Genomic DNA, 65,888 nt, shown 5'->3' on the forward strand with positions numbered 1-65,888 from the left:
AGGGGAATATATTTTTTCATAATTCTTTTAGGGAATGTATAGGCAAAGGTTGGAAGACTACTGATTTCTGTTATCACTGTTTGTGATGAATCTATAACCTAAACTTACAGGCCAAACGTCTCTCCAGAATCTCAATCATATTTCCAACTGTCTCCTGGACTTCTCCATCTGGATTTCCCAACAGATCTCAAACTCAGTAGAATATGAATTTATTTTGTCTTTCTGAGTTAGAAGTATCATCAGTTACAAGTAACAGGATATAAGAATTAAAACAAGGGCTATTTTTCTTACATAACAAGAAATCTGGAGGTAGGTGACTGCTGGTGTTGGTTCACAAGTTCAACAATCTCCTGGCTGGCAGTTCTGCAATTCTCTTGGCTTTTCCTCATTGTCACAAAATGTTCTACAGCATTGCACATCATGTCTGAGTTCAAGACAGGAAAAAAGGGATGGGAAAAATGCCAAATAAACCTTTTATCAAGACAATTTCAGATTTTCCAGAAACCTCCCAGCCGACTTCCATATAAATCCCATTAATCAGAACTGTACCATAGGCTGCAAAGGAAATCAGAAAGCAAGTACTTAACTTTCTTATCCTCCAAGTTGAATGTAAGATTGAATGACAGGTGAGCCCATCTACAATATCTATAACATTTTCTCCAAAATCTGCTCCACCTTTTACACCCCCTATCTCTGTTAATGGTTCCACGATATGCCTAGTTACTCAAGGAAGAAACCCAGCAGTCTTTCTTTCCTCTCCTTTCCCTTCTATTCCTCATATCCACTGTCTTGCTCTTTTATCAGTCTTTGGATAGCTCTCACATCTGAGCCTACACCCACCGCCACACTCTTGGTTCAGGTGCTCATTTCTTACCTGAACCGCTGTAACAGTCTCTTAATAAGTCTCAAGTCTTAACTTCAAACCATCCTCCATAAATCCCCAGCTTGACCATTCTAAAAATAGAAATCTAACTATCTTATCCCCTGCTTACATCCTATGTCTTTGCATAACATCCAATATAAAGTCTAACTTCCTTATTATGTCACTTAATGTGGCCCCCACTTTTGTAGAATAACATACTCTTGAAATTGTGTTATCAGTTAGGATGCCCTAGTCCTATCAAGAGTCAGCTCTCACAAGACATAACTTTATAGAGGGGAAGCTGGAGAAGTCTCTACTCAAAATCTAAATGTTATGCCAGGCAGGCAACCATCTGTCCCTAATCCATGTATGCTAAAACTTGTAATGAAAAAACAGACTTATATGTTACAGTAAGGGCTCTGTTCCTAAAGAGTAGACAATATATCATGTCTAAATGTATTTTGTCATAGAGACATAAAATTCAACAATATACAATTTAAAGTATATCATTTTTCACTCAGTTCAGGGATTTATCAAATGCCTTCTATGTACTAGACACTACTCTTTAATTTAGTTCATTTCCTTTATAATAGAACAAAGATGACAGGTATGAAACAATGTGTTTGATTGAAGCTGAAGATGTGCCTTCCTACATACCTAATGACTTCATCCCTGTCTCTATCACACTGTTTGAAACCTATGCCTATTACCAGAATGGGCACGTTGAGTTTTCTGTCCTCTACTCATTTTCATAAATAAAATTCACAAGATACTCAAATGACCAAAGACACAGATGTAGGCAAAGATGACTGGTTGACTGACAGAGGTGCAATATGACAATAGCTAACCCTTATATAGTACTTACTCTATGCCAGGCACTGTCCTAGGCACTTTACAAATACTAACTCATCACTCTTCATAACTCTTTGAAATGGATGGGTACTATTATCTCCACATTGCAGATGAGGAAACCGAGATCTCAGGATGGTTTTGCACTTCCACCGGCTGACTGAAAGCTGTGTCTTAGCACCTTCTGGACTTACCTCCCACTCTGTGGGCTAACAACAGCTCTCCCAGTTCCCTGGGAGGCCTTCCTCTCCAGCCCTGTGCTCTTGCAGCAGCTGCCCCATCTAAGACTGCTCTTCCTCCCTGCCCAGACTCATTCTTCAAGACCAGATCAGGCCTTCTCTCATCAGCAAAGCCTTGTCCGCCGTTGCTGTGAGGCCAGCAGTCCAGGCCAGCACCTTGCTCAACCTCCTCAACTTGCTATAATTATTTGCTTACCCATCTATCTCTACCACGAGAGATGGTGCGACCCTGTCTGGCTGTTTCCCCTCTGTTGAGTCTCGGGGGCTTGCTACTCTGCCTGGCCTACATTAGGCACGTAAAGTTTTGCTGAATCAAAGCATAGGCTCCCTGGATTTTACACTTTCTTGTCGCCCCCGTACTATCTGGCACCACATGCTGTAGGCATTTAGTCAATGGGAGTGGGAGCCTGGTTTCCCCTCCAGCAGCCGAACTTAATAAAACAAAGCAAAACAAAACCCGCCTCCTTTTCTCCCATCTCCACAACACAATTAATCCCTGAAGATTTGGATTCCTTTCCAAGCCCTCCTCCTATTAGTGGAACTCAGCAGGACCAGGGAGTTTGACTCCCCCTCCGCCAGCCAGCTGGCCAAGCAGAGTAGGGTGGGGAGCAGCCGCGGGGCACAGGGCAGCCGCGTCCTGCGCCTTCTCCCAGCTCTTGCCTATTAAGGTAAGAATCTCCCGAGGGGCGCGGGAGGGGCCGAGGGAGGATCCCCGAGAAGCGGCCTTGGCGGCCAGTGCGCGCTCGCACCGCGGCGCGGGAAGACCACAGCGCCGGACCAGATGCCCCGGGCCGGGTGCCCCGCTTCGGGTACTGCCAGCTTCAGGGCGGCCTCGGGTTCTACTTATCTCTTCCACCCGAGACCACCTTCCTAGGTTTCCAGAGCCGCCAGGACCGTGCGTCCTTACTCCCAACCATTTCAGCAGGCCTCAAATGAGTCTCTGCACAGGGCGCTGATTAAATGGGTCTCGGGTCCCCAGTGGAAAACTCCTTCCTCCCAGATGCTGCGACAAACACCGGGAGCCGAGCGCCTGCGGGTCTGGTCGCCCCGCGCGGGGAGAGAAGGAGGCGGACCGCTGGATCTCCACCCTCTCCGCGCCCACTTCACTCGCCAGCCTCCGGATCGGGTCCTCTGGGCGCTCTCGCCCCCTGCCCGCTCCCACCCGGCCCCGCCCTTCGCCCCGCCCCTCCGGCCCCGCCCATGGCCCCTCGCGCCCCGCCCCGCCGCCTCACGCCGCTCCCGCCGCTCTAAGCGCGGGCCTGGGGACTCGGGATCCCGCGCCGGGTCCGCAGCATGGGGCGCTTTCGCGGGGGCCTGCGGTGCATCAAGTACCTCCTGCTCGGCTTTAACCTGCTCTTCTGGGTGAGACCCGGAACCGAGAGGGCCGGACTGGGGAGGGCCCGGGCGGGGGCGCAGGGCCGGGGTCTCCTGGTTGCTGACCGCTGCGGCGTCCCAGCCGCGCTCCAGAAGGCAGGGCGCTCACAAGGGCGGAGGTGAGAATAAGGCGGACAAAGAGGGAGGGGAGCGGTGGAGGGGGAGAGAACGGAGAGACTGAGAACGAGAAACGGTGGGAAGAGGGGAGACGCCGTGTGGCTCTTCCCTTTGAGTAACCCACCGCCTTGGTTTTCATCTCGCAGCGGGTGGTTCCAGGTGCGGGGACGCCAGACCCTTACGTCCTGAGGGCTCAGCTTCCCTGCAGCCTCCGCGCACACACCCCCTTCTTCGCTCTGCCTTTCCTCTGAAGCCTGGGCCTGGCAGGGCGCTGGGACAGAGACCCCTGCCCGGGACTGCCGAGGTTGTTTCCCCAGCCGGAGTGGGTGGGTACACCATCACCCGGCTGTGATGGTTTGTTTAGGAAATTGGGGGCAGCAGGGAAAATGGCATGGGGGCGGGCGTGGTCGTCCTTTTCTGGGTATTAGGGGAGGGTACCAGCTGGATGGGAGGAGGTGACAGTGCTTTTCTCTGAAGGGGGTGGGCGGAAGCAAGTGGCTTCCGAGGGGCAACACCTCCCCACAACCCCCAGCCCGCGGCCTCTGCTAAATACTGATGCTCCCAGAGATGATGATCTCATTGAACTTTGCGTTGATCGAACATCCTGGGACTAGTGGTTCGCAGAGAGAGAGAGAGAGATCCATGACCCTTGTCTCCTATATTACTGGGACAAGGTTAGGACTACACCATCCCTAGGTCCCCGGATACCCTGTCTCAGGCCATGGAGAAGTGTGAGACAAGGTCTGAAAATTGTCTTGTCTGCACATTCCCTCTTGGGCTTTCTCAAGAGAATGTCAGCCAGCCCAATTGCTCAGACAGACCCTGACGGAAAATGTGGATCTTGCTTTGGGTGAAGAGATTCTTAGAGCTGGGAGGGAGCAGCATGGGCCTGGGTGCTTTGAAACTAGGATGAAGGAGGGTGGTGGTTGTCCTTTGTGCTCTGAGGAGTTAGTCTTCCCCGGACTGCAGCTAATTAATTATTGAATGATGGGTTTCACTTGTCTCTGCCAATCCATTAGCCCAGATGCCTGGGTGGCTCCAGCAAACTCCCAGCTCTCAGGGGCCAAGTTGCCATCCTCAGCAGCCTATAGGACAGGAAGGTGTGAAGGGGGTACCCAGAAAGACAGCCCCTGAATTTTAAAATACACATGGTTTTTGTACACCTGGGCATTTACAGCCAGCATCCTATTGGGGGGACCATTTCTAAAGGCCCCTGTACTGTGCTTTCTAATAATCTGACTTAATTTCAAAAGCTGCTAATTATAGATGTTATACTGCAGTGGCACCCTTCACTCTCACTGCTTACAGATTCAAAAGTAGTTTTCTATCCATCTGAGAAGCAATCTGCGGCTGGGCTCAGTGCTTCTGTACTGCCTGGTATTGTGCCAGCCTTTCCAGGGAAGATAGCAAGCATTTATTAAATGTTTTCAATGTCAGGGACGATGCTAAGCACATTGCATTCATTATTACACTTAATCTTCATAACAGTCCTGATGTGCAGACTGTTATCCCCATTTTTACAGATACAAAAACAGAGGCTCAAACAGGTTGACTTGCCCAAGATCACACAGCTAGTGAGGTGACAGAGATGGGACTCAGACTCAGCTATCATGCTTCTAGGTACTGTGGTACATTACACGCCTACCCAGTGGTTCTCAAAGTGAGGTTCCTGGGCCAGCAACCTCAGCATTTCCTGGGAACTTGTCAGAAATGCACATTCTCAGTCCCATTCCAGGCCTGCTGAATCAGAAATTCTGGGGACCTACCCAGCAATCTATTTTAGCAAATCCTACTGGTAATTCTGATGCATACTCAAGTTTGAGAAACACTCCACTAGGCAATTATTAAATAAGTATTATAAAGATGACTTACAAATATACAAATATAATTTGTAAATATAAAATGCTGTTCCCTAAGCTGCTGATCTTGTTGGAGAAATGAGTGCAATGCATACAGAACAACAACAAATAAGACAGCATATAACCAAGTGACAAACTTTGCACTTCTGACCATAAACATAGTAAGAAGGGAAGTAGAAACAAAGTGGTATTTGAGTGTCTATCATGTGTTAGCCGCTGGGGTTAGATGTGAACTTTTTTATATATGATCTAATTAAGGAGTTGGAAGAAACCTTCCCAGCAGTCATGAGGAGTCAGAACAGTTCTGGAAAGGGGGGTGTTTAAGCTGAACCTCAAAGGACTGGTAGAATGGAGGTGGATAAGGTGAGGGGGTGACCCACCGCCCACCTGCAGAGGCCCAGAACAAGGGCGTGATGAAGGGAGCAGAGATCCCAAGCAGGTGTCCCAAGCAAGTTACTCTTGCTTCCAGGCCTGTGTTTTATCATGGTATGAATGGAGTAATAGAGTTGTTGAGAGGATTAAAAGGACCATGCAAAGTATCTGACCTCATCTTCCTATAAGCCTAGAACATAGTAAGTGCTCAAAAAAGTTATTATTAAGTGCCTCGCTCATAGAAAGCATTCAATGAAAGCCCTCTTTCTTGAGTCCCTTAATGTTGGGGAATAGAGTGGATGTTTGCCAAGAGACTTGCAGCTTGTCTTTGTTTTAGGACAACTACACATTATCTTCTCAGTTTGTACTTGTGGGTCTTCCCCAGTAGAACTTGGAATACTCTGAGAGCAGGAATTTTTCCCTGTTTCGTTCGTATCTGTCTGTATCTCCAGTGCCTACAACAGTGCCCAGCTCATAGGTGGCACCCAGTGAATACCTGTAGAATGAATTAATGAATCTGCAGGTCAGAGAACTTGGTCCAAATGGCCTTCCCTAATTGCACAGATAATCAGTTATCAACTTTATCAGGACAACTGAGCCTATATCTCTGCCTACTCCTTACCTATTGACTTGTTCTTTGTTTGCACAGATTGAGCCCAGGAGAGGAATATTGGGCCTTCTTCTCTCCCAATTCCATGGTGGGTGGGGACCAAGGGTCTTGGAAACAGCAGCAGTTAGTTACAGGCAGCCTTCCTTCTACTTACACAACCAAAGGGAAAGGGACAAACTGAAAGAGGTTCCTAATGATTTAGGGGAAAGTGATTCTTTGGGATAAATTTTCTAGATATTTACCTTCATTGTAAGCCCCACCCTAGTTGTTTTTTCCCTTGTTGGAGGGGTTTGTGGGAAGTTGCAGGAGGCAAGGGACAGTTTTTCTGGAAGGATAGGCTTTAACAACTTGAATTGTAATATTGACACACACCCTTAGATGCTTGCATGCCTGTCCTTCTGAGGTATACAGTCCCCCTCGGTGACAACACTTCCTTTCCTGTCAGGAACTCACCAGAAGGCAGACACAGAGGTGGGGGCTGGGGTATGTTTTGTGATCTGCAATTTGACAAATCGATTTGCAACCTCATTCTGGCAACTTAGTTTAAGTTTCCCTAGACTGTGCTTCTGATTTTATAAACATTCAGCTAGATCCTGCCAGAGCCGGCACAGCACTCCGTGGTCCAGGGCCGCTGACTAAATACACCACTGCATTTTAAAAACAAAAGTAAAGCCTGGCCATGAACCCCACTAAATTAATTTTTGTTATCATGGTTGACATCCAACACAAAACCCCTCCCGACATCTGTCATGTCTAAATCGGATACTACAATCAGATAGCACAGCATAGTCCCATGCTTTCACTGAAATCACCTTTACATTTTTTTCACTGTTGCATAGCAATAAAAACAAAACACCACAGTCCACCAAGCCATGTATGTTGATTTAAAGCAAAACCTGGACGCTGTTGATTCCTTGGTTTGCCATTGCACACTCAGTGTGTTCCTATCATTGTGCTGCACTGAGCAGCTCAGTGTCACCGACCAACAGGAAGCAGGACTGTTCATTGTGGAAAGTCAGATGCCATATATGGCTTGTTTGAAGTTGCTTGCCTTTCCTTCTTGCCACTATTAACGCAGCTTTGGGTTTCAGTCAGTGATGCCTATCTAGTGTGTTTAGGAAAGACCATGTCCCACAGCTTGAGAGTGAAAGAGGTTTTGCCTCTTGAGCTTATGGAGTTGCCTTCTGCTCCTTCCCAAACTTATTTCAAATAGCTTCAGAGCTACCATCTATCAGAGAGGCTGATTTTGAAAAATACGTGAAGAAAGTATTCTTTGGGGTCCACTCAAAAGCTAGACCACCCCAGAGGGCAGGTAGGAATTTCTGCAGACTTCTTGCAGACAGTGTTCATTTCTGACTCCCATCAAGGTGGGAAGAGAGCAGCAGTGGCCAGCCGCCCCTGCCGTGGATGAGAGGGGCGTAGCATTGCTGGGGGGGAGGGGAGGGGGCAGGCAGTCTACGAGGGGGGCCAGAGGCTAGAGACACAGCTCCAGGAGTCTGTTCCACCAGACCCCAGACAGGTCTAGGCAGCAGGGCAATTCAAATCCAGGAATTCAAAGCACGGAAGGCCAATACTGGCATCACACTGCCTGGGTTTGTTCCTGGCTATACTATTTACTAACTAGGGGAACTTGGGCAAGTTGTTTAGTCTCTTTGAATCTGTTCTCTTCTGTAAAATGAGCATAATCAAATACCAGTATCAGTCTATGATCTTTGTGCATATAAAATGAATTAATGTATATCTAAAGTGTTCATAAAGACAAAGAGAAGTGGGAAATGGCTGTCCTAGGCCCAACCAAACAAGCGAAGTGGCAGTCTTGTAGCCTATCAAGGGCATGGAGTCAAAAGGAGAGATTCCTTCCTCTGCAGTCAATCAGTCAGAAACATGTGCTGACCATACTACGTGCCTGAACCCCACCATGTGCTGAGCGTTCACAGATGACTATGACAGTCAGTCCTTGCTATTGAGGCACTCATGCCTGTATTTAGTGGGCCGTTTTGCCTTTGTAGCTTATTCCCTCTCTAGTGTCTTGGCTCCGTGAGGGCAGGGTGTCATGCTGGAAGCCTCCTTCCCTCCCTCAGCACCTAGAGAGGTTCAGCCGTCAGTGCTATCACCCCAGCTAACAGCATTGTGTGTCCTGACCCTGGCACAGGAGCACTTTTTTTTGTTCCCTGCCCTGCCTCTGTGCTACCCAAGGGAAGCCAGTGGATGGCAACAGGAAAACTTTTGTGATCTCTGCCTCTCAAACTTTCATGTGCACACAAATCATCTGGGGATCTTTTTCAAATATATATTCTAATTCACTGAGTCTGCGTTGCTAACAAGCCTCCCAGGTGGTGCGAACGCTGCTGGCCTAGGGAATCACATGGAGAACTTGGAGAACTGCTGGTTTAGATGTGGCCTGAAGAGGACAAAGACCCACTGGTTTTTCTCATTTCCCAGTGGGACAGGGAGCACCTTTTTTCCTGGCCTGCTCACCTGGCTTCCTTGTTGTAGCTCTCTTAATTCCGGTTACCATCTTATTGTTTTAAGACTCTTTTTTTTTACATTAAGACTTCATGGTTTTTAAAATTACCAGGCAGCCACCTGTCCGTTGTCCATTACATTGCCTTGTGTTATTCTACATCTGTGCAGTATCTTTGGGTGTCCAACCATGTGTGACTTAAAAGAGAACATAACCCCCATCCCCTACCTTAGTATTAATAGTTAATATCCCAACAGAGCTGGTCTCCTAAAGCAAGTGATGCTATACTGACCTTGAGACAAATCATGTCCTGGTTGCTAAGGAATTACAAAAAAGGAATTGAGAAAGAAACCAATAAGATGAAATTCTCAAATGGGCTGAGTGCACATCTTACAGATGAGCAAGGGTTACCTTGGCCTGCCTTTTTCATCCTCTATGGATTTAATTGGGAACAAAAATAGTAATGCTAATTACCATTCATATGCTGTTTTAGTTTTCAAAATGCTTTCACATGCATTCTCCCACTTGATCATGAATCACAACAATCCCATGAAATAATGTAATCCCCATTTTACAGAGGTAGAAGCTGAAAGTCATTCGTAATAGGCAGGATGTCTAATATCAAAGAGGGAGGAGCAAAGCCAGGATTCATATCCAGGTCTTCTGATTTTAAGCCCTGTTTTGTTTTCACTGTATTAACTTACTAGAGCATGTGAAATATAAGAGAAATGCTGCCAGCTTGGAAAATGTTAAATTGGTGACCAGGGAGATTATATCTACTGAGGGGCTTAATCTTGATGCATTCCAGACACACAGGTGCGAGGAGATGCATAAAACACCCCAGTATATAGGAGAAGTTGGAGAGAGGTTGAGAACACTACCGATCGGTTTAAGGCAGAGGAAAAGCAAGATGGGAAATGAGAAAGGATATATATCAAGAGACAGTGGATAAAGTGAAGGTTCCTATACACGTGTGGGCAATACATTGTTATTAACTCTATACAAAAACTTGGAAAATAGTAAGCATGATGTAAATGTACACTGCCTTCCTAAGTACATTTGTATATTAACTCCTTTAATCCTCACAGTGGCCCACTGAAAAAGCAGTTGTTGTCACCCGCAGTTCTCCTGTGAGGAGAGAGGTACAGAGCGGTTAGGAGACTGGCCTGGGGACTCTGAGCTAGCTGGTTGCAGAGCTGGGTTTCTGTGTGCAGCCCTGAAATCTATGCTCTAACCTCCCCAGGTCTGCTGACCAAAAGGGAGAGAAGGTTCAAGGTGGGATGAACATGTGAATTAAGAAAAAGGAATTAAGGGTAAAAAACCCTTCACTCTCCAATATGGTGGCTATGCTGCTAATCACATGGGGCTATTCAAATTTAAATTACTTACTCTTAAGAGAGATTTAATATTCAGCTCCTAAGTCACTCCAGCCACATTTCAAGTGCTCAGTAACCACAGATGGCCAGTGGCTACAATATTGGACAACACAGAGAACATTTATGCTTACATTATTGGAGTAAGTTCTGTTCCTAGGACTTTCTGTCTACAGATAGCTCTAGCCAAAGAAGAGTTATTTTTTTGTAAATCATCTTTCCCTATTGGGTCTTTTAAGAACTAAAATAGAGAGGGAGAATGTAGTTTCTGGAAAGGGCACTGACATATCTAGTATAAAAGATTTTAAAAACTCAAGGGAATTCCAGCTGTCATGGAAAGAGTGTAGAGCTAAAATAAAAATGAGCAGGGGGGAGCAGCAGAGGACTAGGTTACTGGTGCCATGGGAGTGTTGTTCCCTACCTTGAGTAGGATTAAGTTTTCAGTTTGAATGTAACATTAGAGAGTCTCCCAGCATAATAACACTAAATGCCGGACACTCACTGTTCTAAGTATGAAATGTGAACCCATTCTTACTGTTACCTGCACTTTGTAGATGAGGAAGTTGTGGGTTAGGGAGGTCAAGTGGCTTGCCTAATATCACAGACTAGTAAGTGGCAGAGCCCGATTCAAATCTAGGATGCCTACAACCCCAGTTTATCTGCTACAACTCCTGAACACCATAGTGCTATACATGCGGATGTTTTTGTCATTATCCTAAGTGCATTGTTATTCGGCCAGAATATTAAGAAGAGGTAAAATTTTCTAAAAGAGCGGTTGGCAAATGTCCCAAAGTGTGTGCCAAGCCCTGCCCTCCACACTGTAATGTCATTGGGAAGGAGTCAGCTAATAAACTGGGGCTAGGGAACTGGACAGGAATGGCAGCCCCCCAGCGGGGCAGGGATGAGTGCCTTGGAAGCTGCTGCCACTCATCTAGGAAGCCCAAGTGGTCTCTGTCTTGCCAGTGGGTTTCAGCCTCAGACAAGTTCACTATGGATTCAATGAGACTGAAAAATGACAATGGACCGTTCTTGGGGTGAAAAGCATTTATACCCAACTTTATTCCCATGGTGGCAGGTCAGTCACTAGAATCCCATCTACTCAGAGCGAGTCCCCATGCAGCAAGCTGGTCTCTGCCTCTGGGCCTCTCTGGCCCTGCAGCCGTCTCAGTCTCTGTCCTCAGTGCTGCCACCACTCCAGTTCCTGCTCTCCTGCAGCCCTGCAGCCCAGAGCACTGGGCAGAGCTCTTTATATAGAGTCAATAACAATGTATTGCCCACACGTGTACAGGAACCTTCACTTTATCCACAGTCTCCCTGAGGTTCCACTCGGCCTAGTCCCCTGTAAATGGCCCAGTGCTGCCTGCCTTCATGACCACAAATGGCTACTGGTAAAATTGTTAAGAGAACACCAAGCTAGAATTGTATGATTTCTATCTGATTCCATCCAAGCTGACTTTATAAAAAAAAAAAGGCATTTAGGTTTGTTCCAGTCTAACCTGAAGTCTACATGAAACATTTTTTTCTCCAATTGTTTCTCTGTAACAACTAAAATTGGGTGAAAATCATTATTAGTGATTGATATTTAGGAATCCCATTTATCTCCTCAAGAGTAGTTCTCTCAAACTACCTTGAAAATTATTAGGCTGTAAAATAAATACTGTCTAATGTCCTTCCTATCTTTGCTGACATAAAGCTTGCTATACATGAGACATCACAGTAGCCATTATAGCACTCAAGGTAACTGTTTACTCAGAGAGCAGGCCTGGGGTAAGCGCCAGCTGGTTGCTGCAAGGAGGAAAGCAGAGAATGTAGAAAAGACCATTATTGTCCTCCTGGAAATCATCTGCCAGGTGAAGTAAAGCAGACAGGAATTTAACTCACTCTGGTGGATTGAATTTTAACTCACTCGGTGGACTAGACTTTAGTTCTGTATGTCTTATATTTGGTCTTCACTTGATAAAGCCATCTGCTCACTGGAATCATTAGCCAGTCGGCTGTGACATTTGTTTCTCTGCCAAAGAAGACTATACAGCCATCATCTTTCCCCTAATTCTTGCTGAGCTTTCCTCTCCTGCTGCTTTTCCCTGTATTTCTTTAGAGAGATGGCATTATGTATGCCCACTCAATAAATACCACACACTTTCCATTCTGTATATTACATCTGCTTTGTCACTGCAGCAAGCTTTCTATCCCAGGTTAGTTTCTGGGCTTAGTGTCCCCCCACCACTTCTATACTGCTCCCAGGATCATTGGTCCACTCAAGTTAACTTTACAGCAATCTAAACAAGCAGAAGAAGATCTGTCTGGGACAAATATATAGCCCAGTATTCTTTCCAGAGATGACTAGAATACTCTGATTCTGTCATGGTTTTCATCTGTGCAAAGAATTAAGCATTGATTGATCTTAAAATATATCCTTACCTGAAGGAAGTCTTTCAGGAATTTCTTAGCATGAGCTTGTTCTTATGAAATCATTATGAGGAAAATAATAGGGGAAATCAGAAACATTGGTGCCTTTCCAAACTAACAGGCATCTCATCATACACTGCCATGATCTTCCTTCCAACTCCACCACACCCGGTCCTGATGTCAAGGAAGGGCAGAGAGGTTCCTTGGAGATGGCTTTGCATAGATGTCGTGGCATTTGGCTCTTGTATTTCTTCTGACAAAATCTTTGATTTTGAGAAAGTGCCATCTGAATCCTACTTTGCTTTCACTGCATAATAGGATGAAAATCTTGGGAGCTGGCTTTCCTCTGAGAAAATTAGTATCATCTTCCAGAGCAAATGCACTTCTGACTCTTACCTGCTGAAGGATGAAACTCCATTACTCTTATGGTCTTGTAATGTGATTTGCAATCATATCAAGAATTGTGAGTGCTCATTACGTGTTTCCATCTGGGATGAGAATTGCCACCAAGAGCAGATATTAGTTTAAAAGCTTTTAATGAAAACTCTAGGGTTGAAAGTGCCATTTCCAACTTTGTGTGACTCAACCCAAAGAAAAGAACTGCAAATGAGTTGGTTTGTGTGAAAACATGGTATTCACTCTGGAGAAGAAAGAAAGCAGAATTGATTTTGTTCACCTTTGATTCGAGTGGGGAGCGTGTGTGTGTGTGTGTGTGTGTGTGTGTGTGTGTGTGTGTGTGTGTATGTTGCTATCATTATATTAAGTGATCATATGCTCCTGCCTGTAAAAGGCATGTATATAGATTTATTTTTGTGTCCTTGCACAGTGCGTAACATGTACTCCTGTGGGCTTTGAAAAACATGGAATGGATACTATGTGTGCTAGCTTTGTTTTGTTTCTCTGTGTGAAAGTGTTTTGCTGAGCATATTCAGCAGTGTTTACACAGTGCCTTCCCTGGTATCTGCAGTGTCTCCAGGTGCTGGTGGATTCGAAATGCTATTTTGTAATGTATTCCTTGGAGGGCATTCACTCTGTCAGTCTGTCTTAGTCCAGGTTGTCATAACAAATACTGTAGACTGGGTGGCTAAAACAACAGGAATTTATTTCTTGCAGTTTTGGAGCCTGGAAAGACAAGAATAAGGTGTCAGCCAACTCAATTCCTGGTGAAAGCTTCCTTCCTGGCTTGAAGACAGCTGCCTTCTGTGTCCTCACATGGCAGAGAGATGGAGACAGAGAGCCCAAGCACTGTCCAAGGTTTCTTATAAGGGAATTCTATCATGAGGACCCCACTCTCATGACCTCATCTAAACCTGATCACCTCCCAAAGGCCCTGCCTGCAAATACTATTCTGTTGGGGATTAGGGCTTCAGCGTGTGAATGGGGCAGCACAGTTCCATCCAAAGCACAGCCTAAATGGTACCTTTGTGAAGGTCCTCCACTCTTTCATTCAACAACTGTCTGTTGGATACCTGCACAGGAAGGCAGAGGGGTAGGTGCTTGGGCACAGCAGCATAGACTCTGTCCCTGCCTTCACGCAGCTCAGGTCTTAATTTTTTTTTAATAGCAGAATTATTTAAGTGTAAATGCTCTTATGAGACATGAAGGAAGGTACATACGTGGTCCAGGATAAACTTCCCAGAAGTAACATCAATGCTAACAGCTGGGTATCAGTGTGGGCTGGTTGGGGGCAGGGAAGCACCGTCTAAGCTAAGGAAATAGCCAGAGCAGAGGGCCCCCAGTGGGAGAAGGACCTGAAACTGTGGCTAGAGTGTCTGAGGACAATGAACTTGCCTTCCATCTAGGTAAAAGCACATGTGCTATCTGAGAACTTCCCCAAGTGAGGTCTTTTACCCAAAAGGGGGCTTTTGCTGGGGATATTCACCAGAGCCCAGAGTAGCATAGACTTGCTCTTTGTGATCAGGTTTAGCTAGCCTCCTGGGGGTGGGGTGGGGGTGAGGGGAAGCTGGCAGCCTCAAGGACCCGGGTCTGGGAGTGAGTTTGGCCTTTTTGCACCTCAGAGTACTGCTCTCCCTCTGACCTGCCTTCCGAAGAACTATGTTTGTGATTCATGAAACATTTTTTTAAGTGAAAAAAAGTTGTTCTCAAGATAGGATATTTCATCAGCAATTCCAAGAAAGTGGAAATAAATACAGTAAAATAAATAGAAACCATTAACAAGTTCTACTTGATGCCAGGTGACTTGTTCTACTGGTTGATAGCCCTCACTTAAAGGAGGGCTTTGTCCATACACTTTGTTTTACATGCTTTCTAATCAGATCTGCCATCCTCTCTTCTGCTACTTCAGTTTTGAAACACAAATTAAAGACATTCTCTAAAGACAGGCTTACCATTTGCAACTTTGTGTCCTGAAAACTCTCTGGAATATGATTAAGTCCTGAAATGACTTGCCCATGAAAATGCATAATATAATTGTATCTGGTGATCCCTTATTTAATGACATGGATTTATATGTCATTAAATATATTTATAGTCTGTTCCTTTCACTGCTATCTTTTTTTTCCTATTTTGCTTCTCTCTTCTTTTTAAATAGTGGGCATACTATTGCCCTCAAAGTCCTGTTTTATCACATTCCCTGAGTGCCTAATGCATAATTGGTACTCAGAAAATAAATGGCAAACAAAGAATGATATCTGGCATCTCCTGGTAGGCTGGTTCTGTGATTGAATTCTTGCATGCAGGGTTAGTGTTCCTCCTGAACCACCCAGGGGGGAGTCAGCTTCTCCATGAGCCCTTGAGATACTCAAGGAGGAACTGGATCTTCCTTTTCTGTGAATCCTTGGCTCCTGGCTCACAATAGATGCTCAGTAAATGTTTATTAAATTATTAACATCAAGGCCCAATTCATGCTGTTGTATGAAAAAGCCCATTCCTGGAAAAACAATGATACTTCTAATGATAATTATTCCAAAGGCATGGGGATTGGTACTACTCCTGGGACCAGGGGAGCCATGTGCAGAGCTCTTAGTTGGTGGTGTGGTCCTCACTGTTCACCACCTCCACGCCCTAGGGTCCCTGATCTGGCCTTCAGCTGCTCGACTCTTTATCTCAGGCTCCTCACTGGCTGGCATCAGGCAGCATTGAAGTTCCTGATTGTTCCCTTCAGAATGAATAGCTCCCATCTCCCCTTCCCTGTGGGCCCTGCGTGGTAGCAAGATAAGTAGAAGCTGTGAGCCACCGTCTGCCCCAGCTTGCCTTTCAAGTCCCAGACTCAAACAGCCTTCAGACCCTCCTCTCCCCAACACAGCGTTCCAGGTAAGGAAGCAAAGCCTGTTCCACACTGTCCCCTCTGCCTGGCTTTTGCCCCTCCCTCCAGCCCTTCCCTGCTCTTGACTTGTCAGTCATTCTTCGAGATGTAAATCACAACAGGATATCATCAGCTGAACCCCAGCTGTCACACTTTGCCCTGATCCCTAGGCTTTGTGATGTTCCTTGGCTGAGCACACTTCCCGCATTATACTGCGTCTGTTGGTTTACACGTCATTTTCCATGTTAGACTGGGAGTTGTGTCTTTTTCATCCTTGTTTCCCTAAAGTGTGGCACATGGACTGGGACCACCGTCAATTCCCTGAAAGCCAGGGAGGAAGGGAAAAAGAGTGTGGGCACAAGAGAAGGAAAGGGACAAAAAAGGCAGCATCTTGATCCTTATTCTGACTTGGGCTGAGGTGCAGTGTTTGTCTGAATGCAAAAGAGTAGCTGAGATTAACAGGAGGTGGAAGAATGGGACCCTGGGGCTGTTTTGGTCTGGAAGGGTTAAAATTTAGGATTAGAGGGGCCTGAAGGCCCTCCCCCAGTTTATTCATGTCTCTTCCCAGTAGGGAACAGTAAAGAGAGGTGGGATTTAATAGCACTAGATTTGCCCACTTTGTTCCTGACTGGACTGAAATTGGTATGAACTTTTTTCCAAGCAATTTCTAGTGTGCGGTAGATCAAAGGGTGAACACAGGGTATTTCAAGAGCCTTACAGGAATTGAGTTAAAAGGACCAAAAGGCTATGTGGTCTCCGTTGATGCCACTTTCCAAAGTGGTGATCACTCGTCACAAGCCACCCCAGGCCTGATGAGGTCCTCACCCACAGTATTCCCAGCACAGCGAGTGGCTGTATGCTGGGAGGATTCCCTCCACACAGTGATGCCATTCAGCTAAGCCACAGTTTCCTTGACCCAGGAGGAAACCCGTGTGGTTTGGGTTTGGGGGGCATGGATGAGCAAGCTTGGATTTTTTTTCTCATTGCCTCCAGGGCTTTAAATTGCAACCTCTCTTTTAATTTTCCATTATGCATCAAACACATCTGTGCCAGTAGTGGACAAATGTATTCCGTCTGGGAGGATGATCCCAGCCAGACAGCTATAAATTAGAGTTTGTGCACAGACATGCCAAAAATGTGGCTGCATGGTAGGGTGTCCCTGACACTAGTCACCTCCTCCACAGTCGGCTCGGTGGCTGCAGGCCTTGGCCTTACGCCTCTGTCAGTAGATATTGCTTTGTATTTGGAAACTGTCTTTCCATCTGGTTGCCACAGAGGCAGCGTGGGCAGGGTTGCCCGGGAGGCTTTGCTAGGCACCTCTGTCCGAGGCAGCTCTGGGGCGCTTCTAGGATCACGCTTTCCTAAGGGCAGCACCCTCTTTCCTTCATCAGAAACAGCAATGACCTCGAAGCCAGTTTCCTCCCAGATCAAACGATGGTGCAAGAAAATCGTCCCTGCTTTTTCAGATAAACTACTACATAATGCTTTAAAAAAAATACGTTTTTAAACTTTCAAGAATAATATGTGCTTAATGCAGAAAACTTAGAACATATAGTGAAAAGAAAAAGTCACTAATCCCAACCCTTCAAAGATAAATATTGCTAATGTGTTAGCATGACTTCTGTCAATATTTCTTCATGCTGTGTAAGCCTTTTGAAAAATGGAAAAACGTTTTAAGGCTGACTGAGCCCAATTCCTTTAACTGTCCCTCACATTATCCAATTAGTGCTTTCCTCTGAGTACTGGAAACGTTGAAGTTTTCCACATTAGAGGGTCCAGCTGGTAGAACTCTGTTCCTCTAACTCCTCCTCGTTGAAGTCATGCTGCTCCTCTGAAGAAGCTGGCCAAAGGCATAGAGAGTGAAAGACAAAGTGCTCACATAGACCCAGCCAGGTAGTCCCAAGGGGTAGCACCAGGTTCTTTACCAATAGCCCCACAGATGAAGGATCCTGTATACAAAGGGCTCTGGTCTGACCATGACTTTGAAACCATTTTTCCTTATTAAACCTCTCCGTCTCTGGCTGCAGCCTCTGTGCTCCTGTTGCCAGTATCTATGTCTGCTCTTCCCCACTGGGGTCAGGGGCAGCCTCTGAACTGCTCATCTGATGAGAGGCGAGGGCATCCCAACACTAACTGGGCGGGTTGGCCGACCGGGAGGCTGTTTGCACCTCTCTGCATACTTTCCCACAGCGCCTTCGGCTCAGAAGGTGTCCAGTGAACATCTGTTGATTGACTGATACAGTGAAATTCGAGAAGGGTGTTTGTAGAGAGGATTCCAGGGCTGGAGCCTGCTGGCAGGTGGTCATGACAGTCCTTCAATGGCAGAAAGGCTTCCAGCTTTGGAGCCTCACAGAAGCTCTCAGAGCGGCCGAGAGGAAGCTGGCGATGACTCTACCAGCCGCCAGCCTGCCCCACCTGCCTGTGCCAGTCAGTCAGCCTCTCCACAAGCCGCACGGCACACAGACCATGCTTTTTCAGAAAATTATTTTTTCCTTTCACACTTTCCATGGAAACTCAAAATAGCAACCAAAAAAAAAAAAAAGTGGCCGAGCTCCCTCTCTCTGCCTGCAAAGCCATCCCCAGGCAGTGCTGTGACTGTAGTGGCTTGGAGGATAAAGAGTTCTAGATGCCTCCAAAACAGCTTTCCAGCTGGGTACTGTTCACTCATGAGGGTGGGAAGGTTCTGTTTTCTTCCAATTCAGAAAGGTAAGTTTCCTCCCGGGTCTTGGAGTTCATCTTGCACTTGGTGACCCAGCAGCAGTCAGTCCCCTCCCACTGTCATGTTGGTGAAGAGGTCCAAGCAAGGGGCAAGAAGGCAGGGGGCAGATGCCTTCCACTGACACATTTCACATGTGCCCCATAACTGCAGGGTAGCTGGGCAGAATGGGAAAAACTTCATGTTCGAATCAGGAAGCCCCAGTTCTAACATCTGCCAAGGACAGGCAGGCTTTGAACACACCATTTCACTACCCGTATGAAATGGAGAGTCGGCGAGCTCTAAAGGGCTGCCCCCTTCCGGCCTGCATTCTGTGCCCACAGCCTGCTCCTGAGTTGTGCACACACTTCCCCCTTCCATCCGTTATAAAAGCAGTGTTGTTTGCCTTTCAGCTGGCAGGGTCAGCTGTCATCGCTTTTGGACTATGGTTTCGGTTTGGAGGCACCATGAAGGACCTTTCATCCGAGGACAAGTCCCCAGAGTATTTTTATATAGGTGAGTGACCTCAGCTTCCCTAAGCTTTAACTACTGTAGAACCTATACCTGGACTTCTGAGGGAGGGGAAGGGACAGAGGGAAAGAAAGAAGGCAAAACCTGGCCCCTGTGAACTACACCTGGCCCTGGGGGTGGGGAAGTATGAGGTCGAGGTGGGAGAGAGCCCTGCCGCCCCCACCTGCCTGCCCCTCACATGGTCATCCCTCGGCTCTCTGAAATCATGGAAGATCAGTGTGGAAAGATGGACCCATTGTACTTCTTTCAGCCACAGTCCATTTTCAAAGCATTGAGAACTCCCTTTTGCCCCTCATGAATACCACAAAGTCCATATACCACACGTCAGTGACTCACCCGCCCATCTGGGGTCAGAGAGGCTCCTGCCAAGTCAGGCTTTTATTTTGTGAGGTTGTGTTTAAATTTTCTGCAAGAGAAACCTAATTCTAAATGAAGAGACATGTCAAGGTTTGGTCCCCCCTTAGTACCAATCTTAGTCCCCCCCTGCAGTAGGGATGGCAGAGGGCAGGGCTGCCCTGGGGACGAGGCCTCCATGGGGATGGGTGACTGCCTCCCCAGCTGTAGGAGAGGCATGAATGTGGGGCAGGGTGTAGCCTCCAGTTCTGAGACAATGCAGTCAGCTGGGGCCGAGCCTTCTTCCCCAGGATTTAGTTCCTCTCACCTACTTCTTCTGCAGCCCTTTCTCATTCTCCAGCTAAGTGCTCCTAGACTTCAGATTTTGAAAAGCCCAAGACCACTGTCACTACAGGCAATAGCCCTATGTGGCTGGCAGCTTTAAGATCCGTCCCAGTCACAGAGTGCTCCTCAGTTGCTTGCGGCCCTCTGTGCTCAGGGAGAAATAGGATCTTATGCAGGTTAGTTGCTTCAAATCCCAAGAAGAGCAGAGCCTCTTTCCTGGGAAGGAATCCAGAGTCCAGGCCCCACCCAGAGCCAGGGACATCCTCATGCAGGGCTGCTCACAGCTGTGTTACCTTCTCTTCCAAATGCCGTCCCCACACTGCTCCTTCCTGGGAGGATCACAGCCATATCGGTGAGGATACTTTCAGAGGAAAGTAAAGAAAACCTTCTAAAAAATGGATAATAAGGACATTCCACATTTCATCAAATCACAGATGCAGTCTTTTGTAAAACACACAATTATTATAAGTTCCACTAAGAAAAGAAATGCTACAAATTTAACTATGACATACCATAAAAAAAAGCATCCTAATCTCAGAAAAGTTACAAAGATATTACATGTCTCAAAGTTGATGAAATGTTGATGAAAGGTGAGAAATCTCCAGAATTAGTTGAGGGCTTGACAAAGTTATCAAGGACCCAGGTTTTTCCCATTTTTTTTACTTCCCTTCCTCAGAATAACCTCAGATATATCCCCTTATGATTACAGTATAGCTGCAAGTGGCTTCAAGCATCATAATCCTCATACAACAACATCCAAAGAAGAAACAATATGGCCTTTTTCAGGAATGAATAAAACCTTGTCAGAAGTTTCCCACCTGACTTTCCCTTGCAGCTTATTGGCCAGAGCTGCACTGTATTTTCACACCTAAACCAATCACAGCCAAGAAGAGAATTACTATGACTAGCTCTCCTACTAATAAAGAATAACCCTGGCCCTGGAAGTGAGCCCAGGCTCCCCAGAGGCTCTCTGACATCTGGACAAAATTGTAGTTTTGTTACGAGAAAGAAGCACAGAAACCTGCCATCATACTTAACACTGAAATGCTCTTTTCCACCCACACAGTTTCCAGGTGATACATACCCTTTTATCCAAAGCTAACACAAATTTAGCATTTTCTTCCTTGAGAAGCTCCTGGCTCTGAAAACCTAAGTAGCATTCTCCATCCCAGAGCAGACCTGAGTGTTCCAGGACAAAGCCTAGCCTGTCCTTGTCCTGTCCCACCTCTTTTGCAGGCTGCAAACCCACCCCAGGGGATGCACAGGAATAGTCAAGGGAGGGTAGGAAAATAAATGCATTGTCCTGTATTTTGCTGATATTCCAGACACTGCTTATTTTGTAACTCTTCCCTGTAATTTCTAACTCCATTTCATGAAGTCACAATGGGTACAACATTGTGCCCACTAGCTTAACCACAGCAGAGGTTCAGTCCCGTATTAATGGGATCCTTGTTGCTCCAGACATATACAGTAATAAAAAGCAGATAACAATCAAAATAAGTGAAGTGTTAATAAGTGGTACAGACATAACCACAAAATTAAGAAGTGAGCAAGGACCCTGTGGGCTGGCGGGGCAAGCCTCAAGGTGGAGGGGTGCATGGTTGTGGCCTTGGAGGGTGGGTAGGTTACAGATAGACTGAGTTAAGGAGAGCCATATTCATGACTGAATTAGCATTGGTAAATACATGGCAGGCAGGTACCATCCTCTCTCTTGTCTGTGGCAGTTATAGCTAATCATTCAGGACACTCTTAGGGGAGCCTTCTTAACCTCGCCCCTCCAACCATTCACAACTGATGCCCAGGGTGAACATGATTTTCTCTCCCTACTCTGAATTCAGTAATGACTTGATGTCCTGACGTGAGGTCAGTCCCAATAAAACAGTGGAAATCTTTTGCTCCTGAAATGTTATCCTGAAATTCAAGCAGGATAACATTCATTCTACTTTCCACATGCTATTGGTTTGCACTGGACTCCCATCTCATCTTCTCCAGGTGTGACTCTCAGGACCTTCCATCTAAAGCTGCCTTTGTGCCCTCAGGTGGGGAAGAATCTGACCTTAGTTAGAACCAAAACACGGGAAAATATCAACCAGTTCAGTTACAGTCAGACATTCTTCCTCCAAGTTGTTTGGCAATAACTAACTTCCTAAAACCCAGCCCCCACCCTCTTTACCACCAAGTCTGAACAGTTTAAATTTCTATGTTATTTTTTAGCTTAAACTAGAAATTTTCAGCAATGGTAAAGAAAAATCAATTTAAAAAACCATGAAGACTTGGAGTCTGTGAACAACTCCCTTTCGATGATAATAAATAACTAAATATATAATAAACAGTGTTGAATTATTTCAATATTTAATTATAAATAATTAAATATCTAATAAGTACCTAAAAATCTCTCCATGGTTATTTTAATTTTTTGATTTCACCAAATACTTGGTTTTAGGCATAGTTGTGCATTTGAGCAGGGGTGCCTGTATGCTTCCCCTTTTTTTGTAGGTTCCTTCATTTGGGAAAAAATATAATCTGTCCAGGGTACATCAGCCAGCATCTGTAGTCCTGGACTCCTTGGTCACACAAAAAAGTATGAGAATGCTGTGCTTGCCCCCATGTCACCTGCAATCTATTTGAAAAGACTCTGAGTTAACAGTCTAAGTTATAATAGAAAGTATTGTGTAAATAAGTGCCATCCAAGTAGTATGTGCAGTGGGTACATTAGGGGTCATTCTAAACTGATGAGAAAAGATGGATTTGAGTTAGGTTTGAAAGACCAGACTAATCAATGAAGAAAAGGAGGAATGGGGACTGTAAAGGTTGTAGGGCAAGACTACCCAACAGTGGTGAGCCAGGATGGACAGAGGACTCTTCTTGGATTGAGAAGGACTGGGGCATGTTGGGAAGGAGGAAGAATTGGGGAGAGGGGGAGGACAACTATAGAGGGCTTTGAAACTCAGTTAATCTGATAAGCAATAGTAGGCTAATGTATGGCTTGGGCAAGATTATTCTGGCAGCAGTCAAATGAGAGGGGAGTCACAGGACAGAAAAAAATATGCTAGATTATTGATAATGATAATGCTAGATTATATAATACACTAGACTTAAGGGCATAATGGTGGGTACAGTAGGAAAAGGGACAGAAAGACAAGAAACATTAAACATTAGTGAGCATTACTAAATATTAAATTCAGAGGCAAGCACAAAATGACAAAGGAGTTCAGTGATGGAGTCAAGCCTGAATAATTGATGATTTTCAGATGGAAACCTCAATTGCAGAAGTAAGGGGTCCTGCTCAGTCAGAGAAAGGGGCAGGAATGTGGAACTGAGGAGGGAAGCCAGTCTGGGCCGCAGCCTCTGTCTGCACTGACCCCAGAAATAAACCACCAATAGCAATTTCACAGGTGTAGATTTGGGTCCAACATAAGAAAACCTTTCTAATGATTAAATAAATCAAAGAAGCTGAGCAGACTTTCACAAAGTAAATTATCCTCTACATCAGTATTAACTACTAATGTGGCAAAAATCAGAATGGGGTGCTTATCAATTCAGGACATTCCTCTGTATAGTAGGAGGGTGAACTAGCTCTATACAAACATTCCTGATTCTACTTTCTAATCTAAACTAAAACAATATGAACTCCCCAAGATGCAAGAAATGTCATAATCTTTCTGGGCATATCTGTCAGGACTCTTAATTGCAAATCACAGAAACTTGACTTGAACTATCTTGAGCAAAATAGAAATTTCTTGACTCACATAACTGAAAAGTTGAGGATTTAGTACTTGTGTCAGGGATACAAGTGATGTGATCCAAATCCTGTCTGGAGCATCTCTTACTCTGCTTTCTTTTGGCTCCATTTCTGGGCAGGTTTCCTCTAGACACAGAAAAGTGGCTGCCTGCAGCCACAGGGGCCATCTTCTGACTAACCCTGGCAGCAGAAGTACATGCCTCTTTGCTTCCAACGGATCCAGCCAAAGTCACTGTGGCCAGCTGCTCGGGCTCGTTGGCTTCAGCCTGGGCTTCTCGCCCGTGTTAAAGCTTGAGGGGCATGAGTACTCAGACCACAGGCACCTGGAGTGGAGGAGAGTCATTTCTCTGGGAGAGGAAGAGGAAGTGGATTCTGGGTAGGGAAACCAATGGTCCACACAACAGGGCCTGAGTCCTTGCTTGCTTGCGGCCCAGGGCCTGGATGTGGGTTTGCCACCCTTAGTTCTTCTTCCTGAGACACAGCTCCCCAAGTCAGCCCCTGAGTAGCCGATGGTGAAGATGCTCATACTCTGGGCTCTAAATTCAGGAAGTGGGTCATTGTAGAATCTTAGCGCTAGACCGAATACGGAAACTAAGGACCAGAAGTGAAGCAGCGAGGCCAGCAGAAAGCTGTGCTTTTGCAGCTCTTCATGGCGGAGCTCAGCCCACAACCCAGGTCTGCTGACACCCAGGCCTGTGCTCGCTCTGCTTTGCAAGCTGCCTCTCTGGATAGAGCAACAAAAGAGAGAATTTGTGGAGTCCTTTTCTCCACTGCAAGTATTTCTTACAATACAAATGGAAGGAGCAATATATGTGTTCATAGAAATTGATATTTCTTTCCTCACTATATAATTTTATAGGAAATAGGAAATACTTGTAGAAATAGGAAAGATACCTGCACTCTAGCAATAACAGGAGAAGAAAAATACACCAGGATACCATTTATGGACTTGCATAGCTAATAATGTGAGGCAATAGGACTTTAAAAAAGAAGTAGGCCCAGGTTTTGGAAAACCTCACTTCACCATGGGGTACCACACACAGATCTGTGTATTTTGTTTTCAGAATAGGTTCCAGAGCTATAGGCCCATTAAACTCATCACTCCTTTGCTAAAGGGCATTGGTGGACAGGCTTAAAACATTCAAGTGACTCTTAAGAAAATACAGCCTCACAGCCTGGAGTCCAGCCTCTGAGAGGGACCTCAGGAGGACACGTGGTCTGGCTCCCTGCTTCTGCACAGATGACTGCCACACTTTGCAGGAGAAATTCTTCCACCTTTGGGGGTGAGGGCATGGCGCTTTCCTTTCTAGGATCCCAGTTCTTTCTCCTGTGATAAAGATCTGCTTCACAGCCAGGGAACAGGGTGGAGAGGATCCAGCCATGAGGGGAGTTGGGAATGAGGAAAGGAGTGGGGGTGGTCAGGCTGAGTGCCTCCTGCTGCTGCCTCTCAAGGGCCTCTGAGGCCAGGCCAAGACAGATCTGTGTCCACTGGTTGCCAATGTGGAGACAGGAGAGCCTGGCCAGGGCAGAGCTGGCAGCAGGAAAATCTTGGGTAACTTGGGTGTTTCCTAGACCGTGTCCACTTTAGTATCTTTCAGGGAATTCCTGAGAGAAGCCCTGTGTCTTCCACTGCCAACCAATCTGTCCCTCCAGCTTCCAGCTGCGTTCTGTCTCTGGGGCTGCTCCTAAAGGAACAGACACCACAGGGGTCTTCTTTCCAGGCGCACTGAGTGGGAGCGACCCTCCTTGCCCTTGGAAGGCTGGACAGCTGGTGTGTGCTTGAGCGCATCGAGTCATGTCTGTGAGCGGAGGACATGAGCGGGTTTTTTCCGGGAAGGGATTGCCCGCACAAACAGCAGCCACTTGGCTCTTGAGGATCACAGACTGACTATAGCTGCCTGTTGAATTCAGTCACAGAGCCTGGTTGTGATTGTGACTGGATACTATGTATCCTTACATTTTCCTAAATGTTCCAGAGCCAAATGTTGAAGGGCTGGCTAGCCTTTTTCAAAACTCTGATTCACTCCGGTAATATTGTTTTACTTCTTGGTTCTCAGTATACCTGAGAGTCATGGTAGCTGCCAAACAGAGACGTGCTATAGCTTATGTTGCTGAGACGAGGTTTCCAAAGCATTTCTACGACAAATTAGAGGAGATAATATTATTTCCATCTTACAGATAACAAAACTGAGGAGTAAGAGGATTTACCTAAAACCATGGCTGGCAGGCCTGGATGTGTGGCTCCCAGCCCTATATAAACACGTCAAGCACTTTTCTCAAGGAAGAAGAACCCTCCTGCCAATTACAAATTGCAAAATTAACAGACTTCTAAGAGAGTCAGCCTTCTTCTGAGTTCCTACTGAAAGGGCAGCGAATGAGTTAGGCTGTGCACTTTTGAGTCGACCCCCTAGTTCAGTTTCAGTCTTAGGTAAATGATTTAATATCTCTGTGTCTCATATTCCTCAGTGGTGCAGTATGAATACTGATTCCACATACCTCATAGGATTGATGTATAAGATGATTTAGCATAGGAATGTACTTAAGCCAGTACCTGTTGTGTGGTGACTCTCAATAAATATTAACTGTTTTTCTTAATGTACTGAGGGCGTGCTAAAGAAGGAGTCAGCCTGCAGGAGGCATGATGACATGGGAGAGTATGAGAAGGAAGGGTAAAGGAGTGGCTTAGTGCCGTGTAGTCAGAATGAGTGAATGGGTGTTAGCACTGAGCCTTCGCAGGTAGCAGAATCCTGAGATGATGCCACCAAGGGCATAGGACAGAGCAGGCTGAGGCACCGGAAGTGGGGAATGGCTCCAGGACTAATACCTGTGAAGTGCTTAGAGCCATATTCAGTCAGTAACTGATGGCCATTGTTACTGAGGAAGAAATGCAAGTCTTCACCTTCCCCACACACTAAGTCTCATCTAATATTTTTGATACCTATATAATTATATGCATTCAGGGCAAGCTGGGAAGGAGGGCATAGTTGAATAGAGGAAGAGGAAAATATCTTTAGATGAAAAATGGTCATTAGCCAGGTCTGTAAAACCGTCTGCTGCCAAAAAGCCACTAAAATTGGTGACATGCCATTATCCACTCCCTAAATGGGGGAGCCATTTTTAAATGACTTGATGCAGACAAGGCTTTAGGAGATTGCTGTCTCTTCTCTGTGTTAACTAAATGATGCTTCTAGCTTAAAAAGAACAATTTGAAACCTAAGAAACAAGTGGTGGAATTGTCAGGGAATTAGTGGTAATGTGTCGCCCGGAGATCACTGGCATCAGAAGGCATGGCTATTAATGATAAAAATGCAACTTTAAAGTGTTTTCTCTTTTCAAGTCAAGGGAAACAGGACTTGGAAAGCATGGTGGATTTGGGAAATAGGTAATATACTTGTCACACAAGAGGGCTGTGGGAGGAAGAGGGCTCTACAGAAACCATCTTCAATTAAAATGTGACTGCCAATTAGTTCATTCAACAGCTATTTTTAAGGACCAAATAAGAAAAAGGATAAGGAATCCCTGAAAGCCACAGGTCGCCTTATGGTATGCAAAGTATTACAACTGCTTTGTGACTAAGTTCAGCAGGCCACGGAATTGGTACACCTGCCCAGTTCCTTCTGATTCTACCTTCAGCTCCAACCAGCAGGCCCACTCGGCATTGGGCCGAGTCATGGTGCCCACACACACACAGACTGAAGTTCGCCGGGAAGAGAACGCAGGCACTGGAGCCACTGGGGCAGTTTCATGTGAGCTCTAGGATTCTAATAGCCTAAGAATGGAATACTGTACAAATAAACAAATTGTTATGGGGAGCTCATTATTCCAGAAGGACAAGCACTGTTGCCTGAAGGACTGTTTGCAATGCAGAGTAACTCTGTCCCCCTGGGGTCCTTTGCCTCCATCCACCACACCCTGACCTCTTCAGGAGCACCCCCTCTTTCCTATACTCCAGACTGTCAGGAGCCCTTCCTCAGGGTGTGCAGTTCCGCCCTCATCTGCCTGACCCCGGGAGAGCCCAGCCCTGTGTGGCTTCATGGATGTTGAGTGAGATCTACTCCCAGCTTGTATCTTTAGAAACTCAAAGATGGGCAATGGCAGCCCATCGAGAACTTGATTTGATTTTATCTTTTATCATCCATTCATCCAACAAACAGTATTCAGGAATTCTGTCTGTGTTGGACATAGTCCAGGCAGGATGAATAAGGTTTGTCTGTGGACTTAACATCTACAGAGAGAGATAAATATGAGAACCTGCAAAGGCACAAAATGGAAAAGAGCAGGCTGGGTCAGACCACAGTGAATTCCCATGTGGCCAGAGTGTAGGATGGATAAGGATCCGGGGGGCCAGTCCCTAGGCTGTGTCTTCCAGCAGAACCTGTAGACGGTATCATGTAGCAGTGGGGAAGCAATGAGCATTTTAAGCGGGAAATCAATACAATAAGATGTCCACCAGTGAGACATTCTGCAAGGCAGAATAATAAGGTGTGGTGGCTGCTGTCCTGTAGCCTGTTTCACTAGGATGAGAACTGGGGCTCCCAGAGCTATCTTGCCTTTCTGACCCCCATTAGTAAAACAGAAATGTAACACTTCTCTTACCTAAGGGAGTTGCTTTGAGGAGCCAATGAGATCATGGAAATGGAAGTTTGAAAAATAAAGAAAATTTTTTAAAACCTTAAGTTTTTTAAGCAGTAGGGCCAACAATAGTATTATTTTTAATATGGTATCCTTATCATTTTTCTCATTACTGCATCCATTCCACATGAATTTATTCTTTTAAAGAAAAGGAAAAGGGAGGAAGTGGCAGACCCAGTATAGCAGGAAATAAATACCTGCGTCAGGGCTGCTGAATAGCAGGGCTTCCTGGTCCCTGAAAGGCCCTGAGACCGGCCTGGGTGGCGCGGGAAGCCAAGCAGGCTGGCCAGTGTCAGGGAACAGACAGATCTGCCTTCCCGCAGCACAGAGAGGGGCCTCAGGCAGGCCAGGCTCAGGGCCTCCCCACCGAGGTGGGACACCAGCTCTCCACCCTCTCCACGAACAGGAGTGGTTTCCAGATGACTCATACGAATAGCACGCCAAAAAATAAAATAGAGGCGATTAGCACTATTCTAAGCAAGTGGAGTGCCAGGCTCTGCATTGTGTTCTAACTTATCTCAGGATCAGAAAAGGAAGTAAGAAAAGGCTTGGCCATATTTCTCTCAGAACAAGAACATTTCTGCCCTTTTCTTTCTGTGTGAGAACTGTTCTGTGACTTGATTCAGGTAGTGAGTGAAATTACCACCCAGGTTAAGCTGCTCTTATTGTGACAGGGCAATGATGAGGAGCTGGCTTTGAAGGCAGATGGATATTTTTATCCCTGCTCAATGATCTTGGGCAACCTTCTGGGGCCCAGTTCCTCTGTCTAAAACATGGAGATAGTATTAGCACCAGCCTCATGAATATTAAATTCATATATCTGAGCCACGTGCTTAGAACAGTGCCTGGAGAATATAAACCCTTAATAAATATAGCTAATATTGTATTAATAATAACATTATTTAGTGTATATTACTTTATCACCTCCCTTGATTGGCTACTATTTTCTTGTGATGTTACATTGTCCAGTGTATATGGTGCTGCCTCTGAAATTGGTAGGTCACACAAAACTCTACTGCCTTATCACTGTGTCCTCTGCTCTTCTCCTTAATGGCCCCTTTCTGCCCCACCCTCCCTCTGCTTCCCCATCTGTGCCTGGGAAGATTGTCAGCCCCTTTCCCTTCCAGACACTTTGCCCTAATGTCTCAATAGATGCAGGCAGCCACTGATTCCAGAGAGCCATGAGAGCCCAAGGGGCTCCTAGGAAGGTGGGGTGTGTGCCCTAGTCTGACACTGGCTCTGTACTCAATCTCATCAATTTCATGTGAATGGTAGTAATTGCCCACCTTACAGGGGTGGTGGAAATCTGAAAGGCAAGGTGCCTGCATATAGGAGGCATGGGGATGATTGAGAGCCCGAGCTGAGGGAGTGAGACAGATGTGGTTTCAGTCCTTGCTGGCCCTGTGACCGTGAGTGGTTCCCTTCACCTCTGTGTGCAGCACTTGCCTTGTTCACCTGGGGTAACAGTATATCCTACCTCCTAGGATCCCAGTACAGGTTGTCAGGCATCTGAAGCACTCACCAAGCGCTTAACAAGTGTTACCCCTGTTACTGTTAACAGCTGAATGCTCTGCCTGCGGGAAACTTGGGGTGGCGCTGGTGCTCCAGGAGCGTGCGGCTCCGAGTGGTCAGCATCTCCCTGGACCTCTTCCCTGCAGGGCTCTATGTGCTGGTTGGAGCAGGGGCCCTGATGATGGCCGTGGGCTTCTTCGGGTGCTGCGGAGCCATGCGGGAGTCGCAGTGTGTGCTTGGATCTGTAAGTGGGGCGTCGGGGGAGGGAATCTGTCCGAAGGGAGCCAGAAGCCTGGCCTCCAGTGCCAGGTCCTCCTCAGGCCCACTGAGACTTGGTGCTCACTCCCTCTCTAAGTCTGGGTTTCTCCATTTCTTGCATAAGAATAATATTATCTTTGTCCCTACCTCAGATGGAATGAATGTATGAAAAAAATTGGGTCATTAGTGTGATGTTTTAGGAGGTAAAGTGCATAATAATTGTGAGGGATAATTTTGATTGTTCTCTAAAATTTAATATTTCACAGAGTGTGAGACAGCTAAAAGATTCCTGTAGCAGAGAAGTGCTGGCTGTTATCTACAAGAAAAGCATTGCTTTCCAGAGCTTAACTTAACAAAACATCCCTCTTGCAGCTTATTTTAACAAATAGCATCTATTTAAAAAAACAAGAAAGAAAAAATTTCACTTAACTGCGCTGTACATGAATGCCGGTGCGACCTGAGGAAAACAAGAAGGAAGCAGAGGGGCAAGAAGACAGAAAACAGGGGGATCAGGAACAGCAATTTTATTAGGCAGCCCCTCCTTCCTCATTGCAAATTTGACTTTTTGACTGTGGCTGCTGCTTCTGATCTCTTGCTATGTAAAGTTCTAACCCATTTCCTCAGTGCCATCCCCCATCCCCCCTGTTCTCTCTTCTCCCAGTTGCTGAACATCTGCCCCTCTGGTGCATCACTGAACTTGGTTTGATCTGAGCAGACCCAAGACCAGAACAGAAATCTGCTCAGCAGGGCAGCCCTACCGCCACTCCCACCCCCTCAGAGAAGCCTCTCCAGACTACACAGTGTCAAGGCACACCTTCCCCGAGCCCAGCACCCGGCCCCCCCACTCACCATCTCCTGGCCTAAAGCTGTATCTTTATAGAACCTCTTTTGCTCATCAAATATTCATTGATCACATAGGTGCCCGACACCGTTCTAGGTGATGTGATTTCTATGTCACCATCTGAAATTATCTTTTTTATTGCTTTACTCATTTATCATATCTTCCCCTTCTCATATGAGGCCATGACAGTAGAGACACTGGGATCTCATCTTATTCACACTGTATATCCAGCCCCATGGACAGTACCTGGTGCACAACAGATGCTCAATAAACAATGGCTGAATTAATGAGTGAATGAGCAAACTACAAGGGAACTGATGAGGCAAGGGCTTCCCATCAGATCAATTCAGGCTAACAGCCTTGCCTAGTGTTTTTCAAATGGAAGTAGAATCAGAGGCCAGATAAATTGAGAAGGTATTGAATTAATGCAGTTAGTATTTTCTCCCCTCTAGTTTTTCACCTGCCTGCTGGTGATATTTGCTGCTGAAGTAACCACTGGAGTGTTTGCTTTTATAGGCAAGGATGTAGTAAGTAAAAATTACTTAACAATTTCTTTTACTGATGGTTAAAGTGTTCTCTCTATGGCAAAGGACATGGGAATAGCCACAGTGACACTGTGATACCAGATAGCCCCACAGTTATCACTTGAACAGAACTTTTTAACCCAGAAGAATTATAAGGAACTGAGCGTAAGTAGGAATGAGTGTGCATGCCTATATGTGCACACATTTTTCTCAGGAGATTGTTCACGGCTTTCATTGAATTTATAAAAGGGGCCTATGATTTTCTTTTTTAAAAAGTATCTCCAGTTTAATATTATCCCATTTGAAATGGGGTAGGTTTTATTGAAGACATGAGAAAGGAGGAGGGAGAAGAACATACATTCTTACCTTGTTGGCTGGGCTGTCATTTGTCCTTAAGACTTGGCCTGAGCAGAGGCTATGTCATCGTCACAGACTAAAGCCTGACCTGTGTGCTGAGAAGCCAGTTTATTTAGATCTGTGCTCAAACTGTAGTGTCCAAAAATAGGTCATCAGGAGAACCCACAGAGAATGTGACCTTTTTAGAAGGTTAAAACACACTGTGGCAGAGAAAGGAGTGAAAAAGAAAAGGAGGAAGAATGAAGTCTTAAGTTTACTATATTTCACATAAATTCATGTGCTGTCAATAACTGTGTCTATAAAGTTATTTTTAGATTTTTAAAAATGCTAAATGTATAAAATAAGTAAATTTCAGCCCCTTTGGAATTTTTTCTAAAGAAGCTGGTAATATTTTTAGGTTAGAGGATTAGATCTTATGACTTTGGGAGAGCTGTATGGATTTGGGTCACATGCCTTTATGCTAGAAAAAGCATTCTCTAAGTTTTATGATATTTGAATGCCAAAACAATTTGCCTTGGTCATGAACACCTTTTAAACCATGTCATGAAGAGACTTGAGGACTTTTAATCAGTGGGGTAACAAGAATTCTGGCTGTGCCTCAGGATTACCTGGCTGAACCCAGGAGTCTGGGGTCTAGTTGATGCTGATGTCCATTCAGGTTTGAAAACTGCCATTCTAAGAAGTCTTTCTAGTCTATGAATATTTTTCTTCATTAGTCTATCCTTATATCTTTAAAAGTTATCTTAGAAACTGCAGAATCTATAATCTGTCCCATATATGCAGAATTATCTTAAAAGACAGAAAAACATAGGGAAAGGCCATATTTTTGTAGGGTAAGGAAGAGGGGGTTTTCCTTAATGAAAGGAGAATATTTGAAACTTCCCATTCACTGCCCCCTTGGTTTTCCTGGTATTTTTTCAGGCTATACGACATGTTCAGACCATGTATGAAGAGGCATATAATGATTACCTTAGAGACAGAGAAAAGGGAAATGGGACTCTCAGTACCTTCCACTCAACAGTAAGTAACATTATTTCTTCCTTAAAGTCCTATCTTCTAAAGATTACCCATGAGCCAGGTCTCTCTAATCACCTGAATTGAAAATAAGAGTAAATCCAGCAAAGCCAGGAAGCAGTGCCGTATTTCAGCCTTCACTGGAGCCATAGTCTGCATTATGTGTAGAACTTGGAGGAGAAAGAGGCCTGACACACTGAGTTCGCAGGAGGCAATCAGGACATGGGTCTGAAAGAGACACAAAGACCGCATACAAGAACACCAAGAAAGCAGCCCAAACAAATACCACGTTCTCCCAAAGGGTGGGGCTGGGTGTAACAGAAACTACTGTGACCTTCAAGTCAGTAAAGGTCATTTCTAGCTGCAGTTCTACCACTGAACAACTTTGTGACCTTGAGCAAATTCCTCACCTCCCTGAACCTTAGCTCCCTGATTTATAAAATGAAAGAGCCTGTGAGGTAGCTACACACTCTCTTTGTGGAGAGACCTGTGGGAGTGTGCTGTCCGTGCTGTGCTGAGAGCTACACGCAGTTCACATGCGGTGAACATACAGTGTAGCCACAGGGAGGACATGGGCTGGAGCCATCCTGATTTCTTAACCACTATGATACGGAGAAATAGCTCTGAACTTCTGGGCCAGGTGTTTTCAGGTAACCCAGTTCTTGACTGTCACAGGAATGTCCTGAAAGATACCAGCCATTTATCCTGTTCGGCTTCAGCTGCCCCAAGGATGTCAGCAGCACACAGGTTCCTTTGTCTTTGAAGGGCCACTCCTAAGGCAGGACTCTGGTCTTTTAGCCCCTGGGGTTTGCTGTCACCAGTTCTCTCTATCCCAGACTGTCACAGTTAATGAGCCCTTCCTGAAGCTCATAAAACTTCAGCAGGAAATTAATCCCAGGCTGAAAGAATCTAAAGACCCAACTCCTGCCTAAAAAACAGCAATTTACACAGACACTGTCAGTTTGCTTCTTGCCTTGTTTGGGTTGCCTTGAGTCACTTCCTATCATAAAACTGAGACAGCTTTAGAGAAGTCACATCTTGTTTTGCTAGCACAATTATGTTACTCTTTCCAGTCTCTTTCCAGAAATGACAGTTTGGGCCACAGTGACCAGGCCTCATAGCTGCCTCACTGCCTCAGCACCCCCAGTCCTAACAGCTTGCCCAGATTTGCAGCTGCTGCTTCTCCCTCATGTGTCCTAAAAGCTCTTTTCTGACTCTCTAGTTTCAGTGCTGTGGAAAAGAAAGTTCTGAACTGGTCCAACCCACATGCCCAAAGGAGCTTCTAGGACACAAGGTAAACTTCTCTACCAGGGTTCCTATCCTGCCTGAGCATAAGGTGGTTTTTACCCTCGGGGGGAGCGTGTGATTCTAGGAGGCTCTCTCCTAGTAGCTTCTGTGCCTCAACTTTATTCTATGTAAAATAAGTGAAGCAATGCCAAGTTTCAGTCTCCTTGTACCCTGGCTGATGATGCAAAGGCTATGTCATTATTAAGCTCACTGGGGCCAGAGATGTGCACCCTGAGAATGCTGCCACACACTTCTCCAGGGGAGCCACCCCAATAACGTTGCCTTACGCTTCTCCATGGAAGTCACAGCACTTTATAAACACTTCATGTATCTGCTGTGCGTCAGGGCAGGTTCTGAAACATCTAAGATGAAAAACTCATGGTCCCTTCCTTGGTGGCCTCACAGATTAGTCAAGGGAGGTGGTGCTGTGCCTCAAGTCTGTACAGGGTACAGTGAAGACACAGGGGGGTTAGGAAAGCTTCTCAAAGGATGGGATCCTTAAGCTGAGTCTTAACAAAAAAAGGTCATTCCAGGCCCAGAAAGCAGCAGGAATAGAGGCATGGCAGGCTGAAACTCTAGGAGTGGAGGAGAAGAGGGAGTTCAGAGGGAATGCTAAGGGATATTTTTGGAGAGGCAGGTAAAAGCATAGATTTACACCTGGAAGTTTGGGTTAGCCCTTGCTTTTAGGATCAAGATAATCAGTTTTGCATTATAGAAAGAATATTTAGACTGCTGGATGTGATGGATAGAAATAGATTGGAGACTAATGGAGGGAGGCCACTTAGGTGGCACTTGTAAGATAGGATAAGGGGCTAAAGCAAGTTACAAAGAGTGGGGAGGGACAGGAAGCAACTGATTCAGAGATGTTCAGGGGTAGAACCAACAGACCTGGAAGATGTTTTGGGTGTGAGTGGGGAATGAAAGGGAGAAAGCCTTAAGACTTCAAACATTGGTTCAGGCAGAGTGGGTGGGTAGTGGCTCCCCTTGCAGAGAGAAATGAATGAAGAGGAAGGAGCAGATCCTGGGGGCAGATGATGGCTTCAGTTTTGGTCAAGTTTGCCCTTTAGGTGCCCATGGGACTTATAGATAATCTGAGCTGGAGACACATGTGTAGGGATCCCAGCATATTGATTGAAGCTGAAGCTGTAGGCATGGATGGGAATACCCAGGGAGAGTGTGTAGAATAAGGAAAGAGGTAGGCTGAAAATACGGTTATTTAAGGGGTAGGCTGAGGACAAGAAGCCAGAACAAAACTGTGAAAGAGGTGGTGCTTGAAGAACAGTCCAAAGACAGTGGTGTCTGGGAAGCAAGGGAGGAGATAGTTTGTCCATAAAACCAAGTGCTGGGAAGAGGACAAGGAAATGAAGGCTCAGAATCGTTTGTTGGATTTGGTACTTAGGAGATCACTAATGGTATTTGCCATGCAGTCTCAGTGAAGCAGTTGGGCAAAGTGCAAGTACAATTATGGGAAATGAGGGAAATATGAGAGGGGGGACAATGATACCCATGTTTCTAGGCATTCAGCTGAGAGGATGGATGCGATTTTAGTCCCAGCTTGTGTCAGGAATCACCCATTGAATACTTTTTGAGTCCTTCTAAGTTGGGTGAAATGAGTAAGATGCAGCCACTGCCCTCAAACTGCTCACCATCTGGCTGGGGAGGCCAGCAGGGGAGCTGTGACCACCATGTGGCAGTACATGACTGAAGGCCACCAGAGAGGGAGCACAGCAGGCCCAGCCAGGGGCATGGCAACTGTGGGGTCACAGGAGGCTCCCTGATGTGATTCTTTGCATGAAATTTGGAAGATGAATAGCAGTTCAGAAAACAAACAAAAAGCATGGATATTCCAAGTAGAGGGGATAGGACAAAGGCATGGATGCAAGAGAAAGTGTCCAGGAAATTGCCAGCAGTGGGGAGTGACTGGAAGCTCTAGTGTCCATGGAAATGAGTCCTTTGAAGAGGAAGGACCTGTTCTTGAAGGGTCTTGAATATTCTTGTGAAGCCTGAAGTTTAGACCTCACACCACGTGCTTAGGAAAGCATTGAAAGTAGAATCTGGGATGGTATTTGAGTTTTCCTGAGTTTGCTGTAATGGCAGTATAGAGGACTGATTGGAAGTGAATGACCTGAAGCAGAAACCAGAGGGGAAGGCTGCCATCCTCACTGACAGCCAAGAGATATTAACTGGTAACAGTTAATATCTCTTAAAAAGGTGGACTGAGGGGCAGGAATAAAGAAGAGGCCATTTAGAAAGTAAAATCTACAGGACCTGGTGACTGATTAGGTATGAGGAAGAGAGAGGAATCCACTGCTGGGTTCCTGGCTTTACCATCTTGATAGATGATGGTATCATTTATTGAACTGAGGGATAGAGAAGAAGAAGCACATTTTGGAGAAAAGAAAGTGAATATTAACATGGTGATTTTGAGGAGCCAGTGGAACTTGCAAGTGAAACGTCCTATAGGCAGTTGGAAAATCTGGTTTGTGGCTCAGGAGAGAGGTGTGGGCATAAGTACTTTATGGGAATATTAAAGCTGTAGATATGAGATATGAATTTGATCCATTAGTTTTGGACAAAAGGATGAGGATAGAGCTCTGGGGAACTATATTTAGGAATGGGCAAAGGAAGAGTTGCCAAATAAGGAAAGTAGGAAAAGTAGCCAGACACAAGTGAGGAGGCCCACAGCAGGGAGTAGGGCATGGTTACCAGGGCCAGGTGCTGCCATTGAAATCAGCTCAGCATTTGTTGACTACCTTCCTTATGCTGGCACTGCAGATACAAAGATGAATGACACAAACTCATACTCTCAAGGGACTTGCAGTCTAATAAAAGAGATGGACAGATAAAGTGCAGAATACAGATATGTACAGAGTGTGCAAGGTGCCATGACAGCACAAGGGGGCACTTAGGTGAGGCCACAGGCTGGAAGGATTGGGAACCCTGCCTGGAGTAAAGATGTCTCAGCTGAGTCTTCAAATGTGAGACGTAATTATGCAAGCTTTGGGCAGGAAAGGGTAGGACACCAGCCTACAGAGGGAAGAGCATAAGCAATGGCACAGAAGCAGAAAATGTGATAGTTTATATGGAGAACTGAAAGTCTAAGAAGCTCCAATAAGATAGCTACTAAAGAGTTGATAGATTAAACATTTTAAAAAATAATTGATGGAGTAGGGGCTTAAAGATGGTGGCATGAGAGGTAAGACAGAGACCTCCTTCTTAAACCACATATAATACAAAAATATAATTAATACAACTAATCCTGAAAGAGCAACAGGAAAGAAGACTGTGCCAGACTGCATAACCTGGTTCAAGCCAAAATCTCACAAACACCAGAAAAAGCATCAAGTGAGACTGAACTAATCAATCTTTCTGAAAGATATTTCAAAATAAAAATCATAAACATGCTCCTGGAGGTATAGAAAAATATTCAAGAACTCAGGAGTGAACTTAGATGTAAATCCAATCATTAAGGCACACAATGGAGGATTTTAAAAGCAGATTATATATGGTGGAGGAGATGATAAATGAAATAGAAATTAGAGAAGAGGAATACAAAGAAGCTGAGGCACAGAGAGAAAAAAGGATCTCTAGGAATGAAAGAATATTGAGAGAACTGTGTGACCAATCCAAATGGAACAATATTTGCATTATAGGGATACCAGAAGAAGAAGAGAGAGAAAAAGGGATAGAAAGTGTCTTTGAGGAGGCAATTGCTGAAAACTTCCTCATTCTGGGGAAGGAGATAGTCTCTCAGGCCATGGAGGTGCACAGATCTCCCAACACAAGGGACCCAAGGAAGACAACAGCAAGACATATAATAATTAAAATGGCAAAGATCAAGGATAAGGACAGGCTATTAAAAGCAGACAGAGAGAGAAAAAAGATCACATACAAAGGAAAATACGTCAGGCTATCACCAGACTTTTCAGCAGAAACCTTACAGGCCAGAAGGGAGTGGCATGATAAATTTAATGCAATGAAGTAGAAGGGCCTTGAACCAAGAATACTCTATCCAGCAAGATTGTCATTTAAATTTGAAGGAGGGATTAAACAATTTCCAGATATGCAAAAGCTGAGAGAATTCATCTCCCACAAACTGTCTCTACAGTATATTTTGGAGGGACTACTATAGATGGAAGTGTTCCTAAGGCTAAATAGCTGTCACCAGGGGAAATAAAACCACAGTAAAGGAAGTAGAACAGTTAAATACTAAGTAAATGCAAAATTAAATCAACTATTCCCCAAAGTCACTCAAGGGATAGACAAAGAGTACAGAATATGATACCTAATATATAAAAAATGGAGGAGGAAAAAAAAGAACCTTTAGATTGTGTTTGTAATAGCATACTAAGTGAGTTCAATAATACCTTAATTTAAAAAAAGTAACTGATGACTTGTTAATGAGGCAGCGGGCACTCACATACTGAATGAAAATGAGTAGTAAGGAGGGAGGGTGTCCTTTCAATTAGTTTGGCTTTGGACAAAGGACAGGAATAGAAAATCCAGAAAAGATGAAGTCTAAAACGTGTATACAGTTAATAGTAATGTTAAATAATAATAGCAAATTAAAGAGATGTCATTTTTTAATATATGAAATTGGCCAAGCTGTTTTTTTTTTCTTAGTAATATACAGTGTTGGCAAAAATGATATGGAATGAGCATTTTCAGAGAAATCGGTACAAAATTTTTAGAGATCAGTTTGACATCATAACACTAATGGATTAAGTATGTTCAAGCCCTTTGATCCAGAAATTCCACTTCTCAAATTTATTTTAAGGAAAGAAATCAGAAATGTGGACAGAGATTTTTGTGCAGTGGAATTTTTGCAGTGTTATTCATAAGAGCAAAATATTGAATAGGCCATTAATATGTAAAGGATAGGTAATTTTCCAAATAAACTATGTACCATCATATGATGAAATGTTTTACTACCATTAAAAGTAACAATTTAAAAGTATTCTTAATGAAGGAGATATTTTTGTAGTTGTAATATTAAGTTTAAAAACCACAGTTGTATATAAAGAATGAAGTGAGAGAGTACGTTTGCATTCAAGAATACAAACAATTTTAGTAATTATCTTTAGTGATAGGAATGTAAATGTTCCCTATTTTCTTTTTTTTTAACATCTACAGTAGGCCCCCCTCCTATGAAGGAGATACGTTCCAGAACCCCAGGGTATGCCTGAAACCATAGTACCCAGTCCTGTATATGCTATGTTTTTTCCTGTACATACCTATGATAAAACCTAACTTGTAAATTAGGCACAGTAAGAGATAGAAATAATAACTAGTAATAAAATAGAATAATTAAGACAATATATTGTAATAAAAGTTATGTGCATATGGTGTCTCTTTCTGAAAATACCTTCCTGTACTGTACTCACCCTTCTTGTGACGATGTGAGGTGAGGAAATGTTTGTGTGGTGAGATGAAGTGAGGGGGATGACGTAGGCACTGTGACGTAACATTAGGCTACTACTGACCTTCTCATGAGAAGTCAGGAGGAGGATCATGAGCTTCTTCTGGACCACAGTTGTCCACAGTTAACTGAAACCACAGAAAGAAAGCTGGATAAGGGGGACTATAGTATTTCCCAATTTCAACAAGAAGCACATATTCCTTTTATATTTGAGTAGCCAATATATGTTTTGTTAGTTTGTTTTTCACAAAAAGAAGCCGGCTATGAAAGAAAGGAAGGGATATGGATGGAACTAGAAGAGGACAGTATTGAGGGGATTTTGTTTTGTTTTAGACTGAAGAACATAAGCCTGATGTTTTATGATGAGTGGAGTTGTCAATAGAGAAAGAGAGATTGAATGCATAGGAAGCAAATAAAAAACAGCTGACAAAACAGGCTTTCTGGGAGCTGAAAGGGAATGAGATCAGAGCCAGTAAAGGGGATAACTTTCAACCGAGAAGGGTACTTTTTGGCTATGGGAGAGAGAAAGAAGAAAAAAGTGTGCTTCTCTTGTTCACTTTCCAGGCTCACTACCTACAGCACTGAATAATGGAGCATATAAGCTAATAGGTGAAAGAGAGGCAGGTTGGAAGAATTTCTATAGGTTGATTCCCATTTTCTGCAGTAAGTAAAAGAGTCAGTATTAGAGCAGTTCTCAAACTTCTACGAGAATGTATTGTAATTATTCGGGGGGTGTGGGTGGGTCTGTGTCATGTTCTAAACTGTGAGCCTCCTGAGGGCAGAAGAAACCATGTCTTCTTATCTCCGTGTCCACCATACTATTCCAATGACTGATGCAAGATAGATGCTCAAGATATGTTTGCTGACAGAATGCAGTATGGTAGGAGAAATGAGGATAGTGGTAAGGGTTTCCTTTATCTTTTGTGGGTATCTGAGGGGACTGACCACAGACAAGTAAAAGGACCTGGGGCAGCCTAAGGACAAAATTAATTTGAGAACATAATTAATTTGAGAAAATTAATTTGAGAACATCTATACTTAAGAGGACTTCAAATAGAAGCCGGAGAAATGAATTACATTATAATTGATCTGTTCTGCTCCCTGTCCAGTTTTCCCCATCCATAATGGTACATTGAACCTGCCGTGCACAGGTTTCTGTGGGGCACAGATGAAAGGATAGGAACCCACCCAGGCCAGCCACCAGAGAAGAGAACAGTCCTCCAATTCCCAACACGCAGCTTCTTTCCTTTGTTTAAATGAATCTGTGCAGATGTTTTAGCTCTTTATTAGGTAATGCCTATCTTTTTTTTTTTTTTTTTTGTGTGTGTGTGTGTGTGTGTGTATGTGTGTGTTTAATTTTTTTTTCTTTTGTTATCATTAATCTACAATTACATGAAGAACATGTTTACTAGGCTCTCCCCTACCCCAAGTCACCCCCACAAACCCCATTACAGTCACTGTCCATCAGCATAGTAAGATGTTGTAGAATCACTACTTGTCTTCTCTGTGTTGCACAGCCCTCCCCTTTCCCCCACCCCCGACATTATACATGCTAATCATAATACCCCCTTTCTTCTTCCCCACCCTTATCCCTCCCTACCCTCCCATTCTCCCCAGTCTCTTTCCCTTTGGTAACTGTTAGTCCATTCTTGGGTTCTGTGATTCTGCTGCTGTTTTGTTCTTTCAGTTTTTCCTTTGTTCTTATACTCCACAGATGAGTGAAATCATTTGGTATTTGTCTTTCTCCACTTGGATTATTTCATTGAGCATAATACCCTCTAGCTCCATTAATGTTGTTGCAAATTATAGAATTTGTTTTCTTCTTATGGCTGAATAATATTCCATTGTGTATATGTACCACATGTTCTTTATCCATTCATCTACTGATGGATACTTAGGTTGCTTCCATTTCTTGGCTATTGTAAATAGTGCTGCGATAAACATAGGGGTGCATCTGTCTTTTTCAAACTGGAGTGCTGCATTCTTGGGGTAAATTCCTAGAAGTGGAATTCCTGGGTCAAATGGTAAGTCTATTTTGAGCATTTTGAGGAACCTCCAATACTGCTTTCCACAATGGTTGAACTAATTTACATTCCCATCAGCAGTGTAGGAGGGTTCCCCTTTCTCCACAACCTCGCCAACATTTGTTGTTATTTGTCTTTTGGATGGTAGCCATCCTTACTGGTGTGAAGTGATATCTCATTGTGGTTTTAATTTGCATTTCTCTGATAACTAGTGATGTGGAGCATCTTTTCATATGTCTGTTAGCCATCTGAATTTCTTCTTTGGAGAACTGTCTGTTCAGCTCCTCTGCCCATTTTTTAATTGGATTATTTGCTTTTTGTTTGTTGAGGTGCATGAGCTCTTTATATATTTTGTATGTCAAACCTTTATCAGATCTGTCATTTACGAATATATTCTCCCATACTGTAGGGTACCTTTTTGTTCTATTGATGGTGTCCTTGGCTGTACAGAAGCTTTTCAGCTTGATATAGTCCCACTTGTTCATTTTTGCTTTTGTTTTCCTTGCCTGGGGAGATATGTTTGTGAAGAAGTCGCTAATGTTTATATCCAAGAGACTTTTGCCTATGATTTTTTTCTAAGAGTTTTATGGTTTCATGACTTACATTCAGGTCTTTGATCCATTTCAAATTTACTTTTGTGTATGGGTTTAGACAGTGATCCAGTTTCATTCTCTTACATGTAGCTGTCCACTTCTGCCAGCACCATCTGTTGAAGAGACTGTCATTTCCCCATTGCATGTCCATAGCTCCTTTATCAAATATTAATTGACCATATATGTTTGGGTTAATGTCTGGAGTCTCTAATCTGTTCCACTGGTCTGTGGCTCTGTTCTTGTGCCAGTACCAAATTATCTTGATTACTATTGCTTTGTATTAGATTGCTTTGTATTAGATTTTGATTGCTTTGTAGTAGAGCTTGTAGTTGGGGAGTGAGATACGCCCCACTTTATTATTCTTTCTCAGAATTGCTTTGGCTATTCGGGGTCTTTGGTGTTTCCATATGAATTTTTGAACTATTTGTTCCAATTCGTTGAAGAATGTTGCTGGTAATTTGATAGGGATTGCATCATATCTGTATATTGCTTTGGGCAGGATGGCCATTTTGACAATATTAATTCTTCCTAGCCACGAGCATGGGATGAGTTTCCATTTGTTAGTGTCCTCTTTAATTTCTCTTAAGAGTGTCTTGTAGTTTTCAGGGTATAGATCTTTCACTTATTTGGTTAGGTTTATTCCTAGGTATTTTATTCTTTTTGATGCAATTGTGAATGGAATTGTTTTCCTGATTTCTCTTTCTATTAGTTCATTGTTAGTGTATAGGAAAGCCACAGATTTTTGTGTGTTAATTTTGTATCCTGCAACTTTGCTGTATTCCGATATCAGTTCTAGTAGTTTTGGAGTGGAGTCTTTAGGGTTTTTTATGTACAATATCATGTCATCTGCAAATAGTGACAGTTTAAATTCTTCTTAATCAATCTGAATTCCTTGTATTTCTTTGTTTTGTCTAATTGCCATGGCTAGGACCTCCAGTACTATGTTAAATAACAGTGGGAGAGTGGGCATCCCTGTCTTGTTCCCGATCTCAGAGGAAAAGCTTTCAGCTTCTCGCTGTTCAGTATGATGTGGGCTGTGGGTTTGTCATATATGGCCTTTATTATGTTGAGGTACTTGCCCTCTATACCCATTTTGCTGAGAGTTTTTATCATGAATGGATCTTGAATTTTGTTGAATGCTTTTTCAGCATCTATGGAGATGATCATGTGGTTTTTGTCTTTCTCTTTGTTTATATGGTAGATGATGTTGATGGATTTTTGAATGTTGTACCATCCTTGCATCCCTGGGATGAATCCCACTTGGTTGAGGTGTATGATCCTTTTGATATATTTTTGACTTCGGTTTGCTAATATTTTAATGAGTATTTTTGCATCTACGTTTATCAGGGATGTTGGTCTGTAATTTTCTTTTTTGGTGGGGTCTTTACCTGGTTTTGGTATTAGGGTGATATTGGCTTCATAGAATGAGTTTGGGAGTATTCACTCCTCTTCTCTTTTTTGGAAAAATTTAAGGAGAATGGGTATTATATCTTCTCTGTATGTCTGATAAAATTCCGAGGTAAATCCATCTGGCCCGGGTTTTTTTTTTCTTGGGTAGTTTTTTAATTACCGTTTCAAATTTCTTTGCTGGTAATTGGTTTGTTTAGATTTTGTGTTTCTTCCTTGGTCAGTCTTGGAAGATTGTATTTTTCAAGGAAGTTGTCCATTTCTTCTAGGTTTTCCAGCTTCTTAGCATATAGGTTTTCATAGTAGTCTCTAATAATTCTCTGTATTTCTTTGGGTCCGTCGTGATGTTTCCTTTCTCGTTTCTGATTCTGTTGATGTGTGTTGATTCTCTTTTTCTCTTAATAAGTCTGGCTAGAGGCTTATCTATTTTGTTTATTTTCTCAAAGAACCAGCTCTTGGTTTCATTGATTCTTTCTGTTGTTTTATTCTTCTCAATTTTGTTTATTTCTTCTCTGATCTTTATTATGTCCCTTCTTCTGCTGACTTTAGGCCTCATTTGTTCTTCTTGTTCCAATTTTGATAATTGTGATGTTAGACTTCATTTGGGTTTCTTCTTCCTTCTTTAAATATGCCTGGATTGCATATACTTTCCTCTTAAGACTGCTTTCGCTGCATCTCACAGAAGTTGGGGCTTTATGTTGTTGTTGTCATTTATTTCCATATATTGCTGGATCTCCATTTTAATTTGGTTGTTGATCTATTTACTATTTAGAAGCATGTTGTTAAGCCTCCATGTGTTTGTGAGCCTTTTTGCTTTCTTTGTACAATTTATTTCTAGCTTTATACCTTTGTGGTCTGAAAGTTGGCTGGTAGAATTTCAATCTTTTTCAATCTACTGAGGCTCTTTTTGTGGCCTAGTATATGGTCTATTCTAGAGAATGTTCCATGTACACTTCAGAAGAATGTGTATCCTGTTGCTTTTGAGTGTAGAGTTCTATAGATGTCTATTAGGTTCATCTGTTCTAGTGTGTTGTTCAGTGCCTCTGTGTCCTTACTTATTTTCTGTCTGGTGGATCTGTCCTTTGGAGTGAATGTTGTGTTGAAGTCTCCTAAAATGAATGCATTGCATTCTATTTCCTCCTTTAGTTCTGTTAGTATTTGTTTCACATATGCTGATGCTCCTGTATTGGGTGCATAGATATTTGTAATGGTTATATCTTCTTGTTGGACTGAGCCCTTTATCATTATGTAATGTCCTTCTTTATCTCTTGTTACTTTCTTTGTTTTGAAGTCTATTTTGTCTGATACTAGTACTGCAACACCTGCTTTTTTCTCCCTATTGTTTGCATGAAATATCTTTTTCCATCCCTTGACTTTTAGTCTGTGCATGTCTTTGGGTTTGAGGTGAGTCTCTTGTAAGCAGCATATAGATGGATCTTCTTTTTTTATCCATTCAGTGACTCTATGTCTTTTGATTGATGCATTCAGTCCATTTACATTTGGGGCGATTATGAATAGGTATGTACTTGTTGCCATTTCAGGCTTTAGATTCGTGGTTACCAAAGGTTCCAGGTTACTTTCCTTACTATCTAAGAGTCTAACTTAACTCACTTAGTATGCTGCTACAAACACAATCTAAAGGTTCTTTTCTATTTCTCCTCCTTTTTCTTCCTCCTTCATTCTTTGTATATTATGTATCAAATTCTGTACTTTTTGTCTATCCCTTGATTGACATTGGGGATAGTCAATTTAATTTTGCATTTGCCTCACAATCAGCTGCTCCACCCTCCCTACCGTGGTTTTACTACCTCTGGTGACAGCTATCCAACCCTAGGAAAACTTCCATCTATAGCAGTCCCTCCAAAATAGACTGTAGAGATGGTTTGTGGGAGGTAAATTCTCTCAGTTTTTGCTTATCTGGAAATTGTTTAACCCCTCCTTCAAATTTAAATGATAATCTTGCCAGATAAAGTTATCTTGGTTCCAGGCCCTTCTGCTTCATGGCATTAAATACATCATGCCACTCCCTTCTGGCCTGTATGGTTTCTGCTGAGAAGTCTGATGATAGCCTGATGGGCTTTCCTTTGTATGTGATCTTATTTCTGCCTCTGGCTGCTTTTAATAGTCTGTCCTTATCCCTGATCTTTCCCATTTTAATTACTATGTGTCTTGATGTTGTCTTCCTTGGGTCCCTTGTGTTGGGAGATCTGTGGATCTCCATAGCCTGAGAGACTATCTCCTTCCCCAGATTGGGGAAGTTTTCAGCAACTACCTCCTCAAAGACACTTTCTATCCCTCTCTCTTTCTTCTTCTTCTGGTATCCCTATCATGCAAATATCGTTCCACTTATATTGGTCACACAGTTCTCTCAATATTCTTTCATTTTTAGAGATCCTTTTTTCTCTCTGTGCCTCAGCTTCTTTGTATTCCTCTTCTCTAATTTCTATTTCATTTATTGTCTCCTCCACCGTATCCCACCTGCTTTTAGTACCCTCCATCATGTTCTTCAATGATTCGATCTCCGACCTGAATTCATTCCTGAGTTCTTGGATGTCTTTCTGTACCTCCATTAGAATGTTGATGATTTTTATTTTGAACTCTCTTTCAGGAAGAGTTACAAGGTCCATATCATTTAAATCTTTCTTGGGAGTTGTATTAATAATTTTACTCTGGACAAGGTTCCTTTGGCGTTTCATGTTTGTATATGGCACCTTCTAGTGTCCAGAAGCTCTATTCTGGAGCTGCTCAGCCCCTGAAGCAATGTCGGAGGTCGCAGGGGAGCGATACTGGTACCTGGGGGGAGGAAAGCTGTTTCCCGCCTCCCAGCTGCTGTGCCTGTCTCCACTGCCTGAGCCAGTGGGCCAAGCACACAGGTATAAGTTTTTGTCCCAGAGCAGCTGGATATGGATCCCTACTTTCCACAAGCAGCTAGAATCCCCGTCTCCCCTGTATTAACCCCAGGAACTCTGCCTGTATTAACTTTCCAACCCAGTATTCATGCGAGTCTCATGAAAGCACCATGAAATGTAGGTTTGTGCTCCCAGCACAGATCTCCGGAGCTAGGTATTCAGCAGTCCCAAGCCTTCCACTCCCTCCCTGCACTGTTTCTCTTCCTCCCAACAGTGAGCTGGGGTGGGGGAGGGGCTCGGGTCCCGCGGAGCCACAGCTCTGGTATGTTACCCCAATCTGTGAGGTCTGCTCTTTTCTCCAGGTGTGTGCAGTCTGACACCATCTTCTTTCCTGTTGTTCTCTCAGGATTAGTTGCAACAATTAAATTTTCTAGTTGTATCCAGTTTTAGGAAGCCTCTGTCTCTCCTCTCACACCGCCATCTTTCGGTAATGCCTATCTTGCACAGCAAGTTGGATCAACTTTTTAGAAAGTCTTTTAAGCTATTAATGATAATACAAAAGCAAGGGACTATTATTTGGGGGGTATTTTACTTTTTCTTATTTATTGAAAGTAAAAAAAAGGCCCTAAATTTTTAAATGCCTCAGATCCCATAATAGCTTCTTCTAGCCAGGTTTCAGGGCTCTGAAGCAGCCATTGACCTAAATATGAAAACTCCACCAAAAGGAAAGGATTTATATTCTTCCCCAAACTGTATTTTTGCTTTAAGATTACCATAATTGATTCTAAGAGGACTGGTTTTAAATATGAGTAGAAGCTGATATGGATTAGCTCTTACAGAATGATCTATAGAGAAGGAAAGGACACCTATCTTTAGTTGTTATTCCTGACTTCTTTTTTTCCAAAACAGAATTGCATTGATGAAATTGAGGCTATAATCAGTGATAAGCTCCAGCTCATCGGAATTGTCGGTATTGGAATCGCAGGTCTTACGGTGAGAAATTCCAGAACTTATCTTTTTTGCTTTCTGAGAAGCATTGAGCTTTGCATCTTATTTCTCTTCAAATGTGATATGGCAGTATCTTAGGAGCAATTTATCATAAAACACAAAGACATTTGTTGACAGGACAGCATCTAAGAGCAAAGCTCATTAGATACTTCAACAGCTAAAACACGTTCTCTAAAATAGGACACAAAATTTCAACTCTAACCTAATTATGACCTTGAGTTTATCATCACAATAGCCTCCCATTTTAGGACCACCAAGCTTAAATTTGACAAGTGATTTTCAATTCTGGGTCTCTTCTTACTGTTAATGATTTAAAATAATCTATCAGGTTAATCTCTCTCACCTATGATTTGCAGAGGCAGTATAGTATAGTGACTAATAGCACAAGTTTCTGACACCACACTGTCTGGATTCAACTCCTCACTGCATTACTTAAAAGCCTGGGATCTTGGGAATTTTCTTAATTTCTCTCTGCCTCAATTCCCTCATCTACTAAATGAGGATTTTAATGTACCAACCTCATAAGATTATTGTGAGAATAAATGCAATAACATATAACAATGTATTACTAGGAATTGTTACATATAAAGTATTTAGAACATAGCTCTCAATAAATGCTAGCTCTCTATATAATCTGAGTGTTCCCAAACCCAGAATCTAGCCAAAGAGAATAGCATGTGCAAAAGTGTAAAACATAGTGCATCCAGGCACCTGCAAGTGGCTCAGTACTTCTAAAGAAAAAAAGAAGAGTGTTCAAGAATTGATAGGGGCAGAAGGGTATGGTAGGAGTAGCAAGAGATAACACGGGAGAGAATGTGAGGGACCACATCATTGAGGTCTTTGTGCCCTTTTGAGAGGCTGGACTTTGATTCTTAAGACAGAGGGGAGCCACCGAGGGTTGTTAGAAAGGCTCTCTTTGGTGCAATGTGGGGTTAAAATTGGTGGAGGGAAACAAGAGTTGTCAGGTATACCAGTAAAGAAGTGATTTCTATTATCCAGAGGTTGAATGATAATAGCTAATGCTAAGATAATGATTACCTTTATCCCTCGGTGTACATTAATGTATGACCTAAGCTAAAGCAGGGGCAATGGGAATTACAAGGAAATCAATGAACTGGCAGTTGTCGGGATACACAAGCATCCTTCCTCTTTTCTGTATTCAGAACACAGAGGGGTGGGGCAGTGGGTGGAAATACTGTGCTGAGGACCTCCCAAACCAGAGACATCTATCTCTCAGGCACTCCCCACTTGCTCTGGGGCTAGCCTGACTGCCATTCTGCAGCTTCCCAAGGATAATTCTGAGGCATATTTGAAAACATTCTCCATAGTACAGGTATCAAATGGACCCTCCTAACAACTGCCTCATGACAGTGGCAGGATGAAACTGAAAAAGTCTCTCTGGGGGGATCCAGTTAGAGAATGAGGTGGCATTCAACCTTACAATCATGGTAAAGGGAAATGCCCTCTGTTGGCCATCTTTAATCAGCACCCCAGAGTTACTTCTTTCATTATTTTCTTCTTAAGGTGAAAGTTGCATACAGTGTAATCATGTAATCAGTTAACTATATGTCCATTAGGTGTCTCCCCTGCCACATACTGGTACTGAGTTCTGTCAGCCAGAAGCTTGGAGCTTGCTTCTGGCTCTTCCCTTACCTAAATCTATTCCTTCCCTTCCGAAATAACTGATTATACACTCCTTTTTCAATTTAGCACTTACAGATCCTAGTCTGATATAAGATGTCATTGAGGAGAGAACCAGAACCAGAGAGTTGTAGTACCAATTTCTTTAAACAAACATTGACAGTAGTTTATAAACTTTTCACCCACAGATTGTATTCCACAGGCTGCAGAATTGTAGGGGAGAAGATTGAGGACAAAAAGGATCTTTTGGCATCCTCCTATTTAAACCATATAAGTGGCTATTGATTTTGCCAAGTATTTGGCTTCTCAGAGTATTCAAGAGGTAGAAGGCATCAGTAATACCATAGCTCAAACACCTCAATATGTGCTTTGGTAAAACTATTGATTTAAATAGTGAAGCATCATTTGTACTTAAAAATGGACCTGGAATTAGGAGATGCTCTGCTTTTTAATATGTTGTCAGTGTTGCAAAAATTCAAAGCTTTTCCAACAATAGAAAACTATTCAACTACAAGTATATTTAACAACTAGTGGTTATTAATTTATTTTTCAAAGTAAATAATATGTAAAATAGATCTAGGTTTAACCTGAGATATAAAATTCTAAAACTAGTAGTAATTAGTCTTTCATAACTATTAAGAACTGTTCTATGAGCTAGAAATAGAGTCCTTTTCTTGTTTTTCAGCATTAATAAAATAGGAATGCATTTTAAGCAGAGTTAACATGGAAGTCTTTAACCAGTACAGCCATAATTAAATAGCATATATAAAAATGTTGTTTATAACCAATAATTATTGGTTATAATTACTTATTAAATTGAGTCAGATACTCAGGCAGTTTGCTGCCTTCCTATCAGTATTTGTCATTTGAAAGTCATTAACAATTGGTTGTTTCTGTTTCAGGTCTTTGGCATGGTATTCAGCATGGTCCTTTGCTGTGCAATACGAAACTCACGAGATGTGATGTAAGCTGCTTCTACATGGAAATTACAGTCTAGAGCTTTCATACAGATATCTCAGGAGCTGTCTCCTGGCTCATTTTTAATATTCAAAGGACATTAGGAGGATCTAAAATAATTTGCTGTTAATTGTACATTTACACATGTATGTGTGTTTGGCTCAGCACTGGTTTACTGCTTGAGTGAATACCTACGTATGTTGACTGAGAACATATTCATGTGTGATCTGTGTGTTTCTGGTATATGCATTATACATAATGAAATCTATTTGCTGGAAATTTCTGATTCTTGTTATGTCAGAGGAACAGTCTATTTAGCTCTCAAAAAAAGATCCAAAACCTTTGATAAACTTTAAAAACTTGTCTATTCAGAAAAAGTGATAATGGGTCAGTTTCTCAGACTCTAGCCATAGAAAGTTAGATACAGAGGATTCAGGGATTTTTAGTTCGCAAAAGCAATAAGCTATAGGAACTGAGAGATCATGGTGCAGTGTTAAAACGGACTGCATCTGAGTGGGGTGTAAGGATTTCCTGGGAGTTTTTCTGTATACATACTCTCTCCAGAATACAGAAAACCACAGTTTTAGAACTAAACACATCTGTAAAACTAAATATAGCATGGAAAATCTAATTTGAACAAGTCATACTTTCCTAGTATTTAAAAGCAAAAAACCTCCCTCTGGAAAGAGTGCTCAGACAATCATGCCCTATAAGAGTGAATGTTTTTAGGACTTAAAAAAAACTTTAAGCAAATTTAAGGAAATATTTTTGTTCTTATATAAAGACATTTAAATATTGCTTTATTGCTTTCCTTTTATGACTCTGCTCTGAACTACTACAACCCTTACATCCACAAAAGGGCTTTTATCTGAAACTTTTCTGGGTTTCTCCAAAAATGTAATGATAGAAAGACTAAAACAAGAGATCTGGCAGTTGCAAATTACTGGCACTGTATCTTTGAAATACCTCATAACTTGAGTTTACATATTTTCCTAATTTTTTATATTTTTCTTATTTATGCACCTAGAGCATCCGTCTTCATAGATTAAGAGCTTCAGTTTTCAGCACTTAAATAAAACAAATTCCTTCATAATTCATGAGCATTCTTGACCAAAATAAAGTATACACAGGAAAGCATCTTCTCTTAGTTATGAGCACAAAACAAAAACAAGCTAAAGAAACAAAAATACTTCCATACAACAGAAATATGTTCATTCTTGAAGATTCCCTATAAAAAATAAAATCATGTTCTTTTATGGTCTTGATGTTTCATTTTAGTATGTAAACCCAAATTCAGGATCTAAATTGACATATTTGTCAATTTTTAACAACTTGGTACATTTAGTAGATCATGGTTTTCTTTTTTCATTACATTTTAGAAGGCCACACAAAAACAAAAGTATGGTGGGCTCTGGAAACCCCCGAGTGAGTTTGTGCACAGCTAAGAACACAAGTCTTTGGGTGCGCATTGAAGGAAAGTGTGCACTCCCCAGGAAGTCTTACAAAGCATTTCGCTGAAAAGACTTACCCATTTGAAACAGTCTCACTCCTGCACAGAGCCACAGTTCTCCTTCTGCCCTACTTGCTTCAGCTGGCTTTGGAGAGAGCTTTTCTTTTTTTAAAAAAAAAGCTAGATTGGAAGTAAGCTAAAAATTTTATTTTGCACAGCAACTTTACTGCATCTTTAGCTAATGAAAGATTATTTTAAGAAAGTCACTTCATGAAATAGTACCCCATGTACCCCAGTAGTTTGGAAATAAAACCTTTTAAGCAAAGAACAAACAGTCCATCTCGCTCAGTGGCTTTCGTTCATCTATCTGCCTGAAGACAGGAAACCAGCCCAAGTGCTTACTGAGGTTTCCTCTAGCTCAGATTCATCTCTGATGCAACAAAAGTGAGTTTTCATTCTATATCTGAATTAACAACCTTAAAGAAGACTACCATAGTTAAAACTGGAAGACTAGAGATCTGTTCCATATATGATTAAGTGCACCTTTGGAGAGTAAATATTTTCCAAAATTTGTGCTGAGTATAATTAGAGAATTCCACCTCTAAGTGAGGGTATATTTGTATATATCTTGAATATATATATATATAACTTAAATGTATGTATATGTGTATATGTATACACACACACACACACACACACACACACATATATATGAATCTTTGTTATGTCTGTTTACCAGAACTAATTTGATATCAGACTCAAATGTTTTCTAGAACACTGTATATATGTACCATATTTTCTTTACCATTCAGCCATTGGTGGACACTTAGGTTGTTTCCATATGTTGACTATTGTAAATAATGCTGCAGTGAACAACATAGGGATGCATATATCCCTTCAAATTGGTGTTTTCATTTTCTTCAGATAAATACCCAGGAGTGTAATTGCTGGATGATATGATAGTTCTGTATTTAATTTTTTCAGGAAACTCCATATTGTTTTTCATAGTGGCTGCACCAATTTACATTCCCACCAACAGTGTATGAGGATCCCCTTTTCTCCATATCTTCACCAACACTTGTTATTTTTTATCTTTTTGATAATAACCAGTCTGAAAAGTGTGGGGTGATGTTTCATTGTGAATTGCTTTTATTCCCCTTATGATTAGTAATGTGGAGCATCTTTTCAGTATATCTTCTTTAGAGAAATGTCTGTTTAGATTCTCTGCCCATTTTTTAATCAGATTGTTTGATCTTTTGCTATTGAGTGTTATAAGTTCTTTATGTTTTGGGGATTGGGTATTGACCCCTTATCAGATAGATGATTTGCAAATATTTTCACCCATTCAGCAGGTTGCCTTTTCATTTTGTTGATGGTTTCCTTTGCTGTACAGAAGCTTTCTGGTTTGATGTCGTCCTACTTGTCTATTTTTGCTTTTGTTGTCTTTGTTTTTGGTGTCAAAACCAAAAAATCATTGCCAAGACCATTATCAATGAACTGAATGTTTGTGTTTTCATTAAGAGTTTTATGGTTTCAGGTCTTACATTCAAGTCTTTAATCCATTTTGAGTTTATTTTTGTAGATGGTGTAAGAAAGTGGCCAAGTTTCATTCTTTGACTTGACACCATTTACTGGAGAGACTGTCTTTTTCCCATTATGTGTACTTGCCTCCTTTGTCATATACTAATTGACCATGTAAGTGTAGGTTTATTCTTGGTCTTTCTACTCTGTTCCATTGACGTGTGTGTCTGTTTTTATGCCAGCACCATACTGTTTTGATTACTATAGGTTTATAATACAGTTTGATATGACTAAGTGTGATGCTTCCACCTCTTGTTCTTTTTTTTTTCAATATTGCTTTGGCTATTCAGGGTCTTTGTGGTTACACACAAATTTTAGAATTGTTTGTTCTAGTTCTGTGCAAATGCCATTGGAACTTTGATAGGGATTGCATTAAATCTGTAGATTGGGATAGTATGGACATTTTAATAGTATTAATTCTTCCAATCCATTAAGCATGGAATATCTCTCCATTTATTTGTGTCTTTTTCAGTTTCTTTCATCAATATCTTATAGTTTTCAGTGTGTAAGTCTTTCATTTCTTTGTTAAATTTATTCCTAGGTATTTCTTTTGGTGCAGTGGTAAATGGGAGGATTTTCTTAATTTCTCTTTCTGACTGACTGTTATACGTGTATAGAAATGCAACAAATTTCTGTATATTGATTTTTTTATACTGCAATTTTACTGAATCATTTTACTCTAAGAGCTTTTGGTGGAGTCTTTGGGTGGAACATATAGTATCATGTTGTCTTCAAATAGCAAGTTTTACTTTTTCCTTTCCAATTTGGATGCCTTTTATTTCTTTTCTTACTTACTCCTAAAGGGTCTGGCCATAAGAGAAGCAGAGATTGCTGCTGCACTGATCACAAATCCATTTAGTTACAAAAGAACTGGTAGACTATTTCATAGTCAAATAAGGAACAAGAGCGACTTTTTTTTAAAGCACTGGGTCTCAAACTTCCTCTGCCAAGAACTGACTCCTTGAAACTTAAGGTTGAATTTAAGACCACTATAGAAGATGTTCCAAAGTTTCTATCTTACTCTTATTACACAAACACTTTCCTTTTTTTAAGTTCTCTGTTCATTCTCCTTCTCTTAGAGAAATAAACCTCAAGATACCCTCCAAACAGCATTTCCATATACCCAAGTTTCTGGATCCAGTTGAGGCAAATATTTGGTTATGCCAATCACTAAGCTCTCTCCTAAGGACTCTTTGTCTTGGACAACTCCACCTTCAAGAATAGTTTAATATAATTTATGTATATATTCCAAATGGATTGCCTTCAGAAGGAGGAAATAAGTCATCTCTGATGTATCTCCTCTAGTGTTCTGTGGCACGTGATGGTACAGGACCGTGACTTCCATGTCCAGGCCCAGCCTCCTCTCTGCAGGTTGTGGAAGCCAATTTAAGTAATGCTTTCTGAGCTGGACTATTTATAAGGGGCCTCCCTAAACCTCTCAGCCTTTTCAGAATTCAAGTCCTTGGAAAATATGTTTCAGATTCCATGAAAGGGATATGTGATTAATGCCAGTTAGGTCTGCACAACAGACTTTTTACTCATTACTCAAAAATGTATATTTAATATATAGCTTCTATAGCGGGTGTTATAAACCTGCAGCTTTAGGGTCCATGTTACCAAGTGATATGTGAACCCAAAGCCCCAGATTAATATTTGGAGACTATGCTAATATGAACTTCAGATTTTAAGGTAAGGAAAATGTGGTTTCCTGACTTTTTATATAAATGTATAACTATTCTCTCCCCATGGTCTTGGTACACTCCCTCTATGCCTCACCTTCCCCCGTATACTGTCAGCATGTAAGCATTGACAGGATGCTTAGCTGAAGCAACAGTGACTGTGGAATACAGCAAAACCAACAGGCCCTGCTGACCTGTTTAGGGAGGCCCCTTATAAATAGTCCAGCTCAGAAAGCATTACTTAAATTGGCTTCCACAACCTGCAGAGAGGAGGCTGGGCCTGGACATGGAAGTCACGGTCCTGTACCATCACGTGCCACAGAACCCTAGAGGAGATACATCAGAGATGACTTATTTCCTCCTTCTGAAGGCAATCCATTTGGATATAACTGATTTATATCCTGATGGTAGCAGTTTGGATGAAAATAAATGGATAAATTCAGGATAAATTGTCTTTTTTAGGTCAAATCTGCAGAGCACTAGATCTGTCTCACTTCCTACATCTGTTGAAATCAAACTCTTGAAAGAGTGCCTAAGGAAGGAAAAGAAAAACAAACAGCCACTTATCAAGCACATTTACTGGAAAACAATATCTCAATATTGGTGAAGTTTTAGATTAGAATTTAGGATGATTCTGTGCTATTAAACCCCTTAGCATTCTCCCCCATCCCTAAAATCATAACCATACTAGGTTTTCATGACATCAAAAGCCAAAAGAGCACAAGTTGCTTTTTGTATAAATGTTGGGAAATGTCTCCTATTACTTGAAAGATTACAAAGGATTTAGACTTCTGCATGTAAAATGATCATGGCCTCTTTTCTAGGCTTTTGGGGTATAACTTTCCTAAGTCAGTTGGCCCATCAGAGTAATTAAAGGGAAAGATTATTAGAATAGACTATACTATTTAGTGAGTTTCGGTGAAGTTTTATCCTGTACATTTGAATGGCTGGAATAAACTACTCTATGGCAGATTTCACATGTTCTTTAATTTCCACCTCCACTACAGTCCTGCTTCTAGCCTTTTGAAGGTAGGTATCTGCAATACCCTGATGCCATATGCTTCTTCAGCTTCTGATCACCTTACTCTTTCCTTTTGGCTCTGTAACATTCCCACATTAATTTTCTATGTCAAGACAAACATCATGGTCCTCTGTTAAGAGAGCTTACTCAAGGCTAGCTTTCGTTAGTATTTCATGTCCATATTCTCCATTTTACCTGCACTCTGCCCTTTCATGTGGAAAACATAAGAGCTCAAAAGGCTTTTCTCGCCTTTTCTTCTAAAGCTCTCTTATGCCTGTACTGGTTTGGATGAAATCATACTCAAAATGCACACAAGATACTGTGAAATATATTGATATTTTATTAGTTTTATTCCAGGTAAACACATTTAACTGAATTGCAAATTACATTGCTATTGAAGTTGGAGAGAAAATCCTACCACATAGGAATTCTGAGGTTTGATACAGTAGTTTGTCTTGATGGCCTCATGTACGCAGTCACTATAGTCAGTATTACATTTGCCACACTTACAGCTTATAGCTACAGGGTAGGAGAAATAAGGAGGAACATGAGGTGGGCATCCTGGTATTTCTACAGTCTTATACATGAAGTCTCTATATGTACAAACATCCTGGGACAGAGCATATTTGGGAAGAAACAGCTTGCCATTGATATCCTGAGGAAAGAACAAAAAAAGGAGCTTAATGTGATAGGACCTTACAAACATATAGGTAATGGAAACATACAAATAAATTCACTTATATTCTTCATCACAAATAGCACTGGAGGATTCCTTAGCCCCATTCACCAATACCAACTCAACATATCCACACTAAATCACATCAAGACAAAAGGGACAGTCTCCCCCTTTTATTCTTGATCATGGAAACAAGATAGAGTTTCAATAATTTTTGGAGATAAAATTATAAAATTATCTGTATCCATTGTGTTAAGCAGATCCACATAATATTGTAACCTATTCACTGTACCCCTAAGAAGCCAATAATCATTAAATTTGGGAAATGAAGTGATTTATCTCATTTCCTTTCTAGATAGAAATGAACCAAGTCTAGGTTTCTCTAATATACTGCTAAAGGAAGTGAGATTAACAACATACCCGTGTCATACAATATCCAGCACAGATGGTGGTGTTGATGGTTAGGCAATAAGCACATTCTTTCCTTTCAACATGCATCGTATATTCAGTTGGAATACAAAAAGACATTGCTTGCCCACATGCAAGGCCAAAAAGCATGGACATCAGGTAGATAGCAGTCATGCTAAATCAAAGATAAAATTAAAGAATCTGTTACATGTATCCTTTATGACATTAAGAAAAGACATTTGGAAAGAGCTAAAAAATATAATATAAACATACATACATACATATATGTGTGTATAACTATATACATTTATTGAATGCCTACTTTGTCCTTAGCCGTATATTAGATGTTTTTACATAGTACTCTTAAAAACTTTCTTTATGCCCTTATATGTGGCCATGATCCACATACTTCCTAATGTAAGAGCTCACATAGTGAAGGTCCTGCTTACAAATGCAACTTATCTCCACTGGGCAGTAAAATAGCAAGCCTGAAATACCATAACAGAAAAGTGGCAGAGACACATATGTCAACTAAATTTTAAACAATTCATTAAATGGAAACAATCCAAATACCTTTCTCTATGATTATGAGAAATTAGTTAACAGGCCTCAGTAACAGTTTCCCCAAAACTAGCTTTCTAAAAACTTTGGTACAATAGCTTAAAAGGCCAACAAGCTGGTCATAACCAGAAAAGGCAAACAAAGAAAATGAATAATCAAACTTCAGTACCATCTCAATGCAAATAAAGCTTGCATATAATTCTACCCATTGCCTGTCAAGGAAAACAAGGTGGAACTAGAGAAAATACAGAAGAGGTCAACTAAATTTACCATTGGTGTTAGGGGGCTAACCTGGAAATCTAGAAACCCCCCTCTCAATCCTTTGAATATTCCTTTAAGGTTGAAAGATCTAGAGTTAGACAAATAAAAAAAATTATTTTACTCAGATAATGTATGGAACTCATCTTAAAAAGACTAAGGAGACAAAAAAAATACAGGTTGACACAAGGCAAGTAATATAATCAAGAACAGATCCATTGTGGCTTAGCCAGGAAAGTAAAATAAATTTTGGTTACATGGAAGTCCACTGTGTCTCAGACAGAAGTAAAACATGTATTTCTATAGAGTCTGTATGATGGAGAGTTTGTTCAGTATCAATTGGACATTGTAATGAGCTAGACAATGTTATAATTATTTCAACTGAGAGGGTGATCAAATTTCAGACTTTTGAATAGAAGATCACTTCAAAGATTAAGATTTTTTCATCTTAACAAATATTGTACAGTTAGATAGGTATATTTGGATTTTTTTCCTTTTCAAGTACCACTGTCGGAAAAGAAAATACACTACTAAAAGTAGTATTGTTATCTTTTAGCACAAACTTGTTTGCTTATTATATAACCATCAAAAATATATCAAGATCTCAATCTGTCAATTACATCCTAGTAACATCTTTAAGCTACCTACACTAAAACCTCTATAAACTGAAATGTCTTAGACTCTGCCTCAGTTAACCAGATTTTTGTCCTCAATCAACTTGCAAGAAAACTGAAAACCACATTCAATGAACTACCAGGGATTTATTTTAGATGTCAACTTCCAGAGATTCTTGGTCATTCCAACCAGTCTCCTATTCCTGGAATAATTGCAGATAAATTAGATAAACATATACTGAGCATTTGAATCAGGCACAAGATGCAAAATGGATAAGCTATGGTCACTTTTCTCAAAGGCTGACAGCCTAGTGGAGGAGATAAATATGAACAGTATTAAATAAAACACATATTGTTCTAAGTTGTCTGAAAGAGTCCAAATTATGACTGTGAAACCCACAATTATCAATTATTTCTCCCGTATAGCAAGGAACTGAAATAACCCATTAAGAATGGTTTTCTGATAAACACAAAATGTTTCATGTTCAAGTATTCCTTGGAGGGTTTTTTGGTATTTCAATTAGGGAGCAAAAATGTAAGAATTCCTCACTATTTGAGTCTTGTTTACTCAGGTGCTACACAAATACATGAGATCCCTCTATGATACAAAGTTGGTTCCATTATTTCAGAGCCACAGAATTAGAGGATCCTTTGTAGGGTCTTAAAAATATCCATTTAATAAATGATTAAAAAAAGTACTCACCTGTCATGATCATATGGTTCTTGCCTTTCTAGCTAGCCAGCTACTAAGCTTTTCCATAGGAAATAATTAACTTCACATATTTTAACTTTTAGCTCTATGTTTCTACATACAATATTTGTGTGGTGACCTAGTGGTGAGAATATAGGTCCTGGAGTTAAGGAACAGAATTTTATTTCAGTATCTCCCATGGATCTATGAGAAATTAATTAAAATATTTAATCTACCTGGGCCTTATTTTTCCATCTGTGAAACAGACAAGTATGACTGACCTTTTTATAAATTGTAAGATGAAACAGTTTTGGAACTTTTACCCATTGTTGTCATACTCATTTTGGACATTATGTTTTTTGAAGTTCCTCTTACAAAACTCTTAACAAAAGGAAAAAGGGAAAGTACTAAATTATCAGCATTAAAATCTGTATAACTGTGTGGATGTAAAGAAAGTTAAGAATTGTTTTTCTCCTTTATTGCCAATAGTAAACATCACACATAGAATCTTTCTGGGCCTCAATTTCCTCATCTATAAAAGTAAGGCTTAGAAACAGAAAATGATACGGAAGTTCTTTTCAGCATGAATAGACTGTGATTCTATGTGACAAATTAGTGTCAGAATCTTCCAGATTTCATTACAATTATGTGTAACTGAGTAATTTAATATCTTTCTGCCTTTTTCTATGTGCTGCCTTCTAAAATCATGAAAAGAATAAAACAATACATGTGGGGCACACTTGGAATGCTACAGAAGAAAGACTATGTAACTAATATAACACTATCTAAATCAGTGTTAATACCTCCCAATGTGATCTGCCACAGTTTCTCCTTTATTCTCCTAGATTCTCATCTCTGAAACTTAGTTTCCTCTTTAAAATATCATAAATGATTTACTGAGCACCTAAACACAGAGGGCATGGTTTCAGATCCTTAATAATGAGCACCTTTTTCAGTGACATAAGCATCTGTTATCTGTGTCTATATTTTCAACACTTTTTCTTATTCCAAGACACATTCTTTCCTTTGCCCCTTACTCTACCTTTTCTTTTTTTGCTTTCACTACCAGCATTAATAATGAACATATGTCTATCTGCTCTGCTAATTCCTTTGCCAACCTTTTCTCTCCAAATCCCTTACTGCACTATGAAAAGAATCAATTGCTCACACTATGAACTATCCAGGAACTTCACAAAAACAATATATTTTTCTAAAGAGCAAAATATACTATAAGGCAGGTGTGAGTTGGACACTATCCAAGAGGGAGTAGATATTAAATAATTAAAATTATACAGAGTAATTACCCCTGCAGGTACTCAAAAATGAATTTACTGCAAGTTTTCCCAGAAGTATATTATCAGCAAAGATAACCATTAGTAATTGACAGGATTTAATACACAGATTACCCAACTGATAAAAGTATTTTAATCAAAATGTAAATAGGAAGAGAAAGCCATGCATACCAATCAGCCTTCATTAGGGAATTGACCAGCTGTTCCTTTAAGTCAATGGAATTTTTTCTTATGTATGTAGCTCACTCACCTTTACTTACCATTGAACAATTTTGAAGCAATAATTAGAATTTTGAGAGCCAACTGAGGCAAACTATTACTCAGCATTTGCCATCTTTAAATAAAGGATAAAATGGTGAAAATTTTTAAAAAACAAAATAACATTTCATTTCACAAAGCTTTAGGTGTTGACACCTACCTTACTTTGCATTGGTGAGCTGATGGTGTAATGACCCAAACTAAAAGCTCTTGGTTCATTTTATATCTTTCAGGGTAATTCCTCTCTGATCTTCTTGTTTATATAATTGCATTTGAATTACTGCCTTCTTATCTAGAAAACATCTATTGAAAATTCATACTGAACCCCAAATAAAATGTGTTTAGACAAACAATTTCAAAACATCTTCCTCTGGAAACTCTGGTATTATTGCAGCATAAATTTTCCTCTCCCCTATTTCAAAACAAAAGTATCCTTTTAAATATATATCCATTATTAATATTTATTAATGTTAATAAAGGATATACATAGAAGGTGAAAAGAAAATACACCTTAATGCCATCTAAATAAATGTTAGGATCGAAAATTTATTTGGGGCTTCAATATCCCAAATTCTACCTACATGCTCATTTAGAGACATAGAAAATTAATGCTCATCTACAAAGCAAAGACAACTTCTTTATGGAAATGCAGGGCAGTTGGCATATATGTTACTGGTTAAAACTTTAAAATATTTAATTGGTTCAAAATATTTTATTCCTTTTTCTTTGGATTTAAAAAAATAATAAAATTTGCATGTGTGAAACAGTAATTTAAGTAAAGAGCCAAATCTGGCAGGATGTCAGACTGACTGAGATCAAATCCTAGCTCTGCTATTTACCAGCCATATGACATTAGTATAATTGAGCTCTCTTTACTTCAGTTTCTTCACCTACTTAAAGGTAATATCAGTGCTTATGCAAAGCACTTAACACAGTGTCTAGCATATAATAAGTGCTCAATAAATGATAGCTGTTATAATAATTCAACATTTATTTAATATTTAGTCACAGTGCCCAGTTAATAGTAGGCAATCATTTTATTTGTTGAATATAAATGACTGAGTGCACAAATAATTATTGAATTTTTGGAACCAACATATATTTTTCTCCATCTCAATAGCTATAACAGTTTTACCCCTTTCAATCCACTTGCCTCACTATAAGAAAGGTAATATGCCAAAAGTTCAATGAGAATTTTCCATTGCTCTCAGAAAAAATATCATTTACAAGTCCATCAGAGTCTATTTTTCTCTTTCTAGTTTCATCTCTTATCATCTCTCACCTTCCCCTGATCTTCCTCATTCTTTTTCCACTTTTTCAGCTAAACTGAACTGTGTTCCTCAAACTAGTCACATGCTTTCTCGCCTCCAAGTTCTTTCTTATTCCATTCCTTCTGTCTGAAACATCTACCTGATCTACTCCATGCCTCCTATCACCTAACTCCTATTCATCCTTCATAACAACTGAGAAAGCATTCCTTCTGCAAAGCCTCTGATTCCCTAAGTTCTTCCTCATAGTAGTTTTAAGAGAATTAAAGAAAATATATAGAACATCTGACATATGGTAGCTGAATAAATCATAAATATTATTATAGATTATTGCATATCCCATTAGTTCATGTATCTTAGTCTTTATTGTTAATGAAAATCAGTGAAAAAAGTGAGGTCTGGTACAGAGAGCCTCCCTGGAGGGGGGACAGAGAGGTCAAGACAGAATCTGGATATACAAGGAATAGCCATACCTGGGGCCTTCACATCTTGGAAATTTGCCCTACTATGTAGTAAGAAAAGAATTCTTAAAACAGGAAAAATGGAAATGAGGATACCAAACAGTCTCAGATGAATATGGGCAAGACGTTAAGACAAGAGTACAGTAACTGTGGGAATGTTAGATATTTGTTCCAAATGGAAAGAGTGCCTCTGTTGATTCAGAAACTCAGTTTCCTAGCAGATTTATACACATATTCCTAGGAAATATATGTATACATAATAGGTAACTGATATACATCTTGCCTATTAATAGAACTGTAAAATTTTTCACACATTTAGGTAATGATTTTCTTTTCAAAGGGGCTCTCATGTATATGATCTCATATAGTTAAAAGAATCCAGGCACTTGAACTTTCACTTCTAACCTGGATTTACTCTCCCACCTAAAATAACTATAAACCAAACAAAATATATGAAACAATTGTTCCATACATTGAATATTAGGCAAAAAAGTAAAATGACCCCAGAAAGATAGGAAACAAACAATGGAGCTTCAGCTTACTGGAAAAAGCTTTTGGCCAATGGTACAGGGAGGGTATCAAGGCAGAAGCCAAAAGTGACCCCAGATTAAGGAGATAGTCCTGGGAATCCATGGAGCCCAAGGCATCTGGAATTCACAGGGAAGAGTATTGGTGAGGAGAGAACTGCACAGAGAGAAAATTCTGGAAATTTGTAGAGGATCTGAGTATTCAGCTGAAAACAGATAACCTCATGCATGTGAGGAAACTAGATGACGATGGGGAAAGAAATAACCTGAAAGGATTGAAGAGAATAGTCCTGGTACTCACACAAGGATTGACATAGTGCTTGTCTCAAACAGCAACCATGGAAAGTCTCCTAATTCATGGAAAATCGAGTAGTATACTTCGAACGGTTTTGCCTCAATTGTGAGGAAAAATGAGACCTAACAAAGGTTAAAATAAGACCCAAAAGGATCAACTGTTTGCAAATAATATAATTGAGTCAAAGAACAAAGCTGAAAAATATTTGTAGATATACAACAATATCTGATACCCAACAAAGTATAATCTATAGTACGTGGCATTCAATAAAAAATTACTAGATATGCAAAGAAGCAGGAAAATATAATTCATAATGAAGAAAAATTAGTTTAATCAATTGAAACTGATTCAGAAATGATACAGATAATAAAATTAGTAGACAAAGGACATCAAAACATGACACACAGGGAACACAATAAGTTTTCAGTAGCTGGCCCCACATAAATACCTGAAAAAGAACTCAAAATAATTATTTTCAAGAAGCTCAGCAAGATTCTAGGAAACATAGACAACTCAATGAACTCAAGGAAACAATAAAAAAGCAAGAAATTCAACAAAGGGATAGAAATCATAAAAGAGAATCAAATTCTGGAGCTAAAGAATATGTAAAACATAGTGGGTAAGTTAAAAGACAGAAATGTTGAAAATAACCATAGTTACTGGATACACAATATAAAAAGATGTAAATTGGGACACCAAAAATGTAAAATGGGGGTCCAAGTAAATGTGTGGAACTTTTTATGCAAATGAAGTAAAGTTGTTATCAGCTTAAAATAGACTCTTATAAATATGATGTTTTATATAAATCTCATGTACTCACAAAAAGAAACCTATAATATATTTGCAAATGATAAATAGAAAATATACCATAATTTATAAAAATCAATTCACAAAGACAGAAAGAAAAAAACTACAAAAAATCAGAAAACAACAAAATTGTAATAGTAAGTCCTTATGTACCCAATAATTACTTTAAATGTAAATGATTTAAATTCTCCAATTGAGTAATTGAAAAAAAAAGACTCAATGATATGCTGCCTACAAGAGACTCACTTAAGCTCCAAGGACATTCATAAGCTAAACATGAAGTGATGGAAAAAGATATTCCACACAAATGGAAACCAAAAGAGAGCAGAAATAATTGTATGCTCATATCAAACAAAATATACTTTAAGTATAAAACTGTATTAAGAGACAAAGAAGGTCTTTATATAATGACAAATCAACTCATTAAGAGGATGTAACAATTACAAATATATATGCATCCAATATCAGGGAACTTAAGTACATTAAACAATAATTCACATTTCTGAAAGCAGAAATAAACAGCAATGCAATAATAATAGAGGACTTAAATATCCCCACTCTAAACAATAGATCATCCAGACCAAAATCAATACAGAAATAATGGACTTGAACTATACTTTGGATCAAACAGACCTAACAGACACACACAGCACTACATCCAACGGCAGCCAAATACACTTTCTTCTCAAGCACAAGAGAAACATTCTCCAGGATAGATACGTTAGGGCACAAAACAGTTGTTAACTAATTTAAGAAAACAATATCAAGCCTCTTTTCTAAACACAGTGGTATGAAACTAGAAATCAATAATAGGAGAAAAGCTGGAAAATTCACAAATATGTAGAAATTAAACAACACAATCCTGAACCACCAATGGGTCAAAGAAGAAATAAAAACTATCTTGAAACAAATAAAAATGGAAACACACATACCAAAACTTATAGGATATGACAAAAACAGATCTAAGAGGAAAGTTTATAGTGATAAATGCCTACATTAAGAAAAATATATCAAATAACCTACACCTGAACCTTAAGGAACTAGAAAAAGAATAAGCTAGGCCCAAAGTTAGTAGAGGAAAGAAAATAATAAAGAATAGAGCATAAATAAGTGAAATAGAAACTAGAAATACAATACAGATCAATGAAAGTAAGAATCTGTTTTCTGAAATCATAAACAAAATTGGCAAACCCTTAGCTACACCAAGGAAAAAAGAGAAATGACTCAAAACTATAAATGAAAGAGAAGACATTATAACTGATAACAAATATACAAAGGATCATAAGAGACTACTTTGAACAATCATGTACCAACAAATTAGAAGAACTGGATAAATTCTAATTTATCTAGTACCAGAAGAAATGGATAAATTCCTAGAAACATACGATCTACCAATCAGTAATTAAAAATCTCCCAATACTAAATGCCCAGGATCTGATGGCTTCACTGTCAAATCATACCAAACATTTCAATTATACCAAATATGAAATAATACCAATCTACCTCAAACTCTTCCCAAATAATTGAAGAGGAAAGAACACTTGTACATTCATTTTTCGAAGCCAGGGTTACCCCCCCCAAAAAAGCCAAAAAAAGACACTACAAGACAAGAAATATCTCTGATGAATACAGATGCAAAAATTCTCAACAAATTACTAGCAAACAAAATTCAAGAGCAAATTAAAATAATCAACTGGAATTTATCCTTGGGAAGCAAGGATAGTTTAACATATGCAATCAATATGTTACACCACATTTACAAAATGAAAGATAAAAATTACATGATCATCTCAATAGAAGCAAAAAAGGCATTCAACAATATTCAACATCCTTTCATGATACAAACTCCTAACAAATTAGGTATAAGAGTAATGTACTTCAACAAGATAAAAGCCACAAATGACAAGCCTACAGCTAGCATCATCCTAAATGGTTAAAAAGTTAAAGCCTTTTCTCTAAGATCAGGAACAAGAAGACATGGGTGTCCCCTCTTGCCACTTCAATCAACATAGTACTGGAAGTCCTAGCCACTGAAATCCAGCAAATCAGTGAAGTCATCCAAATCAAAATTAAGTTAGAAATCAATAATGAAAAGTTATTAAGAATACCCTCAAATATTTACAAACACAAGATAATCCATGGGTTGAAAACAAATTCAAATGGAAAATTAGAAAGTATTTTAAATTGAATGAAAATTAATATTCAACATATAAAAATTTGGGATATATAACTAAAGCAGTATCCAAAGGGAAATTTATACCATTACGTGCCTCAGAAGA

The 65,888-nt window shown here is 41.2% G+C and overlaps 2 protein-coding genes across 6 annotated transcripts; one reads left to right on the top strand and one right to left on the bottom strand.

The window, feature by feature from the left end:
- The first annotated feature begins 2,703 nt into the window (after positions 1 to 2,703).
- On the top strand, positions 2,704 to 51,018 carry TSPAN2 (tetraspanin 2). 5 transcript variants are annotated; one of them, XM_017661795.3, is made up of 8 exons: positions 2,710 to 3,312; positions 18,902 to 19,004; positions 29,730 to 29,827; positions 31,135 to 31,209; positions 32,485 to 32,583; positions 33,800 to 33,871; positions 47,066 to 47,149; positions 49,708 to 51,018. In XM_017661795.3, exons 1-8 carry the CDS (start codon positions 3,244 to 3,246, stop codon positions 49,771 to 49,773), a joined length of 666 nt encoding a protein of 221 aa, XP_017517284.2. In that variant the 5' UTR covers positions 2,710 to 3,243; the 3' UTR covers positions 49,774 to 51,018. The 5 variants fall into 5 exon arrangements, with proteins under 5 accessions (XP_036875933.1, XP_017517284.2, XP_017517286.2 ...); XM_017661797.3 differs by having other exon boundaries at positions 3,308 to 3,443; XM_017661796.3 differs by lacking the exon at positions 2,710 to 3,312 and adding an exon at positions 3,632 to 3,767.
- A 3,779-nt stretch (positions 51,019 to 54,797) lies between these two features.
- Positions 54,798 to 60,167, bottom strand: TSHB (thyroid stimulating hormone subunit beta). The gene is made up of 2 exons (XM_037020023.2): positions 56,590 to 60,167; positions 54,798 to 56,148 (listed from the first exon to the last, which is right to left on the bottom strand). Exons 1-2 carry the CDS (start codon positions 56,749 to 56,751, stop codon positions 55,885 to 55,887), a joined length of 426 nt encoding a protein of 141 aa, XP_036875918.1. The 5' UTR covers positions 56,752 to 60,167; the 3' UTR covers positions 54,798 to 55,884.
- Between the last annotated feature and the right edge of the window lie 5,721 nt (positions 60,168 to 65,888).

Source organism: Manis javanica, chromosome 4 (genome assembly GCF_040802235.1).
Source record: "Manis javanica isolate MJ-LG chromosome 4, MJ_LKY, whole genome shotgun sequence".
NCBI lineage: Eukaryota > Metazoa > Chordata > Mammalia > Pholidota > Manidae > Manis > Manis javanica.

What these genes read in the sequence shown, in the direction of transcription:
- TSHB (XM_037020023.2), bottom strand. Translation starts at nt 56,751, where the DNA reads ATGACTGCTATCTACCTGATGTCCATGCTTTTTGGCCTTGCATGTGGG. An exon ending in CTGGATATTGTATGACACGG is followed by an intron (nt 56,149 to 56,589) that starts GTATGTTGTTAA and finishes TTCTTTCCTCAG; the next exon opens with GATATCAATGGCAAGCTGTT.
- TSPAN2 (XM_017661795.3), top strand. Translation starts at nt 3,244, where the DNA reads ATGGGGCGCTTTCGCGGGGGCCTGCGGTGCATCAAGTACCTCCTGCTC. An exon ending in GCTTTAACCTGCTCTTCTGG is followed by an intron (nt 3,313 to 18,901) that starts GTGAGACCCGGA and finishes TTTGCCTTTCAG; the next exon opens with CTGGCAGGGTCAGCTGTCAT. An exon ending in TCAGTACCTTCCACTCAACA is followed by an intron (nt 32,584 to 33,799) that starts GTAAGTAACATT and finishes CTGACTCTCTAG; the next exon opens with TTTCAGTGCTGTGGAAAAGA.